Below are 72,089 nucleotides of genomic sequence, written 5' to 3'. Positions count from 1 at the left end.
CAAATGTCAGTCTATTTTCTTTAGAAATTTTATGCCCTCCTCAAGATTTTGGCAAATCCCAGGGCCATGTTTGCTCATTGCTCATTATCATTTCTCCAATTGATTCTCTATGAAATATATATATATATATATATATATATATATATATATATACTCATCAAGTTGGTACATTAAATACATACAGCATTTGTACATCGAAAATTATATATATATTATACAATATAATGATATATATAATATTTGTATATTTTATATAATATATATATATATATATATATATATATATATATATATTTTTTTTTTTTTTTGGCCACAAATGACCACAAAATGCCATTCACAGAAGGCATTTGCATGGATGAGAATTTTACAGGGGATTCAAGGGCCAACAGCAAATATGAGATATAAAGCAAGAGGAGAGCCAGTCATAACTGAATATCAAATATCAAATAGTACTGCTATTTATAAGCTCTCTCCTTCACATTTGCCACCCATAGTTCTCAATGCCCTTCCTTCCTTCCATCCATCCATCCTTCCATCCTTCCTTCCTTTCTCTCTCTCTCTCTCTCTCTCTCCTTCTTTTCTTTCTTCTTTACCATCTGGCTTCAAGCTTTCATCTTCATTTCCTTCTTGAACCCTGTGCCTTCCTTTTCTTCAGCCACTTCTTAAACTATAAAATTCATCTGTAGCTTTGATGCAGGTATGACTATGTGCCCAAACATGCATAATAGAGTGAACTCTACATAAGAGAGATTTTGCTTCCAGGAGGAATCCTCCAATCAGCCTTGAATGTTGTGAGTTTGTTCCCTCCTATATCTCTTGTTACTGGCTTTACTTCCTTCCTTCCTCATTTACTATATATCTATAATGTATTTTGGGGGGGAATTAAATACTGTCCTTTGATAAATTCATTGAGACTGTAATCCTTTCCTCCTATTGTTCTAACCACAAAGCTGAGCTTTGATACATTTTGGCTATACCTACTACCTTACTCTTCATCAAGTTGGGATAAAAATAAGCTTGTAAAAATCCTACAACTGCCTTGTGAACTACAGCACTGTCAAGCCAATGTGACTCAGCTGTCAAGTTTAATGTACCAGACTGGGACAAGCCTGTCCTTTGGTTTCATGCTGTCCCAGGTAAGGATGGTATTAGCATTATAGTTGTAAAGTTGTATATGTATCATAAGGAAATGTCAGCCTTCACCCTATTCACCTGAGACTTTGCCTCCCCACCCTCCAGTCTTTTCTATTTTCAGGCACCAGATAAGTCCTCCTTAGATGCAGCTATGATTTTCCCATTTCTGAATTCAAAACTTTTTGTAACTTACCCACCAAACATGGAGCCCAACAATCTGGCATTATATCTTGGCCCCTTCATCCAAGATCCATGTGATCTTGGGCAAGTTACTTACATCACCAAGTTTAGTATTCTTTGTTGTGAAATGGGCACATGCCCTAAGTATCTCTGCAGATCTACTTTGGAAGTATGTGAAAGCTTATAAACTATAACATGCTACTGTAAGTTGTGATTCTTCTCATAAAATTAAAATCAAACTTCTAGTCTGTTGTTTAAGGCCACAGTTAGGTTCCTATTTATATTTTCTAATTTTCATCTTTTTACACCCAACAGAAAAAAATCTTTGTGTGGAGGGCAGAGTACTGGTAACTGTCACTTACAATAACATTTACACTGACCCATTAAAATGATAATATGATTGTGAATGTAGTGTAATTTACAATGATCCATTATAAGGGATCCTATCATTCATAAGGCATGGGACCTTGGAAGTGCTGACCAACTCCTCTGAGCATTGATCTCAACACTGACAAAGTGCTTACTCTTCTGGACATGCCTACTATCTGGTGTTATTTCTTAAATTACACAAAATAATGGTAAATAATAAAAATCTAGCAAAAAACAAAAAATAAGCTTTGTATTTCCTTAGAGGGTTCCACTGTGCCTAGAAAGTCTTGGATACAATAATAACATCTCAAACTCAGTACATCCAAAATAAGAATTCACTTTTTTTTTTTTTTTTTTTTTTTTTTTTTTTTTTGCCAAGCTACTATTAGATTCTCAATCTCATCAAATAAATTCAGTCTCCTAACACTAGAGACATTTACAATGTTTTTTACTCTTTCCTCCCCTTCCCACATTTTGACAGTAACCAAATCCCATAGATTCTACTGACTAGATAATCTTTGAATGCTCCCACTCTCTGCTGCTACTTTTTAAATTTAGATCTTTAGAATTTCTTTTCTGGATGACTGCAGCAGCTTCCTTTCTGGACTTGCCCATTTCAATTGCTTTTCATTGTGCTATTCCATATGACACCTAGTTATCAGAATGAGTATTCTCAAATAGAAATCTAACATGACTCCTTGCTACTTGAAGTTGTATTATGTTTAAGATGAGTTTGGGATCAAATTATCTGAGGCAGACTGTCGCTTTTTATCTCTGTGACCTCAATGGAATTATCTTTGAGTTCTTCAGTTTCTGTATGTGGTGGCCATGAGTATGTTCCTCTCAGATCTCTGACTGCATGGATCATCACATGGGCCAATGGCCCCAGATGTGCTCTGAAATATGCCACTACATTCATGCTGTAGCCATGCTTCCCACAGACTCTGCAGGAAACAACTGAAGACAGCAGAGATACCAATGCAAGCCCCTTTCTGAGACACAAAGGACTCCTCTGATAGCTGCCTCCTCTGTCTCTGGTCTGAGGACTTCCCATAGGTCTTATAGGACTTCCCCAGACTCACTGTGGTTTTAAACATGTTCACTCAACATTTCTTCCTTCCCTCTCTCCTTCCCAAAAAGTTTAGACTTGCACTGTGGTCTGACAGTTCTCCTGATTTCCTTAGTCCCTCTTTATTTTCTTTCATGGGTATTTCCCTTGATAAATCTCCTACATATTTAGCTTTGTCTTGGCATTTTCTTTTAAAGGATCTAGAAAAATCTACCCCACCTGTAAAATAAATGTAATAACAGTATCTATTTTATAGGATTACTATGAGGATCAAATATAATGTAGGGCACTTACAACAGTTTGTAGTATCCATCTGTGGTCTATAATAGTTTGCTGTTATTGTCATCATTATTAGTTTGGTACTCATCCAACATAACATACTCTCTCATGGATCAGTTTATGTATATATTCTCCTCAGAAAGAAAAAAAGAAAGGAAAAAAAAAAAAAAACAACCTTTCATTCCAACAATGCAAAGTAATACTTACCTGTCAGGAGTCAGCTTTCAGCTCTGAAATCTCATCTTTGTAATGCCTTCTTTAATCCATCTACTTTTTCCTCCTATAGTCCCATGTACACCATCCTTCCACCCCCTTTATAAGTGCTAATCTCATTTGGGGCCATAGATGATTTATCTGTTGCTACTTCTAGAACCTGAGGTCTTCAATGACTTCTATCTTGTCATGTCTATTTTTGGAAACCCATTTCAGAGGTTAACATAGGGTTTTTTTTTTTTTTTAATGTATCGAGTAAATGTACATGTGTATTAAGTTGATATGATAGCAATACAAGAATAAAAGAAGCCACAATATTACTCACACTGGGACATCCGAACTTCTTTTACTTGACTGGAATCTCTAACACCTGGAACTTCTTAAGTTTTTCAGTATTAACCCAGTTGAATAGCTGTCCTTGATTTTAGTGGGAAGGCACCCTTAAGGAAAAATAGAAATAGATGCCATTCCTCCATAAATCACTTGGTCCTTCTACAGGATGTAACTCTAAGCAAAAGTTAAGCAAAAGCTATGGAAAACTCAACATTTTAGATTCCAGTTTTATATATTTCTTTCATTTTTAAAAAAATTAATATATAATGTATTTGTTTCAGTGGTACAGATCTGTGATTCATCATTTTTATACAATTCACAGTCCTCACCATAGCATATATCCTTCCTAATGTCCTTCATCAAGCCACCCCATCTCTCCCACCCTCTTCCACTCCAGTAACCCTCAATTTCTTTTCTGAAATTAAGAGTCTTTCATGGTTTGTCTCCCTCTCTGGTTTTGTCTTATTTAATTTTTTCCTCTCTTCCCCCATTATCCTCTGCCTTGTTTCAAATCTTAGATCAGTGAGATCAAATGATAATTGTCTTTCTCTGATTGATTTATTTCACTTAGCATAATACCCTCTAGTTCCATCCATGTCATTGCAAATGACAAGATTTCATTGGTTTTTTTGATGGCTGCATTATAGATAGATAGATAGATAACATTTTCTTTATCCATTCATCTTTTGATGGACATCAATTCTCTTTCTGTAGTTTGCCTATTGTGGACATTGCTGATATAAATGTTAGGATCCTTGTGTCCCTTCAGATCACTACATTTGTGTCTTTAGGGTAAATACCTAGTAGTGCAATCACTGCATCATAGGGTAGCTCTATTTTTGACTTTTTGAAGAACTGCCATACTGTTTTCCAGAGTGGCCACACCAACAGTGCAGCCCACCAACAATGCAGAGGGTTCCCCTTTTTCCACATCCTTGTCAACACCTGTCATTTCCTGACTGGTTAATTTTAGCCATTCTGAATGGTGTGAGGTGATATCTCAATGTGGTTTTGATTTGTATTTCCCTGATCCTGAGTGATACTGAACAATTTTCCATGTGTCTGTTGGCCATTCGGATATCCTCTTTGCAGAAATGTCTGTTCATGTCTTCTGCCCATTTCTTGATTGGGTTATTTGCTCTTTGGGTATTGAGTTTAAGTCCTTTTAGATTTTAAATACTAGTCCTTTATCTGAGGAGTCATTTGCAAATATCTTCTCCCATTCTGTTGGTTGTCTTTTGGTTATGTTGACTGTTTCCTTCACGGTGCAAAAGCTTTTGATCTTGATGAAGCCCCAGCATTTCATTTTTGCCCTTGCTTCCTTTGCCTTTGGCAAGATTTCTAGGAAGAAGCTGCTGCACCTGAGGTTGAAGAGGTTGCTGCTATGTTCTCCTAAAGAATTTTGATGGATTTCTGTCTCACATTGAAGTCTTTTATCCATTTTGAGTTTACTTTTTGTGTGTGGTGTAAGGAAATAGTCCAGTTTTATTCTTCTGCATGTGGCTGGTCACCAATTATCCCAATACCATTATTTTGCAGTCTGTCTTTTTACATTGGACATTCTTTCCTGCTTTGTTGAAGATTAGTTGACCATGGAATTGAGAGTCCATTTCTGGGCTCTGTTCTCTTCCATTGATCTATGTGTCTGTTTTTGTGCCAGAACCATATTGTCTAGATGATTATAATTTTGTAATAGAGATTGAAGTCTTAAACTGTGATGTGGCCAACTTTGGCTTTCTTTTTCAACCTCTCTCTGGCTTTTTGAGGTCTTTTCTGGTTCCATATAAATTTTAGGATTATTTGTTCCTTTTCTTTGAAAGTAGTTGATGGCATTTTGATAGGAGTTGTGTTAAATATGTAGATTGCTCTAGGTATCATAGACATTTTCACAATATTTGTTCTTTCAATCCATGAACATAGAACTTTTTCCTTTTTTGTGTGTGTGTGTGTCTTCCCCAGTTTCTTTCATGCATACTTTATTGTTCTCTAGTGCAGATTCTTTGCCTCCTTGGCTAGGTTTATTCCTAGGTATCTTATGGTTTTGGGTGCAATTGTAAATGGGATAGGCTCCTTAATTTCTCTTTTTTCTGTGCAGTTTTTGGTGTTTAGAAATGCAACTGATTTCAGTGCATTGATTTTATAACCTGTCTCTTTACTTAATTCCTGTATGAGCTCTAGCAGTTTTGGGGTGAACTCTTTTGGGTTTTCCCCATTAAGTATCATATCATCTGCAAAGAGTGAACATTAGACTTCTTCTTTGCCAATACAGATACCTTTTATTTTTTTTTTTGCTGTCTGATTTCTGAAGCTAGGACTTCTAGTACTGTGTTGAACAGCAGTGGTGATAGTGGACATCCCTGCCATGTTCCTGACATTAAGGGAAATTCTCTCAGTTTTTCCTCATTGAGAATGATATTTGCTGTGGATTTTAATAGATGGCTTTTATGATGTTGACTTTTTTATGATGATACCCCTACACTGTGAAGAGTTTTAATCAAGAAAGGATACTGTACTTTGTAGTCAAATGCTTTTTCTACATCTATTGAGAGTATCATATGGTTTTTGTTCTTTCTTTTATTAATGCATTTTATTACATTGGTTGATTTGCAGATGTTGAACCAACCTTGCAGTCCAGAAATAAATCCCATTTGGTCATGGAGAATAATTATTTTAATGTACTGTTGGATACTACTGGCTAGTATTTGGGTGAGAATTTTTGTATCTGTGTTCATCAGGTATATTGGTCTATATTTCTCCTTTTTTGTTTTAAGATTTTTATTTATTTATTTGAGAGAGAGTGCATGAGAAGGGGGAGGTCAGAGGGAGAAGCAGACTCCCCGCCAAGCAGGGAGCCTGATGCAGGATCTGATCCCAGGACTCAAGGATCATGACCCAAGCCTAAGGCAGTCACCCAAACAACTGAGTCACCCAGTAATTCTCCTTTTTGATGAAGTCTTTGTCTGGTTTTGGAATGAAGGTCTCATAAAATGAGTGTGAAAATTTTCTTTCCATTTCTATTTTTTGGAATGGTTTCAGAAAAATAGGTATTAATTCTTCTTTAAATGTTTGATAGAATTATCCTGGGAAACCATTTGGCCCTAGGCTCTTGTTTTGGGGGGGATTTTGGTTACTACTTCAATTTCCTTGATGGTTATGTTTCTGTTAAGATTTTCTTTTTCTTTCTTGTTCAGTTTTGGTAGTTAATACATATCTAGGAATGCATCCATTTCTTCCAGATTGTCTAATTTGTTGGCATATAGTTGCTCATAATATGTTCCTATAATTGTATTTCTTTGGTGTTGGTTGTGATCTCTCCTCTTTATTCATGGTTTTATTTATTTGGGCCCCTTCTTTTTTTTTTTTTTTTCTTTTTGATAAGTCTGGCCAGGAGTTTATAAATCATCAATTTTTTCAAAGAACCAGCTCCTAGTTTCATTGATCTTTTCTACTGTTCTTTTGGTTCCTATTTCATTGATTTCTGTTCTTATCTTTATTATTTCTCTGCTCCTGCTGGGTTTAGGCTTTATTAACTGTTCTTTCTCCATCTCCTTTAGGTGTAGTGGTAAGTTGTGTATTTGAGACCTTTCTTGTTTCTTGAGAACGGCTTGCAGTGTTATATACCTTTGTTGTGTCCCAAAGATTTTGAACTGCTTTGATTTCATTTTTATTTGTTTCCATGATTTTTTAAAATTATTCTTTAATTTCTTGGTTGATCCATTCATCCTTTAGTAGGATGCTCTTTAGCCTCCATGTATTTGATTTCTTTCCAACTTTCCTCTGTGATTGAGTTCTAGTTTCAAAGTATTGTGGTCCAAAACTATGCAAGGAATGGTCCAATCTTTTGGTACTTTTTGAGACCTGATTTGTGACCCAGGATATGATCTATTTTGGAGGATATTTCATGTGCATTAGAGAAGAATGCGTATTATGTTGTTTTGGCATGGAATATTCTGAATATGTCTGTGAAGTCCATCTGGTCCAGTGTGTCATTTAAAGCCCTTATTTTCTTGTTGAACTTTTGCTTAGACAATCTGTCCATTACAGTGATGAAGATGTTAATGTCCCCTATTATAATTGTGTTATTGTCAATGTATTTCTTTGATTTTTGTTATTAATTAGCTTATACAATTGGCTGCTCCCATGTAAGGGGTATAAATATTAAAAATTGTTAGATCTTCTTGTTGGGTAGACCCTTTAAGCATGATATAGTGTCCTTTCTCATCTCTTATTATAGTTTTTGGTTTAAAATCTAATCTGTCTTACATAAAGATTGCCACCCCAGTTTTCTTTTCTTTTTTTTGGGGGGGAGGGTTTCTGAAGGAGGGACTTTTTTTTCATTAATTTTTTTTATAACTTTATTTTTTATAAACATATATTTTTATCCCCAGGGGTACAGGTCTGTGAATCACCAGGTTTACACACTTCACAGCACTCACCAAAGCACATACCCTCCCCAATGTCCATAATCCCACCCCCTTCTCCCAAACCCCCTCCCCCCAGCAACCCTGTTTGTTTTGTGAGATTAAGAGTCACTTATGGTTTGTCTCCCTCCCAATCCCATCTTGTTTCATTGATTCTTCTCCTACCCACTTAAGCCCCCATGTTGCATCACCACTTCCTCATATCAGGGAGATCATATGATAGTTGTCTTTCTCTGCTTGACTTCTTTCGCTAAGCATGATATGCTCCAGTTTTCTTTTGATGTCTGTTAGCATGGTAAATGGTTTTTCAACCTCCTCACTTTGAATCTGGAGGTGTCTTTGGGTCTAAAATGGGTCTCTTTTAGACAGCATATTGATAGCTTTTTGTTTTTGTTTTTGTTTTTCCAATCTGATACACTGTGTCATTTGATTGGGGCATTTACATTTGGGGTAACTATTGAAAGATATGAATTTAGTGCCATTGTGTTGTCTGTCGGGTGACTGTTACTGTATATTGTCCCTGTTCCTTTCTGGTCTATGCTACTTTTGGCTCTCTCTTTGCTCAAGTGTGTCATTTAAAGCCCTTATTTTCTTGTTGAACTTTTGCTTCAATATTTCTTACAGGGCTTGTTTTGTGATCACAGATTTTTTTAGTTTTTGTTTAGCTTGGAAGCGTTTTTATCTTTCCTCCTATCTTCAATGACAGCCTGGCTGGATATAGTATTCTTGGCTGCATATTTTTCTCATTTAGTGCCCTCAATGTATCATGCCAATCCTTTCTGGCCTGCTAGGTCTCTGTGGATAGGTCTGCTGCCAATATAATTTCTACCCTTGTAGGTTACAGAACTCTTTCCAGTGCTGCCTTCAGCTCAGTTTTACATTTTTGTCTTATTCCCACAAAAGGGAATTTAATGAATAAAGTTTTGAGTAGGTAAGCCCAAAATAGTGCAGTTCCTTTATATCTATTCACATCTTGTGCCCCATATCTGTATCCAACAGATCCCTTTTCAGTCTGTGTATTTTCAGGTGTGAATATTACCTTCTCATATCAGTACTAGTGAGCAATGACCCCCCAAAAAAGGAAAATTTCCATTTTTGTTTATTCACTAAACAAATATTTATGGAATATTATTACGTGTTATGCACTGTCCTAAGGACTGAGAAAATAGTAATAACTAAACAGACTAAAACAAAATAATAAACACTCAAAGAAAAACCCACCTGCTTTCATTGAGCTTATATAGTAGTGGGGGGAGGCATACAATAAATAAATATAGGTGTAGGGTGCCAGATGGTGATTAGTACCATGGAAAAGAGAATAAAAGTAAAGAAATAGAGGAATATGAACTCCTGAGGGTCTGGAGAATGTATTAATTTTAAAACAAGGTGACTAAAACAACCTTCATTAGGAAGAGGACATTTGAACAAATACTTGAAATAGTGTAAGAAGTGAACCATAAAATATCATAAGAAGAATATATAAGACAGAACAAAAAGCAAGTGCTAAGTCTAAAATGGAAACATGTCTGGAATAGTCCAGTAACATCAGAAAGGCAGAGTAGTTGGAACAGAAATATCAAAAAGGAGAAAGTGGTAGGAGATCAGGTCAGATAAGGACTCCTTGTCCTTAACAAGGAGTCAAACTGGGAATTGGGAAGGATTCTGGATTGTACCATGATAGAGATAAGGACACATTGGAGTCTTTAAAATGTGTTTTCATTGCCTCCAAGAAACTCATTTTAAGCCCAAAGACACCTCCAGATTCAAAGTGAGGGGGTGGAAAAGAATTTACCATGCTAATGGACATCAGAAGAAAGCAGGAGTGGCAATCCTTATATCAGATCAATTAGATTTTAAGCCAAAGACTACAATAAGAGATGAGGAAGGACACTATATCATACTCAAAGGGTCTGTCCAACAAGAAGATCTAACAATTTTAAATATCTATGCCCCCAAAGTGTGAGCAGCCAACTATATAAACCAATTAATAACAAAATCAAAGAAACACATCAACAATAATACAATAATAGTAGGGGACTTTAACACTCCCCTCACTGAAATGGACAGATCATCCAAGCAAAAGATCAGCAAGGAAATAAAGGCCTTAAACGACACACTGGACCAGATGGACATCACAGATATATTCAGAACATTTCATCCCAAAGCAACAGAATACACATTCTTCTCTAGTGCACATGGAACATTCTCCAGAATAGATCACATCCTCGGTCCTAAATCAGGACTTAATTGGTATCAAAAGATTGGGATCATTCCCTGCATATTTTCAGACCACAATGCTCTAAAGCTAGAACTCAACCACAAAAGGAAGTTTTTTTTTTTTTTAATGGACTATTGTTTTATTTATTTTTTTTTAACTTTTTATTTTTTATAAACATATATGTTTATCCCCAGGGGTACAGGTCTGTGAATCACCAGGTTTACACACTTCACAGCACTCACCAAAGCACATACCCTCCCCAATGTCCATAATCCCACCCCCTTCTCCCAAACCCCCTCCCCCCAGCAACCCTCAGTTTGTTTTGTGAGATTAAGAGTCACTCATGGTTTGTCTCCCTCCCAATTCCATCTTGTTTCATTTATTCTTCTCCTACCCACTTAAGCCTCCATTTGAAAGAACCCAAATACATGTAGACTAAACAGCATCCTTCTAAAGAATGAATGGGTCAACCGGGAAATTAAAGAAGAATTGAAAAAAATCATGGAAACAAATGATAATGAAAACACAATGGTTCAAAATCTGTGGGACACAACAAAGGCAGTCCTGAGAGGAAAATATATAACGGTACAAGCCTTTCTCAAGAAACAAGAAAGGTCTCAGGTACACAACCTAACCCTACACCTAAAGGAGCTGGAGAAAGAACAAGAAAGAAACCCTAAGCCCAGCAGAAGAGAAATCATAAAGATCAGAGCAGAAATCAATGAAATAGAAACCCAAAAAACAATAGAACAAATCAACGAAACTAGGAGCTGGTTCTTTGAAAGAATTAATAAAATTGCTAAACCCCTGGCCCGACTTATCAAAATGAAAAGAGAAAGGACCCAAATAAATAAAATCATGAATGAAAGAGGAGAGATCACAACTAACACCAAAGAAATACAAACTATTATAAGAACATACTATGAGTAACTCTACGCCAACAAATTTGACAATCTGGAAGAAATGGATGCATTCCTAGAAACATAAACTACCACAACTGAACCAGGAAGAAATAGAAAGCCTGAACAGACCCATAACCATTAAGGAGATTGAAACAGTCATTAAAAATCTCCAAACAAACAAAAGCCCAGGGCCAGATGGCTTCCCGGGGGAATTCTACCAAACATTTAACGAAGAACTAATTCCTATTCTCCTAAAACTGTTCCAAAAAATAGAAATGGAAGGAAAACTTCCAAACTCATTTTATGAGGCCAGCATCACCTTGATCCCAAAACCAGACAAGGATCCCATCAAAAAAGAGAGCTATAGACCAATATCCTTGATGAACACAGATGCGAAAATTCTCACCAAAATACTATCCAATAGGATTCAACAGTACATTAAAAGGATTATTCACCACGACCAAGTGGGATTTATTCCAGGACTGCAAGGTTGGTTCAACATCCACAAATCAGTCAATGTGATACAACACATCAATAAAAGAAAGAACAAGAACCATATGATACTCTCAATAGATGCTGAACAAGCATTTGACAAAGTACAGCATCCCTTCCTGATCAAAACTCTTCAAAGTGTAGGGATAGAGGGCACATACCTCAATATCATCAAAGCCATCTATGAAAAACCCACCGCAAATATCATTCTCAATGGAGAAAAACTGAAAGCTTTTCCGCTAAGGTCAGGAACACGGCAGGGATGTCCATTATCACCACTGCTATTCAACATAGTACTAGAGGTCCTAGCCTCAGCAATCAGAAAACAAAAGGAAATTAAAGGCATCCAAATCGGCAAAGAAGAAGTTAAATTATCACTCTTCACAGATGATATGATACTATATGTGGAAAACCCATAAGACTCCACTCCAAAACTGCTAGAACTTGTACAGGAATTCAGTAAAGTGTCAGGATATAAAATCAATGCACAGAAACCAGTTGCATTTCTCTACACCAACAAGACAGAAGAAAGAGAAATTAAGGAGTCAACCCCATTTACAATTGCACCAAAAACCATAAGATACCTAGGAATAAACCTAACCAAAGAGACACAGAATCTATACTCAGAAAACTATAAAGTACTCATGAAAGAAATTGAGGAAGACACAAAGAAATGAAAAAATGTTCCATGATCATGGATTGGAAGAATAAATATGTGAAAATGTCTATGCTACCTAAAGCAATCTACACATTTAATGCAATTCCTATCGAAGTACCATCCATCTTTTTCAAAGAAATGGAACAAATAATTCTAAAATTTATATGGAACCAGAAAAGACCTCAAATAGCCAAAGGGAAATTGAAAAGGAAAGCCAAAGTTGGTGGCATCACAATTCCGGACTTCAAGCTCTATTACAAAGCTATCATCATCAAGACAGCATGGGACTGGCACAAAAACAGACACATAGATCAATGGAACAGAATAGAGAGCCCAGAAATAGACCCTCAACTCTATGGTCAACTAATCTTCGACAAAGCAGGAAAGAATGTCCAATGGAAAAAAGACAGCCTCTTCAACAAATGGTGTTGGGAAAATTGGACAGCCACATGCACAAAAATGAAACTGGACCATTTCCTTACACCACACACGAAAATAGAGTCAAAATGGATGAAGGACATCAATGTGCGGCAGGAATCCATCAAAATCCTTGAGGAGAACACAGGCAGCAACCTCTTCGACCTCAGCCGTAGCAACATCTTCCTTGGAACATAGCCAAAGGCAAGGGAAGCAAGGGCAAAAATAAACTATTGGGATTTCATCAAGATCAAAAGCTTTTGCACAGCAAAGGAAACAGTTAATAAAATCAAAAGACAACTGACAGAATGGGAGAAGATATTTGCAAACGACATATCAGATAAAGGACCAGTGTCCAAAATCTATAAAGAACTTAGCAAACTCAACACCCAAAGAACAAATAATCCAATCAAGAAATGGGCAGAGGACATGAACAGAGATTTCTGCAAAGAAGACATCCAGATGGCCAACAGACACATGAAAAAGTGCTGCATATCACTGGGCATCAGGGAAATACAAATCAAAACCACAATGAGATATCACCTCACACCAGTCAGAATGTCTAAAATCAACAAGTCAGGAATTGACAGATGCTGGCGAGGATGCGGAGAAAGGGGAACCCTCCTACACTGTTGGTGGGAATGCAAGTTGGTGCATCCACTCTGGAAAACAGCATGGAGGTTCCTCAGAATGTTGAAAATAGAACTGCCCTATGACCCAGCAATAGCACTACTGGGTATTTACCCTAAAGATACAAATGTAGTGATCCAAAGGGGCACGTGCACCCGAATGTTTATAGCAGCAATGTCCACAATAGTCAAACTATGGAAAGAACCTAGATGTCCATCAACAGATGAATGGATCAAGAAGACGTGGTATATATACACAATGGAATACTATGCAGCCATCAAAAGAAATGAAATCTTGCCATTTGCAACAACATGGATGGAACTAGAGCGTATCATGCTTAGCGAAATAAGTCAAGCGGAGAAAGACAACTATCATATGATCTCCCTGATATGAGGAAGTGGTGATGCAACATGGGGGCTTAAGTGGGTAGGAGAAGAATAAATGAAACAAGATGGAATTGGGAGGGAGACAAACCATAAGTGACTCTTAATCTCACAAAACAAACTGAGGGTTGCTGGGGGGAGGGAGGTTGGGAGAAGGGGGTGGGATTATGGACATTGGGGAGGGTTTGTGCTTTGGTGAGTGCTATGAAGTGTGTAAACCTGGTGATTCACAGACCTGTACCCCTGGGGATAAAAATATATGTTTATAAAAAATAAAAAATTATATTAAAAAAAATAAAAGAAAATAAAAGAAAAAAAATAAAATATGTTTTCAAAGGTTTCCATATAATTAAGATTTCCATAGAATAAAGATCTTTCTGTGGTACTGCATACTCAGTAGGAATAACATGTAGGTCCAAGAACCAAGTGGTGGGAGCAAGTATGTCACTCTGGCTCTTACTCCCAAAGATCTACTTGGTGAATTTGGTATTCTTGTTCCTGCAGCTCTAGGCTTTGAAATGTTACAGGTCTTAATCCCCCAAAGGGGAACATTTCCACAGGGGACAAAACAAGAATTGTATATGAACTGTGGCTCTGCCTGGACACTTCAAGTATCCAGGGACCAGTGGGCAAAAAGTGTCACCCTCTTCATAGAGATAATTGACCCTGGTCATTAGGAGGAGTAGTGGTCTTTTACACAATGGAGATAAGTAGGAATATGTTTGGTATCCAGGTAATCCATCACCCAGTATTGGTGGTAAATGGACAAGAGCAGAACTTTTGGCCTAGGAAGTGCATAGTAACCAGGGGTCATGTCCCTTAGAAAAGGGTCTAGATCTTATTATAACAGAAGCCTCCAAAATAAGTTCAGGTGATAGCTGAAGGTGAAGATGATAGAGATTGAATAATAGAGGCTGGAGAATATGGTAATTTGTAGTGCTTCAGAGACTAACTTCTGTGGCAAATGTGGCAGCTCATTCACTAAATTTTTCTTTTATGTCACCTCTCAGGAATCCAGAGGAGCTATTGCTCAAATGAATATGAAAAAGTAAATGTGAGTCACACAAAGGATGTATTTTGGGAGATACAGTGATGCATCAACCAGATCTCCCTTCAAAGGACTATTGCCTTAGCCTCTGGAAGTGCTGTACATAGATAGTTTTCAGTGTGGAGTCTTCAGGTCTTACCTCAAGGGATCCAGCTTGCTGAAAGTTCCTTTCCTCAGAAAAGCTTATATTTAATGGCTTACTAAGGTAGCAGTACAAAGATCAAGTTATTTCTGTCCAGTGCAGGAAAACTTTAACAAGTCATTTTATGCCCAGAGCTCCCAGTGGGTTGGGTTGATTTGACATTACAGAACTTGTATCTTAGTTTTACTTACCCCTCTGTCTGCTCTTGCTTCTTTCCTCTCCTTTCTACAAGTGTTGATTTGATCATAAGGACACTCTGTAATAAATATTATGTTTGATGAACATTGTCTGAGTCTGTTTTCCAAGGAACCTAACCTGTGACAGGTAGGTATTAATGAATGGCTATTTTGCTGTGTAGATCACCCAGACTCATTTCCTTTCAAATCCTAGAGGTGAATGGGTGTGGAGATAGCTCAGTTGGCCCAACTTAAAATAACTGGAAAAGGTGAGACTTCATGGAGTTAATTTTAGAAGGAAAAAGTGATGAGAAGGAAAAACAAGACCCAAGAAGCAGAGAAGAATCAGAAAATGGTAGAGACAGGGATTACATGGAGTAGATCAGCCCAGTGAAAATATTCTGGTCAAAGAATTTTTTTTCAGTAATAAGGATATTTGACATGCAATTTTACATAATTTTATCTTATGCAATTTTTTTCATTTTTTAAAAGATTTTATTTATTTATTTGATGCAGAGAGAGAGAGAGAGGTCACAAGTAGGCAGAGAGGCAGACAGAGAGAGAGGGGGAAGCAGCTCCCTGCTGAGCAGACAGCCCGATGCAGGGCTTGATACTAGGACTCTGGGATTATGACCTGAGCCAAAGGCAGAGGATTAACTTACTGAGCCACCCAGGTGCCCCAAATTTTCTTCATCTTTAATATCCATTAAAGTCTGCCATATTCAGAATCTTTACATGGTATTTCTTTTAAAGTTCATGTCCAGATTAATGAAGTGTAGAACAGCTAGCAAGTTGACTCATTAATGCATCAAATTCATTGAATAAAGGGCTCATAGGTGACCATGGTAATAGAAGATCCTGTGCTGGGTTTTAACCTTCTCTAAATTAAAGCAGTATTTGGGTTATACCTGTCTACTTGTTTGTTTTATCTTCTAGATTGCATTTTTTTTATGGAAAGGGACAGTGACCATCATGCAACACAATACCATGTTCAGAATTAACACTCCTTTCCATAATAAATATATATGGGAATAAATGAATTAGTTTATGTTGTTTAGTTGTACAGATATCTGTCTCCCCCACTGAACAATGTATCTCTGTGGAATAGAGTCATTTAAAATATTTTTTGTTATCATTCAAACTGCTTAGAACAACACTTGACTTATAGTAAATCAGTTATTTGTTGAATAGAATTTCAGAAAGCTGAAAGCTCATGTCATGTCAAAACAAGACAAAAACACCAGTTTTCAATTTATTGCTTCTCAACACTTAATCTTTCCTTCATTGACTGCTCTATGACAATAGAATGGGTTCTGCAAATAGTTCTTTGTTATGTGGCGCAGTGCTAGACTTTTTAATTTTTAAATTTAAAAAATTTTTTTTTGTTCGTTTTTTAGTAGAGGGCACTGGAAAGACATTGCAAGTGGAATGGAATTTCCTTCCTGGTTCTGGCTTGCTCATTTGACTGACTCCTACAGTGCACTTGACTTACCCAGTGCCTGGATCTTGTAGTGTGTGGTGGTCCACAACCCTCTATATCCAGGTCTCTTGGGCAGGCTTATATTGTCTTTCCTCTGGTGAGACACCTACCCATAAATTGTTTTCTCTAGGGCCTCAGAGGTCCAATTTCTAGCATGTTTTAAGAGGGATTTCCAGGAAGTTCCTCTGGCATGCCAGCACAGAGACTTCTCTGTCATTTATGAGTAATCAATTGGCATGCCCTTTCTTTCTTTCTTTCTTTCTTTCCTTTTTTTTTTTTTTTTTTAGGTTTTTTTTTTTTTAATATTTTATTTCTTTATTTTAGAGAGAGAGAGAGAAAATTCACACAAACAGTGGGGAGGAGCAGAGGAGAGAGGGAGAAGCAGACTCCCCACAGAGTCAGTTCTGAACAACAAGAGGCTTGAACCTGAGAACCTGAGATCATGACCTGAACCAAAACCAAGAGTCAGATGCTTAACCTTCTATGTCATCAGGTGCTTCAGAATGCTCTTTCTAAGAATGTCTACATATCAGCCCTGGGGTGTGAGGTTCTGTTCTTTGTGCCCTCTATCTCAGCCCTGGGGATAGTAATTTCTTAATATCTATAACTTCTATAACTTCTATATTCATCAGTGTCCTCTTTCTTAATAATCCTTCATTGTTCCAATCCTCTTTCAGGGTGAATGATTCTTTATCTGAAACTTATCCTGTTTGAGCTGCTATGATGTTACTCTCTCTAGATTGGACCCTGGCAACATTTTAGCAATCTAAGGACTAGAGATCAAGAACAACTCTGAGTTGAGAGTTCACCTTCCAGCATATTGACTTTATAAAGTCCAGATATTTTCCAGAGTACACAGAACTCTACAAGCTTAAAACCTGGAGAAAGCTTAGATTTATTCACTGTTCTCTACAGTCATAATGGTATTCATATATCAATTATTAGCAAATATGTCAAAAAGGTTAAAAAATATGAGTGTTATGTAAAATTAAGTTTTTTCCTTTTTTTTTTTTTTTTGCTTTTGACTATGAGATATTCCTAAAACCTGTACCATGCCAATGTAAAATATGCATTTCCAAGAGGTAAATGGAATATCAACAGTTTCCAAAATCTGTTTAAGCATGTTGTTTTTACTTGGAGAACATCTCACCAAACATGTAGTTTTCAGATTAATGTTGAAGAACTGCCTTTAGGATTATTTGGTTTTGTGGTTCTCAATGTGTGGTTCATGGACCAGCAACAGCATCTTCTGGGAACTGGTTAGAAACACAAATTCTAGGCCTAGACTTACCTTCTGAATCAGAAACTCTTGAGTGTGAGTCTTAACAATCTATATTTTAACAAATCCCTCTAGGGATTCAGATACACACCAGAGTCTGATAAACATTGATTTTCCTTAGTACTACTCTTTTATAGGTGAGGAAAAAAAATCTCAAAAAAACAAAAACAAAAACAAAACACCGGACTGTCAGTTTCAACTTGAAAATAACAAATATTCTGTGTTCAAAAGAGCTTACATTCTTGGTTCTGTTTTCTGTGCCCACCTTTAGTTGTGATCGCCTCTGAAACCTGTCTTTATCAAACCTCTGCTTCTTGGGTATGTGACAGGAAAACAGTAAATGGGTTAAAATAAACTGATGATAGTCTCTTCATATATATTAAAAAGAACAAGCAAGCTATATAAGTATAGAATAATATCTCAGATATGTGCTCAAACACAAGAGAAATACTAAACACTTAGTGGAATACAGAATAGAGGATTCAAACACTGAATAAAGTTTGGTTGGGAATAGATGGTCTTTAAAGGCCATTCATTCATGAAAGCTTGTAATTTTATTATTCCATAATATGATGTTTGCTATCTTATCAAATAACCCAAAATTTTTCTTGTTGGAAGAGAAATATTTTGAATTGAGATAAAATCCTACTCAGCTCTGCCTCCTCCTTCTTCCTCTTTCCACAAAATTTGTACTTGGCCAGATGCTTCTCCTTTTCATTTTCCATTTAGGTGGCATTTTCAAATATAGAAAGCAATTTTGTAAGCTCCCTGCCGTTTCTGTTTTGCCTGGGCTCCACAGAGGCCCAAATAATTTATGGAAAAACAGCACCTGTGTTTTCACCACGAATGGCTTTTGCAACATTGATGAATTTCAAATAAAGGGCATCTACCTCATCCAAGTTAAAGGGAAGAAAGTTCTCTCTCCATTTCCAGAAACGTATTGTAGAATGGGTTCCAAAACTATTTTCTTGTCCCATAAAAACATTAAACCAGATGTAAATAAAAACATTAAACCAGATGTAAATATTTCATACCAGGTTCTGCCTTTTGAAGGAAAGGAAGACGGTAGATTTAAACAATTTTATCAGAAGAAGAAATTCTGAGGTTGTTTCCTGAGGATTTATACAACTGGATTGATTCATTACTTCATTCATACAACAAAATTTTGTGGTGTATTCATTCATTTATTAAACAAATATTAATTCATTCAATACCTGCTATATCAAGAGTAATCATAATAAATAGATACATTTCATTGGGGGGAATCACAGTGTACTTTCAGTTCAACTTGGAAGATGGAATGCATCACTTTATCTCTGGTTTCATTAAAAATTGTGGTCAGCAAACTATGGTCTGTGGGCTGACCACTTATTTTTGTAAATAAAGTCTTATTGAAACATGGCCACAACCATTCATTTACATATTACTTTATTTTTATGTTTGATTCTCTTTTTTCATATGTGTTTCATTTTGAGGAGTTTCTAGTGCTTTGTCTTTGTTCTCACTAACATTTGCTTCTAAAATGTTTAATCTGTCAAGAGTCTTATTCATTAATTTGTTTCATTTCACACATAATTTTTTTTTCATCGCTAGAGGTTAAATTTGTTTTTCCTCTTCTTCTTTTTTTTTTTTTAAATCTCTCCCACGGCCTTACTTAACTGATTTAGTGTCCTTCTCTTTAGTGTTTTTTCTGCTACTTTTAATATTTATATTATTTCTGGATCACTTTAGATTGGTCTTTTTTCTTCATTATGGATCTTGCTTTCTTGTTTCTTTGCATTCCCGGTAATATTTTTTTAATTTTTTATTTTTTATAAACATATATTTTTATCCCCAGGGATACAGGTCTGTGAATCTATCACTTTGCATCAGGGAAATACAAATCAAAACCACAATGAGATATCACCTCACACCAGTCAGAATGGCTAAAATCAACAAGTCAGGAAATGACAGATGCTGGCGAGGATGTGGAGAAAGGGGAACCCTCCTACACTGTTGGTGAGAATGCATTCCCGGTAATTTTTAACTGTGTAATATACATTGTGAATTTTACCTTATTGAATAATAGATTCTTTTTGTATTCCTTTATTTTAGAGTCCTTTTTAAAAATTTTATCAAGTTATATTAGTTACCATACAGTACATCATTAGTTTTTGATGTAGTGTTCTGTGGTTCATTGTTTGCATATTCTTATAAATGTTCTTGAGATTTGTAATTAAACTGTCTAAGGCTAGGGAAAGAAGATTGCAGGGAAGAAGATGAGAGAGAATTATACGTGGCACTCACTTCACAGGGCTAGGATTCACCTTCTGCCTGACACAAACAAAATAAGTAAATAAAGCACAAAATACGCAAACTGATGGTTTTAAAGACACTGGACATGAGGCAAGAAAAAAAAAATCTCTGAAAGTTACACAACAAACAAGATGAAGCAGAATCAGAAACAACACTGTCTTTGCAGATTCATTCATTTCAATTCCATTTAGATTGATTTCCTAATACAGTTTCATGGGTTTCAAAGTATTTAATCTTTGGCATCTCTGTTTAACATTGTGTTCTAGAAAATATGAAAAAAATGACTTTATTATGAATAGAAAACCATTAACTTTTTAAAAATCTATAAACATGGATAACAGAATTAATCCATCCATTCTGTGGACCTCATATGCAATTTGTAAAGAAGAGATTATGAATCTAGAACTGAAATTACTACTGAAAAAAGAAATATTTTGCCATATATAATTCACATATATATTTATATATATATATATTTTTAAGAAGCTAGATGTGTACATTTCACAAATAATAGTTGGAAATATGGTTTCTAGGATCAACCATGTGAATGACTAGCCAATTTTTGACAAATGTTTTAATGGTAAAAAAAAAAAAAAAAAAAAGAAGTGGAATTGTAGAATGACTCTGGTTACAGGAAGAGAGCTTGGATGCCATGCTAAGGAATTAGAACATTCTTCAGTTCAAAGTTTCTTACCTTGTGCACTAAAATGTTGCCAGTCATCCCCGGCCACAAGCAGATATGTATGTTTGTCCTGAGTGTCATACTGATATTGCCAATTTCTATGAAAAGTCATGGAAGAACTTTCTTAGACTTTGGGGTTCCAGAGATGGTTTTGAAGATAAGGGGCAAAAAACACAGCTGGTTTCATAAAGACCATACTTTACACATATATTTGAAAGTTGCTAAGAGGGTAGATATTAAAATTTCTCATCATAAGAAAAAAATAGGTAAGTGAGGTGCTGCATGTGAAGTAGACCTATTGAGGTGATCATTTAACAATAAATACAAATATCAAATCATTCTGTTGTATACCTGAAACTAAATAATGTTGTGTGTCAATTATAAATACACACACACATATATATATATATATATATATATATATATATATATACACATACATGTAATGGGATGGAAAAGAGATTTGAGGGAAAAGAGAGTGGAATTAGGAAAAAAGGTAAAAAGGATTACATAATGCCTAAAAGGTAATTTTTCAGACTCCTGGGTAGATAATTAAAAGTAAAAGTAAAATCCTTAGAAATTTTTCATTACTTTTATCCTTTTAAAGAAGATTGCAAGTTGCGTAATGTTTTACTTCTTGAGGTATGTGGACAATATATCCAAAGGAATAGCTGATTTTATTTTGCACACAAAGGTAAACAGGTGAGATGGGCTCATTGGGCTAGATAAGACCCTCAGAATGATTATCCTGTAGAAATAATCTGTTAGCACTCAGAGAACCAGATCCCTTCTTTCTAAAATCCTCAATAGTTTGGCAGAAATCTAGCAAATTAATTACCACCTCTAATAGCTTCTAATTAAACTGTTTTAGTAAAGCTGTAGAATTAAAAAAATAATCAATGCATAATAACACCTGTTAAGTATTTTTATATGTTGTACACAGATTCTTACAGAAGTTATACACACATGCTTTCTAGCATGTGGCCCCACTTCAAGTGGAGGCACCAGACAATCCCTCTGGAAGGGACCTCCATGAAAAGCGATTGCTTGGGGGCATAGTGAGCATCTTGTTTCTGGCAATATGCCAACAGGATATAGAGAGGTTCTGGATGACTCTGCCAAAGTGTCTACAAAACAGAAAATCTCTAATAATCCTCACTGCAAGTTTCCTTGTTTCTGATAATCTGGGTAGATACTTAGAGACATCATGAAAACAATGCCATGTTATGGTTGTCCAGTACCCTAGAACTTTAAACATAAGTCTATGTGGATCATTTAATCAATCAGCAATAAATTATCACATTCTTATTCTGCATCTGGCATGTGCTCCACTCTGGGAAAAAAAAGGCAAGCTCATTGACCTTGAAGAGCTCAGACTCTAATGGAGAATAACGACCTACCTGAAGTACAATGAACTAAACGTGATCATTTCCTTTGGTCCCTCAGTAGCTTTTTCAGGAAGGTATAGTGAGTGATTTTCAGTTTTTTTTTTTTTTTTTTTTTTTTTTTTTTTTTTTTAATTTACTTGAAAAAGATCACAAGCAGGCAGAGAGGCAGGCAGAGAGAGAGGGGGAAGCAGGCTCCCCACTGATCAGAGAACCCAATGCAGGGCTTGATCCCAGGACCCTGAGATCATGACCTGAGCCAAAGGCAGAGGTTTTAACCCATTGAGCCAGGTGTCCCTGATTTTCAGTTTTTACTAAAGCCACCCATGGTATTAATGATTGATCAATGTCAGAAAGTTGGTAAGTAGCCAAATTTGAGCTAGAACAGGGTTATTTGGGACTTTTCCTTGGTTCTCTTTCCTCTACAGCTGCCTGCTTTCAACAGCTTGGTGCTCATCAGGATGTGGTCCTGCCTATCAACAGAAGGTCAAGAACACAGACGATAGCAGCTGGAATTTTCCATCAAGGGAACTTAAAAGAGTAGCTAATAATCCCTATATCTTCTTTACCTACTTTGAATTTATTACAATCCAGACCAAACACGGCTACAACTCTCTGTCCTTAATGAAACCCGTGATTTATTATGGCTAGGCATTAAGGTAAGACTGCACCTTAATTCCTAGCACCTTGCAAGAGACAAAGGAAATGGAAGCAGGCTTGGTGGGGGTTTGGGGAGAGTCTTTTGAAAGCCTCTCAAAACATAAGTAAAGAAGACCATTCTGATGTCTTTAGGGAAAGTCCCTGTTTCCAAAGAAAAGGAAGAAAAACAAGCATTACTGAATGTTATTTTTTGAGAAATGGATTAGCCCTTGGGTTTGACTAAGGTGTGCAGCTTTTCCTGGCAGTGTTTACTTCATTTTTTTTTTCTGGATGAAATTCAGAGGAAAAAGAAGCAGATTTTCTTGGCCCTTGGTAGACTGAACTCAGCATGAATTCCATCCCAACACTAAGCCAGCTCAAAATAACATTTACTGAGTACTGTCATTATTCCTTGCTTATTGCCCAGTGCTTGTGTGTGTTTGTATCTTTATCTATATATCTATGTATACATATTGTGTGTTCGTATGTGTGTGTGTGTGTGTACACACATATAGGCACACATGCTTGGCAAGGAAGAGAAGAAGAGATATAGTTGCATATCTTATATCATGTATTATATATTATATCATATATATATTATATTATATTATATTATATTATATTATATTATATTATATTATATATACACATACTGCATAAGGGGCTCTCTAGACCAGACTTTTTCTATGTACGTTTTTATATATTAACTAATTTTATTCTGAAAAGAAAAAAGTTCAGAAACACAAACATAGCTCTGAGATAAATACTACTAAAATTATATCCAATGTAAAAATGGGCAACGCTGGCATGGAGATGTTAATGTATCAAGCTCTCCCAATTAGTAAATGTCAGCACAGGGGCTCTGACCCAGCATGCCCAGCTCCAGAATGCATACCTCATACCGTCTGGGGAGCAAAAGCCTTTGCCCAGTGTTTGAGTTTCCCATTGCTGCCATAACAAAATTTGTCTTAAATTTAGCAGCTTAAGAACACAAATTATTATCCTGCAGTTCAGGGGGTTAGAAGTCTGAAATGGGTCTCACTAGGCTACAATCAAGGCTGACTTCCTTCATGGAAGCTCGATGAGAGGATCCACTTTCTTGTCATTTCCAGCATCTAGAGGCTGTCTTCATTCTTTGTGCGGTGGCTTCTTTCCATTTTCAAAACTATCAATAGCCAGGGAGTCTTTCTCACATTGTCTCACTCTGATACTGACTCTCCTACTTTTCTCTGTCACCTTGTGGTTATGTTGGATTTGTCCAAATTACGCAGAATAAACTTTCCACAACCAGATTTTTAACATAATCGCATCTGAAATGTCCCATTTGGTATGTAAGGTAGCGTATTAACAGATTCTGAGGTTTACATCACGGATATATTTGTGGAGTCGTGTTTTTACCTATCACACTAAGTATCTGATTTCAACAGTTTTGGAAGAATGTCAATATGTCAACATTTTTCAAAATTTAAGATGTGTGTGTATTTTATACAGTAATTCAATCTCTGGGGGTTTATCTTATAGAAATATTTAACACATGCCCATAAATATATTTATCAAGAAGTTAATTGCTGAATTAACTATATAGTCACTTGTTTATATATTTATTATTTAATCTGTCTTCAATAAAATGTAAATTTCTTGAGGAAAGGAATTTTCCTACAATGATAATTGTTTTATCTGAAATTACTGGTATGATGACTATATTTAGTAGGAGCACAGCAAATAAATTTGCAGAATAAGTGAATGCAAGAATGAATATAACCTTCAAAAAATGAAGCGTATTCAAATGCACTGAGTTGAAAAGATATATAGGATGGATTGTTAAATAAACAAAAGGGCAAGATGAATGTGTAATTATATAATTTTTTGGAAATAATTCATTATGCAATATGTTCTCTGTCTCTATTTCTCTCTTTATATATATATATATGTTTATGAATACCATTGCAATGATATGGAAAAACATCTAGAAAGATAAATCTAGCTGTATTTTATTTATAACCTTTGTTATCTATATTATTATTTCTGAATTAAGCAATAGCTCAGTATTTTCCCACTGTCACAGAAATTTTAAAAAGATGTATAGATAAAATATCTGAATATAAATAATTATAAAAATAAAAATATAAATATCTGAATCCAGATTTCTAAGCTAAGTCAAACACCTTTCCACTCTGTATTGATTGCCTAGGATAGAACATATCATTTCAACTTTTCTACTTCTCAGATAACTGAGCAAAAGAGAAATTTTAAAGAAGGCATTTGTATCTGTCAGAGTCCGAGGAAAAAATAAGAAACCGCTCTTGGTATTTCATAGTGAAAGAATTGAATGCAAGGAATTGATTATAGTGGGATGGAAGAGCTGAAAATCCCAGCTCAGATCTGTGAGGCAACTCAGTGATTAACCACACATGAAAGTGCTGCTCAGCTTGGAAGGACAAAAGAATGACCTATTCTTACCAGAGCCTGGAATTTGGGACCACTTAGCAGAGATTGGAATCATCATAGTTACATAGAGGGAAGGCTTGGCCAAAGGGATGTAGACCCACAAAAGAGGGAGCTACTGTTGGGAAGTGATGAAAGATAGGTAGAGATACCCTCTTTCCCACCCTCCAGGCATTGGCCAGTTGGTGGTGGTGTTGTTATTGGCTAGAGTTATCTAGAAGCCAGAAAGCAAGGGATCCTGAGAAATGGAGTTTCTGGCACTACAAAAAAGTGTGAGGTGAGGAGTTGGGTCTAGAAATCATTAGCCAATGGCCAGTGTGATGGGTAGCTGTGAGAAGCCATGAGGAAGGATTTAAGATAATGTGACCATTTCAGGATGCTCTAAAGAAAGTATATAACTATGCATTAACTATGTTAAGGCCCATTTCTGTGTGCATTTTGCTTCAGTAATAAAGTACATTCAATTTGGCTACCAAAAAACATTGTGGGACATCCATTATATATTTAATTACAGGATATTAGGGCAAGTTTTTTGTGTGTGTGTTTTTTTTCAAGATTTTAAATATTTATTTGTCAGAGAGAGAGAGAGAAAACACAAGCAGGGGGAGTGGCAGGCAGAGGAAGAAGCAGGCTCCCTGCTGAGCAAGGAGCCTGATATGGATTTTGATCCCAGGGTGGGATCATGACCTGAGCCAAAGGCAGATACTTAACTGACTAAGCCACCCACGTGTCCCAAGGCAAGTATTTATATCATGTATATTTCCATTGTAAATACCGTAAGTTTGCTCATAGATGAAAATCTATCATCAGGATATATATATATATATATTTTTTTTCATTATCTATCAACATAGATAAGGCTACACATACACATAGTCACATATACAATCATACTCATACATATAGATAGTTTCCTAAGAGAATTTCAAAATTATTTCTTTGACATTTTCAACCAAGTGTGTGTTTTGGAGTATAAAAGACTGAAATAATTGGACCTGAAGACTATGACACAAAGAGAATACTGGTAGGAAAAGGTAGCACAGTAGAAGCATAGGAAGACAGACATCTATAATTAATCTATCAGAGAACTGCAAAAAGTAAAATTAGAGGTATCTGATATATATTGTTACTACTAGCGGCCATTATGTTCTATACATTCTTATCTGTTGAACTAATCAATAAGTATCCATCAAAGACTGCTGACACTCACCCTCATCTATTCATTTTCCATAAAACAAACTCAATATTATGAAATCCCAAACATCCAGGACTGGAGATAGCTTTGATGGGCCAAGAAGTTGGCTCTGTCAGGAGGACTGAGGTTCACATTGAAATCTAATGGTGAGAATGAACTTAAAACATCCATGACAGAAGGTAGCTTTTAGTTTTCATTTGATTCCCATTTCCTTCAACAGGAAAGTTTCTTGGAGTGTGAAGAGTTTAGACCTTCTCTGTGTTCTGCCTCTGGCAAACTCATCCATGCTATGACTCTCATTCTGGAAGGAGAAAGCAACATCAATATATGCACCCCTGACTTTGACCTTCCATTTCCAACTTTGATAATCTCCAAAATAGCTCTAGAAGCTATTCCTCCTCCTATGGTCTGCATTTTACTGTCTGTATTTTGGTTAAGGATTTCAACATCTTTCTGTGACCAGGGTCCAGTATTTGGACCTCAACTTCTCCCTCTATTGTGTTGTCCACACTATCTCACCATGCTTGCAAATTCTATCTCTAATCTCCATTCTACCACCTTTTCCCAGTGCCACCACCCTCATTATCACCCATACTATTGCAATAGCCTCAAAAAAAAAAAAAAAAAAAAGTACTCAGAGAACTGCCAGACTTATTTGAAAGTCCTTTCCTCATACCACTGTTTGGTTAATCTCCCTAAAACATGATTAGGTTGTTATTTTGCTTAGAAACATTCAATACTTTCTTATTATGTATAGTTTATTTAGAATTGAAGTTGCAAAATAAAAATCTTGCCATTTTCAATGACATGGATGGAACTAGAGGGTATTATGCTAAGTGAAATAAGTCAAACAGAGAAAGACAATTATCATATGATGTCTCCGATATGATGAATTTGAGAGGCAGGTGGCAGAAGTGGGGGAAGAGAGGGAAAATGAAATAAGATGGGACCAGGGAGGGAGACAAACCAAGATTCTTGATATCAGGAAACAAACTGAGGTATGCTGGGGGCTTGGGGGTAGGGATAATGTGGCTGGGTGATGGACATTGGAGAGGGCATGTGTTATGGTGAGAGCTATGAATTGTGTAAGACTGATAATTCACAGACCTGTACCCCTGAAGCAAATAATACATTATATGTTAATAAAAAAGCAGTTAGAAAATGAAAGGAAAATCTCATTTAACCCATTCTTTTTAGAACAACAGCCATACTTATTATCAATCACCTATGATTCTATATTTGCTTCACATGTTTCCATGTAGAAAGACTCACAGCTGACAAAGAACAATTCACCCTATTTACAATGGCTTTTCTATATCCAAGCATCTATTGGATGTGCTTATTCTGCCAGACATGCTTCTTTGCTCCCTAATTTTTTTTAACCGGGCTCAATTCTATCTATATATTTTAAAACTAATTCCAAATTCATTTTTTCAAAACAATTCCCCGTGTTCTACTCTCTGTCCATCCTGATTGGCTTAATGTTTCCCCTTGCTGATCTTCCTCTCACTCTTTTTTTTTAATAATCACCCCTAACAAAATCCTGTCTTGTAATACTTCCCATCTGAAGTGAGATACATTGCCATTGTTGCCCATATCTTAAGTATCTCCAGTGCTGAGGCAATGCCATCTATGTGTTCTGTATCCCTTAATAAGTCTAGCACAACTTGGGTTATAGAAGTTGAGACTCTTCCACATTTTTTTCTGCAGGCATAAGCAGACATTTTATATTGATTTTACCATCTTGTTGAAGAAGGAGAGAAATGTAGTGTCCTTAGGGCCAACAGAGTTCAGGCCTTGTTGTTTACCTCTCGGTCAGGACTGATTCATCCCACAAAGGCATCAACTTACCTTAAAAACATTAGCCACAATAATACACCTATTTACTTGTTTGAAGTATCTGCAATAAAATCAATATTCTATCACTATGGAGTTGAGAACTAAAAAGTAAGAAACAAATATGAAGATGTTCTATTCTATAGTGTAGGCATTGAAAAGGTCAAGACCAATATTGTGCCTTTAGGGGTATTGCTTAAAAGGGCACTGAATTTAGTCCTAAAGAAAGTATTTATACCACAATAATCAGTAATATTGTAAATAAGGGCTTGACTTGATGTTGAGGTCAAAAGAGCTTTCAGTTTATTGAATATAATTTGTACAAGGGTGAGAAATAATTTAATAGAAGGTCATATATTATACTTAAATGTACTGCAAAAACAGTTAATGGATTTAGCTGCAACTACAGTTGTCAAATCATAGTGAATTGTAACCATAAACTGTCTATGGATACAAAAGCTTGGCAATGTCAACAAATGAATTTTGTGAGAATCAATTTGTTAAAATGGTTAACATGTACTACTATTAAAAAAGTCTTTACTCATTGCTTCTTTTTCTCTTTCCTTCCTTTCCTGAAAATTCAGTCCTAAAGAGTAAGTGGAGTCAAGTTAAGTTGGTGGCCATGGCAAGTAGATCTGTGTGTGCATCACAGCCTGGAGAATGCTGGTGAAACCTAAACTAGGTGAAGAAGTATCCTCCTGGAGGGGATGACACAGACACTTCTGAGCCCAAGTAAGATGTGGAGGTTGCTCAGCATAAGAGGTGTTGAAGTATAGGATGTAAGATCCGGAGTATATTAAGGAGGGTAGTCCATCTTGCAGTATCAAGCCAGTCAGGGTAAGGAAGCTCCCATGAAGGGCAGCCAACATAAGTGATTAAAGCATAAGTATGGTAAAGAGAATACCCAAACATAGAAATAACAGAGGCAACCCAGTGTGGGTTGTTGGCGCCTGAGTGGTCAAGAGAATATCCTTAAAGAAAAGGTAGTGGTAACCATGAGATATTCATTGCATATATAAGAATTGGTCAAATAAGTAAATATAAGTAGTGGAAGCCAGATTTATCATTGTCTCGGATAGGGCTTATAAATATTGAAATAAAGGAGACTAGAATTGAACCTGTAGTTAGATTGGCATCAGAGGCATTGAAACAGCATGTAAAAGTACCCATTGAAAAAGAATAAATGAAAAAAGATAGAATCAGGAGGGAGACAAACCATAAGAGACTCTTAATGTCACAAAACAAACTGAGGGTGTCTGGGGGGAGGGAGAGGATGGTGGGGTTATGGACATTGGTGATGGTATGAGATATGATGAGTTCTGTGAAGTGCGTAAACCTGGTGATTCACAGACCTATACCCCTGGGGCTAATAATATCTTATATGTTTATAAAAAATAAAAAAAATAAAAGTATCCATTGAGAACAATATATAAATGCAAATGTGTGCACATATGTATGTGTGTAAACATACATATGAACTCATCTATCCCATTGAGAGGGTCTGGGAGCAGAAAAAGCACAGCCAGGAATGAGATATTAGCTTCTAAATACCATACTTCAATAAAAGGAGCCAGGAAACTTTGGCAAATTGGCTGATTCCAGTGCCAAGACAGGGAAAGTGTAAGATGAGAGCGGACTATCTTGCTGTAACAGAAAGTAAGAAAAAGCTTAAAGAACGAGGGGCTTATTACACAAGCCAGCTGGAAACACTTCCACCATCTAAATTTGGGATAATTTCAGCATCAAAATAATGAATGAATTGAATTATAACACATACATAAAATAGGAATCCATGACTCTATTTTTTATAAACATATAAATGGATAAGTTACAAGTTTAATGAAACTGTATTTGTGTAGATTTAGTCTTTCTCCATAAAAGTATTATTCAATGGAAAGGAGAATAGAGTAGTGTTATGGTGGAGAAACTTGGAAGACACCTCCTTTATCAGGTGATCAAAAGTGAATATCATCACTAATAGAACAAGTCAAAATCATGTGGACCCATTAAGAAGCATCACTTCAGTGATATTCTACCAAAGACGCAGGAATGTAGATGTAGCCCAAATCTAATCAGAGGAGTTCTACAAAATAACTACCTCATAACGTAGGTGTCAAGATTATGGAAGTCAAAGATAAGCTAATGAAAGGTCTTCTATAAAAGTTGGGGTAAAGATGCTAAAAACTAAATGCAATTCATGATTCTGGACTTTACTATTGTCCATAAAATACATTATTGAGATAATTAAAAGTCTTGAATAAGGTCTGAATTTTAGATGGTAGTAAAATGTCAATATTATTTTCACTATTGCAATTTTATGTAGGAGAATACTCTTGTATATGGAAAGAATTTGAGGGTGGTAGGCATCATGGAAGCAATAGGCTAGGAAAAATTTTATTTGTATCATCACTGAAACTGTTCTTTGATTTTAAGATAAACCAATAAGAACAAGAAAACACCATTCAGATGACCTGGTAATTCCATTCCTAACTATATAGCCAAGAGAAATAGATGAATATATCTACAAAAAGGATTGTACAGTATTATCAAAGTAATGGTGCTTATAATAGCTAAAAACTGGAAACAACCCAAATACTTACCAAAAGGGAAATGGATAAGCATTATAACTATTTGTACAATGAAATACTAATAAAAAAAGAACAAACCACTAATACATGCAACAACATGGGTAGTTCTCAAAAATATGTTGGAAGAAGACATATACAAACTAATGCCTACTGTATGATGTCATTTATATAAAATTCAAGCAAAGTCAAAAAAGATGATGGGAATCAGAATATTAATTGTTTTTTAAAAAGGAAATTAAGTGAAAAAGGGAGACAGGAATTTCCTAGAGTACAATATTCTGTATCTTAACCAGGTGGTGGTTATATGCATTTGGCAAAATACATTAAGTTGCACAATTATGATTATGTGTTTTATTGCAAGTAAATTTTGCCCCAATAAATGCATTTGGCAAAATACATTAAGTTGCACAATTATGATTATGTGTTTTATTACAAGTAAATTTTGCCCGAATAAATTAGTGTGAGCATTGATACCTGGGAATAAACCTAACCAAAGAGGTAAATGATCTGTACTCGAGGAACTACAGAACACTCATAAATGAAATTGAAGAAGACACAAAAAGATGGGAGACCATTCCATGCTCTTGGATTGGAAGAATAAACGTTGTTAAAATGTCTATACTGTCTAGAGCAATCTATACTTTTAATGTCATTCCAATCAAAATTCCACCAGTATTTTTCAAAGAGCTGGAGCAAATAATCCTAAAATTTGTATGGAATCAGAAGAGACCCCCAAATCGCTAAGGAAATGTTGAAAAACAAAAATAAAACTGGAGGCATCATGTTACCTGATTTCAAGCTTTACCACAAAGCTGTGATCACCAGGACAGCATGGTACTGACATAAAAACAGACACATAGACTGGTGGAACAGAGTAGAGAGTCCAGATATGGACCCTCAACTCTATGGCCAAATAATCTTTGACAAAACAGGAAAAAATCTACAGTGGAAAAAAGACAGTCTCTTCAATAAATGGTGCTGGGAAAACTGGACAGCTATATGTAGAAGAATGAAACTCGACCATTCTCTTACACCGTACACAAAGATAAACTCAAAATGGATAAAATACCTCAACATGAGACAGGAATCCACCAGAATCCTAGAGGAGAACATAGGCAGTAATCTCTTCGATATCAGCCACAGCATCTTCTTTCAAGATATGTCTCTGGGGGCACCTGGGTGGCTCAGTCATTAGCCATCTGACTTTGGCTCAGGTCATGATACCAGGGTCCTGGGATCGAGCCCCGCATCCAGCTCCCTACTTAGCAGAGAGCCTGCTTCTCCCTCTGCCTCTGCCTGTTGTTCTGCCTGCTTGTGGTCTCTATCTCTCTGTCAAATAAATAAATAAAATATTTTTAAAAAGATATGTCTTCAAAGGCAAAGGAAACAAAAGCAAAAATGAACTTTTGGGACTTCATCAAGATCAAAAGCTTCTGCACAGCAAAGGAAACAGTCAACAAAACAAAGAGACAACCCACAGAATGGGAGAAGATATTTGCAAATGACAGTACAGACAAAGGGTTGATATCCAGGATCTATAAAGAACTCCCCAAACTCAACACACACAAAACAGAAAATCATATCAAAAAATGGGCAGAAGATATGAGCACACACTTCTCCAACGAAGACATACAAATGACTATCAGACACATGAAAAAATGTTCATTATCACTAGCCATCAGGGAGTTTCAAATTAAAACCACATTGAGATACCACCTTACACCAGCCAGAATGGCCAAAATTAGCAAGACGGGAAACAACATGTGTTGGAGAAGATGTGGAGAAAGGGGAACCCTCTTACACTGTTGGTTTGAATGCAAGTTGGAGCAGCCACTTTGGAGAATAATGTGGAGATTCCTCCAGAAATTAAAAATAGAGCTTCCCTATGACCCTGCAATTGCACTACTGGGTATTTACCCCAAAGATACAGATGTGGTGAAAAGAAGAGCCATCTGTACCCTAATGTTTATATCAGCAATGGCCACGGTCGCCAAACTGTGGAAAGAATCAAGATGCCCTTCAACGGACGAATGGATAAGGAAGATGTGGTCCATATACACTATGGGGTATTATGCCTTCATCAGAAAGGATGAATACCCAACTTTTGTAGCAACATGGACGAAATTGGAAGAGATTATGCTGAGTGAAATAAGTCAAGCAGAGAGAATCAATTATCATATGGTTTCATTTATTTGTGGAGCTTAAGAAATAACATGGAGGACATGGGGAGATGGAGAGAACAGAGCTGAAGGAAATTGGAAGGGGAGGTGAACCATAAGCGACTATAGACTCTGAAAAACCACCTGAGGGTTTTGAAGGGACGGGGGGTGGGAGATTGGGGGAACCAGGTGGTGTGTATTGGGGAGGGCAAGTATTGCATGGAGCACTGGGTGTGGTGCAAAAGCAATGAAATCTGTTACGCTGAAAAGAAATTTAAAAAAAAATAGTGTGAGCATTAAAAAAAATTGCTGGCAGAAAAATTCAACCTTCCTGATTTTCTCATTTCAGTACCCTAGGAATAAAACAGTCAACCGATTTCAGCTGCTCTTTTGCTCTGCATTTCTCCTGCTGCCTTCCAAAAGTAGTTCCTCCATACTCCTCCTCAAGAAGAAAAATAATAACTTGTTTTTAATGACCTCTAAGCAAATTTCTTCACATACATAAAACTTGCAGGAAGTCTCTGGAATTATAAAAGTTTGAACAAGAGAGTATTTTGGTCTAATGTATGCAATCCAATATAACACAATACCTTATGTCTAGGGAATATATTAGCAAAAATTACTTTTTATTACAAAGCACTAGGCTTTCAAGAAATTCTTTATGATTCACTAAAGTATTAGCAAAGTATGGAATATTTTGTTGTTGCTGCGTTTTCCAAAAACCACACACCTTATATTGAATGAATCTATAATTGTTGGGCAATTTCTTTTTCCAGTGGAACAGCACTTTTGAGACCATGTTTTCTTGAGAGGTCGTGAAAAGAAAATTGAAAATATTACATATCTGCTGACATGACATAGAAAGGTCCCTTCATTTTGCATTTTCTTTTTACCTCTGAATGAAGACAAAAGGCTCTTTAAAGACAAAAATGTTTCCTTTAGGTTCTCCCCTGAATAAAATCTGTTTATACCATACTTTGAGGCAATGTTTTACAAATGAAGGTTGAAGTGAAAGGTACTTGTTCTGTTATTTTGTAAACATGTGAAGTCTGTTCACTCCTTATGTAAATCAAATACATATTGTGAAAACACTAAATATTCTTATTTTTACATGTTCTTGATATGTGTTACAGTGAATGCTGTGAATTGTGTTAGATTGATGAATCACAGACCTGTACTCCTGAAACAAATAATACATTATATGTTAATAAAACATAATGAAACAAAAATAAAATAAAAGTGCATATTAGGGATGCCTGTGTGGTGGCTCAGTTGGCTAAACACCCAGTTCATGATTTCAGCTCAGATCATGATCTCATGAGTCCTGAGATCAAGCCCCATGTTAAGCCCAGGGCCCTGCTCAGTAGGATGTCTGCTTGAAGATTCTACCCCTCCCCCATTCCTTCTAAAATAAATAATCTTAAATACCTGTATCTATATCTATTATATATACTCTTGTTTTTTCAAAAGAAATATCTAGAGGAAATTGTTCCCTCCCCTTTTGTGTCTTTCATTTCAAATACAAATATTAACTTTGAGAACTTTCATTGAGTTTAATTTTTTGCCTGCAGGTCATTGATGAGTATAACCCTTATTCAAGACCCTATGAACTCAAGCTGACTGCATCACATGATCACCATCCTTGTAGGTTTAGTGCTCAAGTTATTGTCAAAATCATGAGCTATATTTATGATCTTGCACTTCATAAGAAATTCTTATTTCTGCTGTTGAGATCCTAGGTTTTATTTGATACAGTGAACTAAGTGAAAGTTTAATGAAAATCAGGGTCTGAACACAGAAACGATCCTTCAATTTTAATTAGTTGCAAGAGTGACTTTCTTTATTCCTGAAAGAGCTAAAGTCTCTGTGACCCAAATGGTGATCCCATAATGAACTAACTGGAAACTTCTTTTGTGGATGGTTTTAGGAATCTTGTTTCTTCTCTTTCCCCTTCCAACTATTATACCTTGCCATTCATTACTAACTTCCTTGTATATTTCTTCTCTCATTGATCTTTTTCTTCTCCAAATAGCTATATGAAAATTCATTGCAATGTTTGTTTTGTTTTCTTTATTTTATGAATAAATGACTTGATTTATATAGTACATTGTAATAAAATTTTAAGAGAGAAATCAACATTATTTTCAAGAAATTAGAGGAAAACGTTATAAAATATCCCAGAAGGTAAGAGAGAGAGGAAAAAAAAACCTGATAAAGCACATAAATCTCTGGCAAGTAAGAATAAGTAAAATTGATTACTGGAAATGAGATAGTATGTATAAAAAGAGATGTGCAATTTTATGGGCATGGATTTTAATTTGTAAATTGATAATTTTTAGCAAAAGATAAACTACTAAAATCAATTTAAAAAGAGATTAAAAAATATGAACGGTTCAGAAAAGTAGATAAAAGTATTACAGTTAAGAGAGAAGCCTGCTCTAACCCCTTAATAACTTTCTATCTAACCTTTAAATAAAAGATACTTCCAACAACCCTCAGTTTATTTTGTGAGATTAAGAGTCACTTGCTGGGGGGAGGAGGTTTGTGAGAAGGGGGTGGGATTATGGACATTGGGGAGGGTATGTGCTTTGGTGAGTGCTGTGAAGTGTGTAAACCTGGTGATTCACAGACCTGTACCCCTGGGGATAAAAATATATGTTTATAAAAAATAAAAAATTAAAAAAAATTAAAAATTAAAAAAAAAAAGTAAAACAAATTTAACACTAAAAAAAAATAAAAAAGATACTTCCAAGATTTATTCCAGTTTCTAAATGGTATAAGGTAGTTTCTCAACTAGTTTTAGGAATATAGCATAAGTTTGATATCAGACTTTATAAATGTAGTAAGAAGAAATTGAAAAATATTTATTTTACCTCTACATATGCATGTTAAAACTGGAAAAAAATACCACATGAAGTCCAAAAAATATCCCCCCAAATACACCATTATTATTACTATTCTTAAAAATGGTTCAGTATGAGATAATCCATGCAAATAATTTATCATGACAAAACAGGTCAAAAGAGAAACATATTTCTCTATCAATAAGGCAACTAAAAACTTATTCTACAAATTGATACTAAAAACCTTACAAAACAGAGATAGAAGAAGGCTATTTAATATAAGAGAGACTATTTTCCAATAGCAAACATCAAATGAGACATGCTTACTTTCATTAAAATTAATCATAAGGCAGAAAGGCCAGTTATTACATTATTTTGGAGATTTTAGCTAATGCAATAAAAGAATATCAGTATAAATGTTAGAAAATAAAATAACTTTTATCTGAATGTTATATGATTGAAGACTTTAGAAAGGAAATAGAAGGAAGGAAGGCAGGCAGGCATGTTCTGGGGGTAGAGAACAAAGTACTAGAATTAAGTAAGCTGATAAGGTGCCTGGATCCAACATAAATATACAAAATTAATGTTTTACCTTTATGCTAGCAATATTGACCTAAAAAAGGAAATGAAAAAAAAATTGCAGTACACATAACCTATGAACACCAAAGAATAAATTTAGAAAACTGCAAGATCTATATGAAAACAACCAAAAAATATTTTTGGACATAAAATAAGACCTGAACTAATGGAGAGAAAACATTTGCTCCTGAATAAGGATAACTAATATCATATAAATGTTAATCATGCTAAAATTAATAAGCATATGCAATTTTAATTAGAATGTTATTTTAGCTTGACTATAATTTTAAAAATTAATATAGCAATAAATATCATTGAATAACAAAAACAAAAAGACAAAAATTAGATTAATGAAGAAGGAAATATCTTTTCCCATATATTAGAACTTCATATAAAGCCATGTAATTATTATTATTATTTTTTCAAAGATTTTGTTTATTTATTTGACAGACAGATTACATGTAGGCAGAGAGGCAGGCAGAGAAAGAGGAGGAAGCAGGCTCCCTGCTGAGCAGAGAGCCCAATGCAGGGCCTGATCCCAGGACCCTGAGATCATGACCTGAGCCAAAGGCACAGGCTTAACCCACTGAGCCACCCAGGCGCCCCTAAAGCCATGTAATTAAAACCATGTAGCTATTGGCCAAGAATAACCAAATCAATTACATAAAAGGAATACATAAAGCCCAGAAATCAATGGAACTCTATATTAAATATGTGGTAAAATATCATTTTAATACCATAAAAGATAATAGTTTATTAATAAATAGTGCAAACATAATAATTACTTATCTGGGAGGAAGCACAATTATGAGTATATAAAACATTCCAAGTGGGTTAATGTTTAAATATTTAAAAAATCTAAACTATTAGAAAAAGGTCCTAAGCAATTAAAGAAATTCAGAATACATTAAAAACAAAATTGAATCCTATTGGCTAGTATTTTGTTGAGTATTTTCGCATCTGTGTTCATCAAGGATATCGGTCTATAGCTCTCTTTTTTGGTGGGATCCTTGTCTGGTTTTGGGATCAAGGTGATGCTGGCCTCATAAAATGAGTTTGGAAGTTTTCCTTCCATTTCTATTTTTTGGAACAGTTTCAGGAGAATAGGAATTAGTTCTTCTTTAAATGTTTGGTAGAATTCCCCCAGGAAGCCGTCTGGCCCTGGGCTTTTGTTTGTTTGGAGATTTTTAATGACTGTTTCAATCTCCTTACTGGTTATGGGTCTGTTCAGGCTTTCTATTTCTTCCTGGTTCAGTTGTGGTAGTTTATATGTTTCTAGGAATGCATCCATTTCTTCCAGATTGTCAAATTTATTGCCGTAAAGTTGCTCATAGTATGTTCTTATAATAGTTTGTATTTCTTTGGTGTTAGTTGTGATCTCTCCTCTTTCATTCATGATTTTATTTATTTGGGTCCTTTCTCTTTTCATTTTGATAAGTCGGGCCAGGGGTTTAGCAATTTTATTAATTCTTTCAAAGAACCAGCTCCTAGTTTCGTTGATTTGTTCTATTGTTTTTTGGGTTTCTATTTCATTGATTTCTGCTCTGATCTTTATGATTTCTCTTCTGCTGGGCTTAGGGTTTCTTTCTTGTTCTTTCTCCAGCTCCTTTAGGTGTAGGGTTAGGTTGTGTACCTGAGACCTTTCTTGTTTCTTGAGAAAGGCTTGTACCGTTATATATTTTCCTCTCAGGACTGCCTTTGTTGTGTCCCACAGATTTTGAACCATTGTGTTTTCATTATCATTTGTTTCCATGATTTTTTTCAATTCTTCTTTAATTTCCCGGTTGACCCATTCATTCTTTAGAAGGATGCTGTTTAGTCTCCATGTATTTGGGTTCTTTCAAAACTTCCTTTTGTGGTTGAGTTCTAGCTTTATAGCATTGTGGTCTGAAAATATGCAGAGAATGATCCCAATCTTTTGATACCAATTAAGTCCTGATTTAGGACCGAGGATGTGATCTATTCTGGAGAATGTTCCATGTGCACTAGAGAAGAATGTGTATTCTGTTGCTTTGGGATGAAATGTTCTGAATATATCTGTGATGTCCATCTGGTCCAGTGTGTCGTTTAAGGCCTTTATTTCCTTGCTGATCTTTTGCTTGGATGATCTGTCCATTTCAGTGAGGGGAGTGTTAAAGTCCCCTACTATTATTGTATTGTTGTTGATGTGTTTCTTTGATTTTGTTATTAATTGGTTTATATAGTTGGCTGCTCCCACGTTGGGGGCATAGATATTTAAAATTGTTAAATCTTCTTGTTGGACAGACCCTCTATAGTTGAAAAGGTTAAACCTATAATAGGATGGGTAGAATATTTGAAATTCACATGACAAAGATTTGTTATTCTTATTTTTTTAAAGATTTATTTATTTATTTTTAGAGTGGGGAGGGGTAGAGGGAAGGAATCTCAAGAAAACTTGCCACTGAAGGTGGAGTCCAATGCAGGGCTCCATCTCAGGACCCTGAGATCATGACCTGAGTGGAAATCAAGAAGCAGACATTTAACCAACTGAGCCACTCAGGTGACTTTAAGATTTGTTATTCTGGGGTGCCTCGGTGGCTCAGGTGTTTAGTATATGTGCTGCCGAAGCGAGCACTGGCTCAGGTGTTTAAACAACTGCCTTCAGCTCAGGTCATAATCCTGGAGTCCCACATCAGGCTCCCTACTCAGCAGGGGATCTGCTTCTCCCTCTGACATTCCTGCTCTCATGCTCACTCTCATTCTCACTTTCTCAAATAAATTAAAAAAAAATTCTTAAAAAAAGATTTATTATTCTTAATATGCCAATATTGCCTTCAGACTAACAAAAAATACAAAAGTCATCTAATAGAAACATGGGTAGGACATTTTAAAAGTTCTCACAATATGAAAATCAAATTGCTAATAAACATAAGAGGCTACTCAACCTCTTCAACGAGTCACAGTAAGAAACTACTTACCCTATGGGGTTTGCAGTTTTTAAACGATATAACCAAGAACTGGTGAAATGTGAAGGAAAAGGCCATCCTCAACATTGGTAAGACTGAGAATTGATTATATCAAAATGGAAGCTGCCCATGAACTTGAAAAGAGCCTCCTTTTAAAATAAGTCCTTTCATACTAGATGAGTTTCTTAGTCTATTGAATTGTATAAAGCCCTAATCAGAAATCCAAACACTTGTTTCTTATATATTTTTTTAAATAATCAAATAGATACGGGTTTCAAATAAGCCTGAGGGCCCAGCTTTCAAACACATCCAAAGCCTTGCAAGAATCATGTCAACCCCTACTGTCAGTGGCTGCCATGATTAAGACAAAAACTGATGTAAGACTCATCCTCAGAGGGCTGGCGGGCAAGTCAGACTTGTCACCTGAGATGCTGCTTTGAACCTGAAGTTGTGTCTAAGCAGCACATTATTGCAGACAGAAAGACCCAAACTGGAGACCCACATTGGCCTTCTCTGTGAGAAATAATAATGGATTTATTCTACAGCCATGTCTATAGTTTAAGAGATGAAAATGTACAGGAATAAGATATGCATCTGTTAAATGCATTTAGATATAATCTTATGAATAATAAATGGTTAACACATTACATGGATGCATAGTTCTGAGGGGTTCATGTATATTAATTGTTTAGTTCCTTACAAAAAGCCCTGTGAAGTAGTTGCTTTTGTCATCCCTATTCTGTACATGAGGAAACTGAGGTAAACAGATACTAAGTAGTTTCCCCAAGACCACAGAGGTCCCAAGGACCAAAGCTGGGATTTGGTGCCAGACTTAGTACCCTTCAACACTGTGCTCTGATGCTTCACTGTAGCTTCCTGACATGTATCTACATTTGTTATATTTGCAGAAACTAGAAACTGAAATTTTTTTTCTGATTTTTCTATCGAGGGAAATATTTTATTATCTCCTTCTTGTTAATTGAAATTTTATTTTTGTTATGCTCTATCCCAACTTTCACACTGAGAGCAACTTTTCCCTGTTTATGGAAATTCCATACATTTTATTTTTAAATATTTTTGCCTAAATGTTTTATTATTTGTTATTATAAACTTTTTAAAATTTTATTTATTTTCTTTTCAGTGTTCCAGAATTCATTGTTTATGCACCACACTCAATGACCCATGTAATATGTACCCTCCATAATACCCACCACCATATATTTTTACATCTATCTTTACCAGAACTCTGCAAACGTACCTTGTTGTACTGAGTTCTGCTGTATTGTACTTCACAGATATTTTTTTCACAAATTAAAGGTTTGTGGAACCCTGCATCAAACAAGTCTATTGGTGCCATGTTTCCAAGATCATTTGCTCACTTTGTGTCTTTGCATCACATTTAGGTAATTCTCGTAATATTTCAACTTTTTCATTATTATTATATTTGTCATGGTGATCTGTGATCAGTGATGATAACCCCCTGAAACCTCAGATGATGGTTAGCATTTTTTGTCAATAAAACATTTTTTAATTAAGGTATACATAAATTTTTTAGATGTAGTGCTATTGCACATTTAATAGACTACAGTATAGTGTAAATATAACACATGTACTGGGAAACCAGATAATCCATCTGATTTTCTTTGTTGTGATATTTGCTTTCTTGTGGTGGTCTGGAACAGAACCCACAGTATCTCTGCAGTGTACCTGCATAAATTGCAAACTCTACTATCAAAGTCAAAGACATCAAATTTTGAGCCATTCTGAGTGTTTCCACCTGAATATGCTTACTCTGTGTCCACTACTTTTCCTTCGAAAGAAGGACATCCAGTGGCTTCTAGTTGATGGAAAAGTGAATTGATACTCATGTGATTTCGTAAAACTGAGGAAAGAGTGGAAGGTGGAAAGCAAAGTTTCAGCACAAGGTTATTTTGTCATTGTTTGTTATTTGTTTGTTTTGGTTTTGGGGTTTTTTTTTTTTTTTGGTTTTGTTTTGTTTGTTTTGCTTTCATTTACCTCATTGATTAACCACTGCATAAAATATATGATTTAATTTACATGAATTTGATTTGCAAAGCATCCTTTAAGAACACACTTTTTGTAGCATGAAGCAAAGCTGTGGAGACACTTTTGGTAACTGAACAAGTAAATAATCAGCTTACCGATAGATCACTGATGCATTTGCTTTTGTGTCTCCCTCCCTGATTTGGCAATTTTTCTGCTCATTAGTCCTTTCCTCTTGAGGACGAATAAGATCAGAAGGGAGATCAATCCCAAATCAGTCAATTGTATCTACTTGTCAGCAACAGAAGGAAAGGATGGAAGCCTGCTACTCAAGGATTCAGAAACAACATGAAGGGTTATCTGGGGATTTCCATTACCCAGTACTTCCTCTTTCCATGAGAAGAAGTACTTGAGAATCCAGTTTTCTGGGTTCTGGAGCTGGATGACACCCTCAGGCTAATCTTGCCCAGTTTTTTTTCTATTTATGGATGAAGAAAACCAGAACCAGAGAGAATCATTTGCCTGCCCAATGATGCACAGCTTGCTAATGGCAGATGTGGTGACTCCCAGATACTCAGCTTCTTCTACCTTGTAGTTACATGAAATAAAATTCTAATTCCCTGTTAGTCACAGTACAATTTCATTTAAAATAATCCATGGGTTACTTTATTATAATATTTCCAAAATAGGTAAAGTCTCAAAAGAAGTAGGGTATGATGGGAAAATCCCTAGGAGCCAGAGGGCTTAGGTCTAATTATGGCTTAATGCTATGTAGAGTTGCTTATATGGGGAAGATGCCTTAACTTCTCTGGGCTTTTGTTTTCTCACCTACCAAGAAAGGCATAATTTTACCTGCCTTGATTAACCTCACATAGTTTTGGAGAAGGCTATTGGATATAAAAATAATAATAGTGATAGTGGGGGATCTGTCTATGTGCCAGGTAGAGTGCTAAGTGCTCCACATGCATCATTTCTTAATCCTTTGACAACTTTATGATTCAGACAATGTTGAGGAACTGGAAACTAAAGCTCAAGGAGGTTAAATAATGTGCTCAAGGTCACATATATAATCATTTGGGAAATATTTTGTTAATTCTAAAGTAAATTACAATATGAGTATGTGTGTGTTGGAGTGGTGAAGGGCTCCCTCTATCAGTCTTGAGACAGGAGATGTTCATTGCTGTGAACCGCACACCGGCCCTGGATTCTATATTTTGGTTCACCTGAACTGGAGGCAGCACTTTGAGAAGCAGTTGAAGATATGACTTATAAAAATTAAATGAGTCAGCGAAAAGTGTGGAAGATCTGTGCGGCTAGAGGATCCTTTAAGACTGTAGCCTGGGGAAATAGCTAACCACAGACCAATTTGGAGAAGAGGTATATTATCCAAGGTACATTTAGGGAAGATCAATCAGTTGTCTGTATCTTAAGACCAGTGGACATGTGTGTGTGAGGAGGGGATGGGTATGTAAGTAAGATAATGTGTTTAAAAGCTTTAAGCAATGTTAGGACACTTTGCATGGTTCTTTGGCTACTTTGAGCACATTTTGGGGTGAGTCACTAGAGAATAAAGGAAAGAAAACTGAGATAGTATTCTTCTTTTTGTCTAAATGAGTATTTATCAACAACATCTTTCAAGGAGATGATTTACATATCTTGGATTGTCAAAGTGGGAAAGACTTTAGAAAATACATTTCTATCACCTATCTTAATTGTAAGATAGGTTTTTACAATGACCTCCCTTGCCCAATGTGTTTCTTAAACCCAGAGCCTTGAACCTTTTTCTGATAAGAACCGAGGCTTCTATCATGATTTAGACATTATTTATTTCCCCATCCTTACATTCATTCACTGAGGTGTTCCCCAACACTCATTGAGTACCAGTGAGGTCAGGCACTGTGTGAGGCATAGCAACTATTAATCTGAGTAACAAAGATTCTCTGCCTTCAAGGAAGTTACTACTAGCATATAGACTTGTAGATAGATAATCATTGTCTAGTGTGGAAAACATCTATGGGAAAGCTAAATCTGGAATGCTGCCTGTTTTGACAAAGAAATTTATACTGGAACACACCATCCCATTCATTTGCATATTGTCTACGGCTGCTTTCAAACTAGGATATCAAAGTTGAGTATGATCTTCATATCCCCCTACATAAAGAGGTTATAGACCTCTGCTCTGGAAGACAGAATGCCTTTCACAGCACTGGGAAGGGAGGCAGTAAGTTTGTATATATTAGTAGCTCTTAAACCCAACTATACAGTAGATCCTCTAAAGAGCTTTTAAAACACTGATGCTCATCTCTTCAAAAAGATTTGGATTCAATGATATGGCAAGGTTGGTTGGTCTGTTTTGTTTTCTAACATTCCTACAGTGAAGCAATCTTAGGATGTCAATGCACAACCAGGATGGACAAAGATTCTTCTAGAGAAGGTGACATTCTGACTGATGGAGACCTGACCTAAATATAGTTTGTACCAGGCCAAACAAAGGGGAGCAAGAGTTTTCTGGAGAGAGAGAAGAGCAGGTACAGGGAGTGTTTAGCCCATCTGGAGAAACTCAATTATTTCTATAGAAGGGGAGCTGGCAGGGAGGAGGTGAGTTGGAAGAGACAACAAGGTCCTAATCATGAAAGTATATATATATATATCCTGTTAAAAATGTTTGGAATTCATCTTAAAGAAAAAAAAGCAAACAAACATGGAAAGTATGTGACTAAAGGATTTTAATCTGGGAGGGTAATGTGGTTGAATTTTCATGACAATGATGTTAGCAGCTGTATGGGGTTGAGATGTTACTCTTCTGAGAAGGCCTCAGGGGTAATGATGTTGTAAGGGGGGTGGATAGGGAAGAAGGTAGAAGGCCAATCTGAGATCCCATCAAGACCATCTACCAATTGCCCGAGTTAGGACTGAGACTCAGTGCCCTGCAGGCAGATGTACTATTCAAAGCTGTAATGGGGACCTTGTGTCACTCCGCAACTTCCAGCCCTAGCTCCCCTTTGCCGGTAATGCTATCTGACTGAGTCTTGTTCCCACACTCCACACCATGCTGCTCAAGGGGGAAACCATGTTCTGCTACCTTGGACCTTCCTTTTTCTCTTTGTGAGCCCAGCAGAGCATGTTTATACATAAGAAGTGCTGATGAATAATCTGTTACATGACAAACCCATTTTTTTTTTTTTTTTTTTTTTTTTGAGTAAGGAAAGTGATGGCACAAGACCAACCACAGAGCCAGGACCAGCAGCTATGTGACCTGACTTGAGCATGGGACAATGGTGTCCTGGGAAGCTGCTTACCTTAGTTAGCATGCAGCTCAGAATGCCTGACTTCTGCTGCTTGTATACCACATGATCACCAGAGATACCACAATCAGGTTGTGAGGTCAAAGTGGATGGTGCCAATGCTGCACAGTGTTGAGCAAACTGGTGGTCCATGACACTGGGAACTTTCACTGGGAACAATTTAGCAATAGTCCCCAGCAAGTGCCTTTCATTCCTTCATTTTTTCTTCTCTCTCCATTAGCTCTTATTTTCCAATATTATCATTTACTTTTTTGTCTCGGCCCAAGATCCAAGCTGTCCTGTTGAGAATCTCACATCCCTCTTCCTGCTGGAGATGATCTCACAGGGGAATGTTTGAACAAATAATTTTACTTATCTCTTATGAGCTCAACTCTCCTGGTACTGAGGCCTGCATGAAGGAAACAGAATTATTTATGCTATTTTTAAAGAAGAGAGCTAGATTTATTCTCTCTCTCTCTCTTTTTGTTGGGGAGATCTTAAAACACTGTAAACTTTGGCTAACTGGGGCTGGGGCAAAGCAGTCTCTCCTCCCGCTGGTGCACACAGCCGCTGCTTAATTTAGAGTGATTCCAAAGGCAGGGGGGATCATAATGCAGAGATCATGCTGTTAGGAGCCATCACTCTGCTTGGAGACATATTTAGCCACAGAAGGCTGAACAGATCACAATAGCTTAAGGGTCTGGAAGATAAAAGGGCCAGCATCACTGATAGGGACCCTAGAGACAGCTGGCCGCCTGCACACACAACCAGCAGCATTCAGTGCTCCTTCCTTCCTTCCTCCCTTCATCTCTCCCTCCCTTTTCCTTCCCTCCCCTTTTCCCTGCTTTCTCCCCGCCCCCCCCATTCATTTCCTTAGTGAAAGTCACATGAAACGGGAAGAGGAGACGAAGATGGCAGATGGGAGGATGAATTGATCAGACCTCACAGAGGTAGTTATCATTTCACATACATGAGGCATGAAGCTAACACAATCCTATTCGTCTCTTTTCTTTTAACATGGAAAATCATAAAAACAAAATGCCTGTAGGAACGCCAGATGCCACATGGTTTAGGGTAAAGAACCAATACCCCAAATCTTCAGGTGAACCTCAACACGAAGACTGATTCTGACCCCACTAAGATGTGGATGTTGGATTAAGCTCTCCGCAGCAGGCAAATAATATTCTCTAACTTTTGGGATCCTTGAAAGATTAAGCTGCATCATAAAAATGAAATACCAAGTGCAGTTATTGGTACAAATGGGGCTCACAAATCCTGCCTGGCTTCTGGTTTTCATTTATAGTGGCATAGCCTAGGGAAAGTTACTTGAGCATGTTGAGCCTCACCTTTACAAAAGGGCTAATGATGTTCACCTGACAAGGCTTTGAAGGGATTAAATAAGGTATCATGCTCACGTCTCTGTAATTCATAATGTGCTATATGAATGTGAGGCATATAATTATTATGCCCTGTGTTAGTTTATGTATAATTTATGTCAACAGGTGGCAAAAAAGCATGTTGTGGGTGGAGGATTATATGGAAGCCACTGTACTAAGATCTTTAGAAATACAACGTCCTCTAATTATTATAACCACCCTGTGCAGAATGTAAGATCATTTTTACTGGCTGGGTAGTGAAACTAGTTGATTAGCAAACGATGACTAGCATTTATTCCACACTCACTATATGCTAGTCCCTGATCTAAATGCTTTAGCTGTATTTCTTCATTAATGGCAATGGTTCCATCAGCCATACAGTATAAAAAAGGTTATCCTTATATTATAGATGAGGAAACAAAAGTACACAGAAACTTAGTCAGGCATACAGCTGGTAGGTGATAAAATAAGATTTGAAGGCAAGCAGTCCGACTTTACAGTCTGAACTCTTACCTATAACATTATATGGCTATGTGATGACTTGGTTATAAGAATTTATTTCTTTAGTTTCTAGTTGCTGTGTTCACTTCAAATTAACTCATGAGAATATTTCATGAGATATAATATCATTTATATGTGTTGCATCATTTCCAAAGACAAGGGATATATTATTTATTCAAATAAATTTTGTTGAGGAAATAGTACCATTAGCACAGATATCATTAATTTGCCACCATTAGTAAACATAGGTCTTAAATTGGGTCTGTAGCCAGCATTTGCATATTAATGCATCTATTTATTAATGTATATATGTACTCCCATAAAGCTGAGCTGCTACTTCATGATCCTTCTGTGCAGGGCACAACAATCAGAAGACATACCAGTCAAGTATCTAAAAATAATTAAATGGTGGTGTGAAATCATTCCTGCTGTAGACCTATGTTCATAATCTCTAAAAGTCTTTAGAGCTTTGAGAACCCAGATGGCTAGAGCCTTCCTTTTTCTAACCCCCACTCCTTTTCATTTTTCCAAGATATATTCTCCCTTTTAGAGAGCATCCCCTAGTCCTTAATAGAAAAATTACTCTTAGATCCTTGTATCTCTAGCCAGCATCCTGATCAGCTGCTAAAGAATCACCTTGGTAGAGATAGAGCAAGGGCGAGAGATGGTAAAACTTGTAAAAACAGAAGGAGATATTTAGCCCTGATGTGTGTGTTGTGTATATACCTGTCTACCTACACTTTATATATGTGTGCAATTTATATGCATATATATGAACACTTTGATTTAGAATTGGTGTCACTTGTAATAGTAAAAGGATATACCTCCTTTCTAAGGTATAGCTAAGATGTATGATTTATTTTCACAAACAGTTTTTTAAAAAGACCAGTTTTTAAATTATATTTTATATTATATAATGACAGTGACCTGCCAGTTCACTAAAACCACATTTAGTTTTACCAATTTTCTCCATCATGTCTGGGTTGGAAGTCTCGTGGATCATTTCTGTGAGTTTGCTAACAGGCAGAGCCAACAAAAGGAAACAAGTCTTCTCCACACTTTGACGAAAGACTCTGTCCTTCACCAGTCCTAAATAGGGAGGCCAGGGGCGTAAAACTGAGAAATTGTGTGCCAGCAAAGGATTATATAAAGTCACTGGGATATATTTCATTCTGCTTTTCACTTTTAGCTACCTCTCTCCCTTTTCCTAGAACAGATTTTCCTCTGGCTTTGAAAGATGCTAATGGAGCGTTATTAGTCCAGGAAGAAAATTGCCCTGGAGAATCATAATGACTTCACCGCTGTGGCGACATCAAACCAGACCATTTAAGAATAATGGGGTTTTAGTTCCTGTAGAGGGAGTTGGATTGCGGAGATAAATGGCAAGTGTAAGTCCCATGACATGTAAGACAGAGAAGCAGGACAGCTTTGGAGCTCCTTCAGTTGCTGAACTTGGGTGTGTGGCCACCCGAAAGCTCTCCTGACATCTAAGATTTGAAGAAAGAAATTAAATATTTAGGGCTGACTTCAGCTCTTTCCTAACCTTTCCCTGGCTTTAGGAGGTAAAAGACTCCACAGAGAAAGCAGAACAAAACGAAAAGAAACTCAGATGCACTCCTTTGTAAATCTAATGCATTTAATGTCATAGTTTTTCTAAAGGTCTTTAAGAACTAAGACATACATAGATGTCTGGACTTTATAATATGATAAAACACAAACAAAAATGGGAAGGTTACAGGTGGGGTTCTTGATGTCCAAAATGTGATTATTTGCATACCATTAGGAGATCCATATTTGAGATTCTGTGTGCTTTCTTATGTATATATTTATTTATTTACTTACTTGCTTATTTTGAATTCTAAGTACTTTTTTAACCTGACCTATCAGACCACTGGAGAGCTAGTGTGTAGAGCTTTCAGGGCACAATAGCAGAGTGAGCACTGACATGTATTTAAGGATCTTTTTACTCCTGAATTCTAAGATGGAAAGGACTCTGAACCTGTTTTTGTTCAGGGCAGGAACAGGGTAAAGATCTTCAGATCAGCTGTCCAAGTCCTATAGAAAAAGACAGAGTCATAGTGAGGGAGCTAGAGGGAGGGAAAGAGAGACAGAGAGAGACAGAAAGAGAGAGAAGAGAAATAAATGGGTTTTGAGTGAAGATGACTCACGCTTGTACCTAAAATACTACCTCTTCTCCAAATTTGGCTCTGGGTGAAAGATTGGTTATCGACATCATGGGTGTTGGAGTTCCATGGACCACCATACTTTGAGTACTTGGCTGGTGATGTATTAGCTGTGTGATCTTGTTCAAGTTACAGAACATTGCTGAGGTATCAGTTTTTAATCTGTTAACCTCAGAGATTCATGAGAGGATTAAAAAGGATGATGTTTAATATAGCTTTGGGTACATAAGAAGAACTAGTGATATCTGGTGTAGGCACTCATTTTTTTATTGAAATAATACTATGAAACCCTTTGATCTCCTTCCATACTTTTCATGCCCACACACATCAGGGCATGTGAGGTCAAAATTCAACCTTAGGTCTGTTTGAATCCAATGTTCAAGTTTTTACCACCTGTGGATACTCAGTTTGAGGTCCAGACCCACAATTTTCACTGTCTGACCTTGACAAGTATCTCAATTTTTTTGAATTGATGTACCTATAAATAAGAATAGTAAGAGGAAAATGTCTGTATTCATCAGGGATTGATCAATAAATCTGTCAGACTTTATCTTCTAACATGCCTCCACCTTGCTAAGTTTCCATGTTGACTATCTCCTTTCTGATAATAAATTTCATCTTTTTTTTTTAAGATTTTATTTATTTATTTGACAGAGAGAAATCACAAGTAGATGGAGAGGCAGGCAGAGAGAGAGAGAGAGGGAAGCAGGCTCCCTGCTGAGCAGAGAGCCCGATGCGGGACTCCATCCCAGGACCCTGAGACCATGACCCGAGCTGAAGGCAGCGGCTTAACCCACTGAGCCACCCAGGTGCCCCTGATAATAGATTTCATCTTAACAACAACAAAACTAATAAAATATACAAAACATAGAAAAGGAAAAGAAAATACTACAGACCCCTATGTTCTTGGCATCCAGATTTCACATATTAATGGACTCAACAAGTATTGATATGAACAAGCTAGGGCCCTGGGATATGGCAATTAACAAATATCCTGCTCTTGGAGAGTGTGTATTTGACTGACAAATATTAGTGAGGCCATATCTGCATTAAGGATTTCTTTTTTAAAGATTTTATTTATTTAATTGAGAAATAGAAAGGGAGAGTGCATGAGTACAGGAGCACACGAGTGGGGTAAGGGGCAAAGGGAGAAGCAGGATCCCTGCTGAGCACAGAACCTGATGAAGTACTAGATTCCAGGACTTTGAGATCCTGACTTGAGCTAAACCCACTGTGTCACCCAGGCACCCCTGCATCGGGAATTTTTTTTTTTTAAGATTTTATTTATTTATTTGACAGAGAGAGATCACAAGCAGGCAGAGAGGCAGGCAGAGAGAGAGGAGGAAGCAGGCTCCCTGCTGAGCAGAGAGCCTGACGTGGGCCTCGATCCCAGGTCCCCGAGATCATGACCTGAGCCGAAGGCAGCGGCCCAACCACTGAGCCACCCAGGCGCCCCTGCATCGGGAATTTTTAAAGAAGTGATCTGTTACAGATAAAGCTGGAGTCACCTGCCCATCCCACATTCTCCCCCGTAGCCTCCAGAAGAAGGTGTGCATCCCCAACTGAATAATTCTGAGTGATAGTGTGGGTCAAGCACAATCCTGTCTCATTAGACTTGGTAACATTTTTCCATTCATGTTGACTTTCAGAGACACATAGCATTCAGGGGCATTTCAGATGAAGCTCAAGGAGTTCAGGAAGTGCTTAGAAGAAGTGCTTAGAGGTGCCCCTCTATGTTACTTCACTGGAAGTTGTAAAGATCAAAGAAGAAGTGTGTATAAAGAATTTTTCCACTGTAAAATATCCCACAGATACTATGTATTTTTCTTGTGTTGGTCATCTGGGGGCACCACCACATGTTATCTGTGTCATACCTGTCTGCAGAACCTCATTACTTTCTCCACCACAAGGGGCATCTTGGCCAACCCTGGGAAGGCTCATAGAGAGTTACTCCCACTGGAGACCATGGCCAGCAGTCTTTTGTTCCTCAAACTGTTTCCAGTCTCAAGTGAAACATGAGTACCAGGGCAGGGCAGAGGATCTGGCTTTTCAGAAGCTGCACAAAGGTGTCAGATGATATAAATCAGAAGTACTAATGTGAGTCAAGGCTGAATTCTCTGAGAGGCAGGCTTTACCACCTGGAGCAGAAAATGGACAGGAACTGGCAGGTCAATTCCTGTTTTATCCCCACACCCAGCATGTCTGTGCAGAAGCTCCTACGTGCCTGTCGTGGAAGAGCCCCTTCCTGCTCAGCACCTGCTGGGCTTCCTGGAGGTGGGCTAGTTGGCACTGTCATCCCCTTCCACCTTGGCCACTCTCCTTTCCCTCTCACTCTGGGCGCCCTGCCCTTATAACTCCTACTGAAATGTCCGAATGCTAGCCTCACCTCACGCTGAGCCTAGAAAATCTGGGCTCATTTTGCTACCTCCTCCACCTCCTCGTCTTCATCTCCTTGATCACAAATGCCGCCATAGTGGAAGTGAGTCGAGAAAGATCACAGAGCTGCCCTCACAGGAGCACCCAGTATTCCAAAACACCCTCCGGTGTCTGGTGGTCTCAGTGGGTCAGTGTGCTAAGTGCCATCACTGCATCCCCATCTGAAAGATGAGCAAACTGAGACATCAAAAGGGAGCAAAAAGGAAGAGATAACAAGGAGGAATAAAATAGTTTCACCCTTTCTTGCTCAGATTTTATTCAGAGGAAAGACAGTTTGACATGGGTTTAATATAGTGAAGGGCTGAAAGCCTTTTGGTTTTGGTCAGTAATAACATTTATTTTCCTCATTAACCCATTGGTGCCTGATTATAACTGTCCTTAGTGAACACCACTTCTCACTCTCCATCTCTTAGTCCTTCACCACTTTGCAGCCAGATCATGTCAGACAGCTCAGGCTGCAATATCCAAACACCACATACTAGGGGCTCAAAGAGCAAGGATTCATTTCTCACAATTCTGGAGACTGGAAAGTCGACCTTTAATGGGATGGCAATTAGGTTCCTGGTGAGAGCTCTCTTCCTGGCTTATAGATGGCCACCTTCTTGCTCTGTGCTCACATGGCCTCTCTGTGCACAGAGAAAGTGGGAGTGTGCTAGTCACTCTTTTTATGAGGATACAAATCCTACTGGATCAGAGCCTTGCTCATGACCTAATTTAATCTTCTTAACTACTTTAGATACTTATTCCAAAATACAGTCACAATGGGAGTGGAGGCTTCAATATATGAATTTCAGGGGGACACAGACATTCAGTCCATAACACTCTACCCTTTGCTCCCCAGAATTCATGTTCTTCTGATGTGTAAAATGCACTCGTTCTATCCTAGCAGCACTCAAAATTTTAATCTTACCAGTTCTAAAGTCTAAAGTCCACTACATCAAAAACTAAAAAAAAAAAAATAATAAAATTTTAAAATCAAATAAAATTTAAAAAAATAAAGTCTGAAGTCCGAAGTTATATCTAAATATCATGTAAATCAAATGTGGATGAAATGGGAAATGATTCATTCTGGGGCAAAATTCCCCCTCCAGATGTGAACCTGTGAAACCAGACAAGTTATGTGCTTCCAAAATACAATGGTGACACAGGCATAAGCTAGATATTATTTTTCCAAAAAGGAGAAATCATAAGGAGGAAAGGAAGGGGTGACAGGTCTCAGGCAAGCAAAACTCAAGCTAGGCAAATTCCATTAGACCTTAAGGCTGGAGCATCATCTTCTTTGGTTCAATGCTCTTCCCTCCAAGCACAATGGGGTGGCGATGTCACCTCCACTCCTTAGCTCAGTGGGATGGTCCCTACAACATTTGGCTGGGCAACATTGTCCAGCCCATGTGGCACTGGACCATGGCCTTGCCCTTGAGACACTGGGTAATGACATTCTAATTCCTGAAACCAAAGGGATCCTACGTGTGTAAACTAAGGAACAACCAGCCCTAACCACTTGGCCTCTCGTTAATTAGCAGCCTGCAGGTCTCTAGATCACCTTCAAGGTCCTTCTTTCTTTTTCTGGAAGGATTATTCATATTCCCAGCTGGATAGCTATGTTGTCTGGTCCTGTACAATCCCAGAAGTCAGACAGCTTTCTTTCATTCCATTCCTATGCATTCTGTTCCCTTAAGTTTTCTCTGGCAGTGTGTCTGCTAGTATAATTCTATGTCTATTCCTGACTTCTGCTGAGGTGGTTGATTAAATGTGTGTCTCATTCCCACATCCTTATCAAACGGTTGGTCAACCAAACCATTATTGTTCTCTTCAGAACATGCTTTCTCTTTTCTTATAGTATGGATAGGTTGAGAATTTCCCAAATCTTCAAGTTCTAGCTCATTTTGCTTGACTTTTTTTTTCAATTTATTTCTCTCATCTCATATTTTACTATAATAATCAAAAGGAACCACATTGATCCTTTAAATCTGCTTGGAAATTTCCTTAGCTGGAGGAATCTGGGTGGTTCAGTCATCTGGGCATCTGACTCTTGATTTCGACTTGGGTCACGATCTCAGGGTCATGGGATTGGGGCCTGCATTAAGTTCCATGCTCAGTGGAGAATTTTCTTAAGGGTTCTCTCCTTCTCTCTCTGTCCCTCTCCCTGGTCTCTGTCTCTCTCTCTCTAAGTTAAGTAAATAAATCTTTTTAAAATTTTTTCTTAGCTAAATATCTAATTGAATTGCTCATGGGCTCTACCTTCCATAAAATGCTGGAGCACACCTCAGCCAAGTTTTTGCCACATTGTGATAGGGATTGCCTTTTCTTTATTTTCCAATAACCTATTCCTCATTTCCATCTGAAATCTCATCAGAATGGCTTTAAGTATTCATAACCTATCAATAGTTTCTTCGTAGAATTCTAGACTCTTTCTAGCATGCACTTCAAAACTCCTCCAGCTTCTGCTCCTCACCCAGATCCAAAGCCACTTCCACATTTTTAGGTATTTGTTACAGCAAGACTCCACTTCACTGTACCAAAATCTGTATTAGTTGGGGGTCTCAGGAAAAACAACAACAACAACAACAACAACAACAACAACAAAAACATGGAACTGATAGGTGATATATATATATATATACATATATATGTATATATATATACACACACACACACACACACACACATACATACACAAACATATATAGTTGACCCTTGAACAATGAGGGGTTAGAGGTATCAGTCCTCCACAAAGTTAAAAATTTATGTATACCTTTTGAGTCTCCAAACTATTGATGACTTGCTATTGACCAAACTCTTACTAATAGCATAAATAGTATAATAATACATACTCTGCATGTTATGTGTGTTATATTCCATATTCTTACAATAAGGTATAGTTAAAATGTTATTTGAAATATCATAAAGAAGAGAAAATACATTTATGGCACTATACTTTATACATTTTAAAAATCTGCATAGAAGTGGACTGGCGCAGTTTAAACATGTGTTGGTCAAGGGTCGACTGGCAAGGGTCATTTTTTATATAAATAAAATAAAGAATTGGACAATTGGTTCAAGCAATATTATATATTATATTATTATAGTATGTTATATTTGTTATTATGTCTTTATAACATATTATAGGTATTACTATGTTATAGTATATTAATATTACATTATAAATATATATGAACATTATAAATATACATGTTATTATAGTATATTAATATTATAAGTATGAATATATTATATAAATTATATATAAATGTAAATTTATATATGAATAACAATGTATTATGTTATATATCTTAAATTATAATAAATAATTAGAGAATTGACTCGTGTGATTATGGAGGATAATAAGTGACAAGCCCTGACATCTTGCAATTGGCAATCTGAAGAAATAATAGTGTAGTTCAGGCCTGAAGGCTGGCAGGCTTGAGACCCAAGAAGAGCTAGTGTTTCAGTTCAAGGGCAAAAGCAAACAAAACAAAATGGAAACAAAAACAAAAGTGAAACAGTGTCCGAGCTGAAAGGCTTCATTTACCACCAGGCTGAGTGACTTTTCAAACACAAGTCCCTGGTGATCTGGGTGAAGTTGTGTTCCTCACAGATGACATGTTGAAGTCTTGACCCCCAGTATGTCCAAATATGACCTGATTTGGAGCAGAGTAACTGCAGGTGAAATTAGTTAACTTGAGGTCATTCTGCCAAGGAAGGGCCCCTGAGCCAGGATGACTGATTTCCGTATGAAAAAAGCAATAATACAATGCTATGCAAAGAGACAAAGGCACAGGGAAAGGCCACAAGGAAAGGAAAAGTGAAGATGGGAGATTGGAAGGAGGCATCTGGAAGCCAAAGATCACTAAATATTGCCAGCATGCCACTAGGAGCTAGGACGAGGCAGGAAGGCATCCCCTCCTCCCCACCGCTTCGTTTCAGACTTCCAGGCCCTGAAACTGCACAACAATACATTTTCTGTTGTTTCAAGACACCCAGTATGTGACACTTTATTACAGCAGCTCTGGAAACTAATACATTGGCTTATAAACATTTACTGACTTTCCATGTTGCATAGGCTTAAGTCCACTTAATAGTGTAACCTTCAAGGTCCCCTAACTGCGGGACCCTGTCTTCCATGGACAGATTTTTCCCCTCACAGCCAGTCAAGACTCAGCTACAGAGGGCCCTTCTCAGTTGCTGAAATGGGCCCCGAGTTGTCCCAGCTTCTGTCCTGATCACACCGTTCAACTGGCAAGGAGTCTGTTTCATCTTCTTCCTTCTCACTGTCAGCGCAGTTCACCAGTCAGAATCTTATTCGTTCTCCGCAGCTGAGGTCAAATAAAATCACCTCTAGGAAAATTCCTGTTTGCCTCTGACTTCTTAAGAAGTAACCACTCCTTCCACTGGTAGTAGAAAATTGTCATTGCCTTTGATTAATACTCATTTCTTACTACTTTATTTTATTCAGGTATGTAGTTACTACAGCATCAAACAGAATATGTAGTGCGTGGTAAGTGCCCACGCATTTATTTGACAAATAGTACTGAACACGATGTTCTAGGCTTTGTTCCAAGACAGCAGAGTGTAGGTTCATGCAGAACTTACACAGACTAGTGGAGGGCGGGGTACAGACAGTAAATAAGTGGATACACGAATACATGAATTTTTGGCATGGAGAAGAAGCACAGAAATATGAAAGAGGGCTTTGTGGCAGAAAGTGGACGATGTGAGGCTTGGGGGCAGCAGGTGGGAGGGAAGAAAGTTAAGGACTTCCTCACTCCAGAGGTATTTCTGAGTGGAGACCCACATGACAGAGGGAGGGCAGCATTTGCAGACCCATTGGAGGGGCCCCCAGAAGACCATGACGGGGGTGGGCAGAGGATGAAGAGAAGAGTGGTGCAGAACTAACTTTGAGTGGGTAATGGTCATTCAAGGATCTGGGCGGGTTTCTTTGTGAAATGGAATAAGAATGGAGAAACTTCAACTCATTTCTGGAGAAAATACAGAATTGGGAGGTAATCAGAAATCTCTTACTAGTGTTTTATCTGTGTTTCTTTTGCAAGTCACTGCAACCTGTTTGTAGTATAACTGACTTCCTCTTCGTTAATCCCTGTCATTTAGACCCATCCAAGTATCAGCTGAGCTTCTGTAATAGGCCTCTAGTGGTCTTGGTTAACCCTCACACTGCCCCAGATGTGTCTTCTCACGCTGGGTGGGCCGGGTAGATCTAGTTCCTGTGCAGCAACCGAAGCACCCTGTGTCTTCATTCAACTGAGGGGGCTCGTGTGTGTTTGCTCCTGCTCACGCTTCTTGCCCATCAGAGAGTGGGAAGGGCTCCATTCTACCTCCTGCACCTGGGAGGTGAGGTTCCTGCCTCAGCACAGGCCTGTCCTCCACTTTGGGAAAGAGAAACACCAGGGAGTCACACGTGCTTGTCACAGTATCAGTGCAGAGCTTGTCATGCAGGTGAGACTCATCTGCCTCAGGAAACATCAGGAGCAAAAAACGAGTGGGGGAGCATTACCACCTCTGCCCTGCATACTCATGTTCAAAACAAGTTGGTGGGAGTCCCTATGGTTCAATGCCTCATTCAAAGTCACAACCCACAAATGTATCCTACCCTGTCCTGACTCTCTCCCTCTCTTTCTGTATACACACATGTATACATTTCTCTCTCATGGTTGCTGTCTGTGTACATTTGCATGTGTGTAAGTGTGTGTATATATATATATATACACACACTTACACACATATATATGATGTACATATTATTATGTGTATTGTATATATTTACACACATTTAGTAATTCTGGCAAGTGCCAATATTTGTCTTGTGAACAAGGGAATTAATCTACTTTAAAGGTCATCTTTAAAAAAGTTCACTAAGACAAACAAATGAAACCCCAACCTAAAAAAAAGTGAATGATTACTGTATTTGAATGCTGATTTTTATTTTTTCTTTATTTTTTCTTTTTCCTAATTAACTGTATTGAGTTTTCTTCCTATATAAAACTTAGAATAAGAACAAAAATAGTAAAGCTATTTTCATTAAAAATTAAAAATTAAGAGCTCTTTGAAGTTTACTGGCCATGAGTTATTCCTGCTTTGGACTGCAGGCAGCTAAGGACTCATTGGTAATTACACCATGGCTACAGGGCCATGTTGCTATCTCCTTCCTGGTTAGAATGAAAACAGAGCGTGTTAGATGAATGCCTCACTTAACACCCACCTTTTCTTTATGCAATCATGAAAGTCTTTCATTTCCTCCCTCTACTTTGTTTCATCACACATATTGTTACTCTGACATTATATTGTTTTACCTTGTTCACCTCTCAATGGAAGGTAAGTTTCATGACAGTAGGATGCTCTTTTTTTTTTTTTTTCTCTCCTACAGCTGGAAGAGTTCTTGGCACAGAGTAGGTACTCAGTAAATATTGTGGAATGAATGGATGACAGAAAGAAGAAACTCATTGTCCAATGAATAACTAAGGTGTGTTAGATGGACATTGAGTCCTTTCAGTTACTCGGGGACAGAGGTATGACTGTCTGCAGTTTACAGATGAGAAAAAAGATGATCAGGATGGTGGTTTTCATGGCAGGGGTGCCATCTATCTGCTCTGCTGGACTAGGAGGTCCACAGTATTTCTGTATTTGCACCAGACCTTAGCTTACTCTGTCCCTGAGCCTCACTACCATTCTCCACCCCATCTCCCCAGATCCTTAGAGCTGAACCATGGCTTTCCATAACAGTCTCCCACCTTGCACAGGCTGAAGTCTTAGCCCCCAAACCACTTAAGAGACTTTAATACTGCTTCCTTGTGATATCTCTTCCTGTTGCAGACTATCCCCATGTCCCTCACCTCCATTCCCCCTCCTTTGCCGTGTGATCCCTGCTTGGTCCTCCAACATCCACCAATCCATCCAGAATGATTTCACACACTCCCAGCAATGCTAAAGACATCTGATCCCTTCCAGTCCAGACCTGAGACTGGCAAGCTAATAAAAAATATGGCTAAGGAGGGAAGTCATAAAAATGACACACACTTGCAAATACGTATGCTATAAGCATTTTAATTATACATTCTTTGGCCAATATTTTTTTATTTAATACCATGGCCTGTTATTTGAACTTGAATATTGTGATTGACATTCTGTTTATTCTATCTTGAAAAAAAAAACACAGTCATAATGAATTTTTTCCAACTTGTAACTCCCATTTCTTTCAAGTATCTTGTATATACTTGCAAATCAATCTGTGAGCAGAGCTTAATGTTTGTAATTTCCTTCCAATCTTTAGCTTCCTCGCACTACATTCAATATGAATATTTTTAGTGAGTCATCTTTGATAAGTTCTTCAACTGAATTTTCAAAGAAAAAAACATTTCTTTTTATATTTATTTATACCTGTTTAAATAACATTTTATTAAATTTTGAAATTAACACAGAAGTACAATTATCATAGATAGTTTAGGGAACAAGCACTTAGAACTCCTAGGAAGCATATAATTCAAGGAGTTAAAGCAAAATAATATGATGTACTAGACAGTTGTCTCATTGCTTAACATTAGTGAGCCATGGCTATCAGATACCATGTTTTTCAAAAGGTTATCAGGACCTAGGTTTATAAAAACGTCTACTGGAGTGGATTTTGCCTGTCTGACTGTATTTCTTCCCAAGCCCTGTTGCTGGCCATTATCCCCAGTTCTCCATACACCAGCTCCTCTACTAACATGTCAGCTGTCTTAAGGCATTTCTCTGAGGACTTCTAAATCTTTGCAGATACCATATCACCAACGTCTTGTTAGACTCCTGGCTCACTCTGATTTTCCAGAAATCTCAGGCCATATTTTTTACAGAATCCTATCTGAAATGCACAAAGAGTGTCGCACACTAATTCCCATCCTAGTTGAGTATGCTGAACCTTGAAGAGAGAAAGCACATTTAATTCAGATAAATGCACAGCTCACTCTCCCGCCCCCACCCAATCAGGCAATTACAGCACCGGGCCAGAATTTTCTTCCACATTTTGTACATAAAACATAATTCTGCCACCAGCTGCTCACCAACATTTTGTTGTCTCCTCAACAGACAACAAAATGACAAAACAGATCAGCAGAGGGTGATCTGCCAGCATAACCAATGAGATGCAACCCCCCTCCAGCCAGCCTGTCATTAGGAAGCCGTTTTCTGTTTCTAAAATAAACCCTCTGAAATCATTGCCTTCCTGCATCTGTGCTTCCACCTAGAAAAGAGAGATGTTCTCCTAACTCACAGGTGTTGGAGTGTGTGGAGGGAGGTCGAGGGAGGGCTCTATATCAGCAGGAAGGGCATGGGGCGGTGATTCAGGTAGGGAGTTCAGGGCTTACGTTTTCATACACACAGAATGAAGACCATTTTGATATTAAGTATCAGGAGTGTTTAGTAATATGACCACCTGATCTGGGAACTTATCTTCTCTCACATCAGCTCTCAATAACATTTTTCCATGTTACTGATTTTCCTTCTGAGTTGACCATACCCTCCATCCACATGTTCCTATCTTCCCAGTCAGCCCTCTTTTCTAATATTCATCCAGGACCTACCAGTGTAAGATGCTCTCCATGTGTAAAAGAAGGATTAGGAAGGAGGCAATGTTTCAAACCCAAAGCAGAAGTGGTTGCTTCTGTCCTGCAAGGAGGTGGCGTAATAGTGGGGATGCAAGTATTAGGGTCCCTTTCCTTGTCAGGGACAAAAGGGCAGAGAAAAAGGAAGGGTATGTGGAGTCCTTGCCAGATCTACTGTGCCTCTGAGGTACAAGCCTAGGGTAAGGTGGTCCACCACATCCTGGAGCTTATTAAAGAGATGAAGAAATTGGGTTTTGGGGGACCATGGGCAGTGGGGGTCAAGTGCCTTTAGCAGGGCGTAGATAGTAGCTGAAGTTCTGGATAATCCTTCTGGTTCTGCTCCAAAATTCAATAAAGTCAACAGGCATCCACAAACCTTGCTGAGCCAAAATTTGCTGGGGGCTCAAAAGAAAAGGGCTGGATTCTGTGTGGCATGCATCAACATGAAAGAGACTATAAGGTTATGGGTGAACATAACTCATTTAATGTGGTTTTAGGAACAAAGGTGACCCAGAATTTGTTTGTCTGCTTACCCTCACTTCATTCCAAGTCACGGGAAGTCTGAATCATGCATGCATGGGTGTGTTATAGTGCCTGGCATGGGGTCAAGCAAATCGCATCTGAATATTTAAGGACTTGGCACCATACCTGACATCTGTGCATACTCAAGAATGCCTATAACAGATTTCTGATCCTTATTTGGCAGGTGGCAAAGCTAAGACTTAAGGAAAATGTTGTGATTAACTTAAGGTCACAAAATTAAAAGCAAAGCTGTAGGGAAGCCAGGCATTCCTATTTCTACAGTGCCAAGATTTGTTAAGAAGATCTGAATATCAAAAATATTGCAGGCTCTTTAATTTATATAATTATTACACCATACCACTACCTTCATTATATATATATATATATATATATATATATATATATATATGCCATTTTACTACATGCCATTTTTTTTCTGTGATTTTAGTCCATTTCTTTCTCATTACTAAACCCTGCATCCTTCAAGATGAGGGATAGCTATGGCTGTGCTCTGCTTGTCTAGGGTCTATGTTCTAGAAAGGGGACCCTTTTAAGGGAGGTTATAAGGTTTAACAATGAAGAAGACAGGTAAAACGAACTGTATTCTGAGAGACAGAAAAAGAAAACTAGAAATCCAAAAGGTGTCACCGTTCATCTCCAAAAGAAGTCAGGGACTTCGAAGAGGAAAACATGAAAGAGAGAACTTTGTGATTTTTTTTGAACCATTTTCCTCTCTGTCCTGTGATTATAAAGTCTATATGCTTATTTGCATGATTAAAAATATTTATGAGAAAGTGAAAATGGCCCATGTTGTTCTATTACAGAGCAGTGAAGAGTGTTAAAGTCTTTATGACCTTATTCCATTATCCAGCAAGACACAGAAGGGAAAGAACTCACACAGATAGTATAGGTGGTGTTTGCTTCAAAGAGCAAAGAAAAACAAGGTAAGGACTGGGAATTGCAGCATAGGAGAAGGATGGTACAGGCCTGGAGAGTGGTCCTTGGGGTGAAGGAAGGGGTGCACACGGTTCCCTGGTATGAGTATCTATTCCTTTCCCCCTGTTTTCTGTAAGTCAATGCATATAAACAAAATTTTTAACTCTTAAGTTCCTCTTGGAAGGAAATACCATTATTTAGCAAATGAGTAGATAGTTGACCACTTAAATGTGAAAACACAGGATTCAGAGTAGAATCTAAAGGAGACTTCAGAACAAAGGAGGGCCAAATTGTTATGCCCAAGAAAATGGACAGGATTTGAAATGTTGTTGGGTTCCCACAGGACAGTTGGCATGAGGGCAGGGGATGCAGCATTGGGTGGCACAGCTCGGCTATGGGGATTCCTTGGTCAGGGAAACCCAGAGATCTCCACTGGGATGGCTAGGAAGAGGTGGTCCTACTACTCAATGTCCACTGTGACACTGGCTTTTGAATCCCCCTCTCGCCAAATTCTCAGTAGAGCTGGCTTTCTACACAGAGGCCTTAAGAAAGTCATTTGAGTTGCTTCATAGTTACCAAAATCCAGAGTCAAATTAGCACTGCCTACCTAGAAACTTTAATATAGACAAGTTAAGAACATTCACCACGGTAAAAGGCACACACGAAGGCCTTCAGGGAGTGTATGAACACAGAGGTGTGTATGAACTTGAGTAGTTCAGCATCCTGGGAATTTGCAGACATTCATTTGAAGGGAGGGCACTGGACTTTCCACATGTCATGAAATCAAGGGTTCGAAGCCGATTTTTTTTTAAAGATTTTATTTATTTTATTTATTTATTTGGAAGAGAGAGGAGAGAGAGAGAAAAAGAGTATAAATACAAGTGGGGGGAGGGGCAGAGGGACAAGCAGACTCTCCTCTGAGCACATAGCCAAACATGAGGGCTCAATTTCGGGACCCTAAGACCATGACCTGAGCCAGAGTCAGAGGTTTAGCCATCTGAGTCACCCAAGTGCTCTGAGGCCAATCATTACTTAACTCCTAAGAAACTAGATCATTTTAGCTGACACTAGGATTATATATATTTGAAACACCCCAATTCATTTCACAGACTTTTTTTTTTTAATGTAAAGTGTAAGTGTTATTAAAACAAATATATAAGATGAACAAAAAGTATATTATTAAAATAAATGATGGCATATTTATAGAATGGCATGCCATTAAAATTTAGGAAGGATGTTACTGAGATCTCCCTCTAAGTTGCCTTAGCTCATGGCCAAGCAGAAGCAATACCCAGTAGTGTCAGGGGATCGTGCTCAGTTCTGGTTAGACTCCCTGCCTCACTGCATCAGAAATTCTATCAGTTCACCTAGAGCCCTGTGCCTGGAGGTGGTGAACAAACTCCCATGGTCACCTTGAGCATTCCGCCCAGGTAGAGAGGACCTTGAACTGAGCTAACTCAGGGATACAGAACCAGAGCACATTCTGTGAGGCTTCTACTATATACATAAACCAATCTATTTATCATCTTAATGAAAACAATTCATTTGGTAGTGGACTTTGAAAGGATATTTATTTTTTCTTTTGGTTACCCTGTATCATGTTGTCTCTCTACAATTATTTACTTTTGCATTTTGAGATGCATCAACATATGTTATTTTCAGTATAGTTTTGGGGTTCTGTGTTATTGGGTGGTTGTTGGGGACTAGGCAGGAAACAAAGAACACGGTGAGTGTGGTGGAGTGACACAGTGTATGTGTCCCTATGGCCTGCCTGTCACTACTGTCATTTGTCAAACAGAGCAATGTATCCAAACCTTTCCTAAAACAGTTATTCCAAAACATAAATCTGCCATCAGAAAATCACAGTTGCATTTCCATTTCTGAAAGACAAAAGGAATTTTATGCCTAAATGTTCAGGCTGGGCATACCAAGGGAAGCCCAGCACATGAATTATGAGCCATTCCCCATGATACAATATAGCATGAATCTCCTGGAATATACAGACTTCAGAATTACTTGTGAGTTATATGGTCACTTGCAACTCACAGAAATAAATAGTTTCATTCTAATATCTATATTGTCACCCTGTCTCCTTCATAAAGCTGGCCAGTCTAGCTATAAATTTGACAGTCAATACATTTCTAAAGATTATATGGACTTCCAAGATTTGTTTTGAACACATCTTTAACTTTTTTCCCCTCTTCAGGTTGAGTCAAAGTAAGTGTCATTTGCCTTGCAGGAAACAGAGACCCAAATTAAAGTAAGTAAGTTGAGAACTCATCAACCCAACCACTCATAGATCATTCATTCACTGAAGACTATTTCTGAAAATGAATACCACCTCTTCGATTTACTTGTAATATGCCAAAGACATTTTAGGTAGACCCTCTGAAAATGTGGCTTATTTATCCACATAAGGGAGAACTCCTATGTCACATGTTATTCTGGGCTTTGAACTTTCCAGTGGCATAGTTGTTCCTAACTCCAGTCAAAAACCGTGCAGACAGCATTCTGCATACCTGGATCACTTGGGGTGCCAACTGCAGGGAGGACTTGTCCCCTCTGGTTCTGAGCCTATTGGGTCCAGATACTGCTCTGTTGTCTTGGCAACCTCTCTAATTCCAACAGAAGAGAGATGGGACCCCCCTGCTGTCTCCATCCACACCTGCCACCAGTTTCTGTTGTTGTTGTTTTTCTTGGTTTTTTTTTTTTTGGCTTTTTGTTTTTGTTTTTAACAAAAAGCACAATATCTCTTAAGGTTATAAATGGTTTTATATGTGCAACAATGTATGATTTTCCATGCTGTTGAATATAGTCTTTTTCCTTTTTTTTTTTTTTTCAGTATTCAGTGCAGTGACATTAAAAAAGAGATATGACTAAAATTTAAACAATAGGCTTTGAGAAGATTGCCTTCCATAATGTAGGTGGCCCTATCCAATCAGCCAAAGGCCTGATAGAACAAAACAAAACAAAACAAAACAAAAAAAGTCTTCTTGTGAGTAAGAGGGAATTCTGTCAGCAGATGGCCTTCAGACTTACACTATAACACTGGCCCTTCCTTGGTTTCTACCCTTCTGGTTCACCCTCCAGATTTTGGATTTGTCAGCCTGCATAATTGCATAAGCCAATTTTTAAGATAAATCTCTTTCTTTATATATATACTTTCTATGTTTTGGCTGCAGAGCCCTAATAAAGTGGGTTGGTCCCATCAAAAGAAGAATGCCAGATAGATTTACAGTATCACCACACTGGAATAATAGTGCATCCAACCCATTTCAAAGGATCCTGAGCACCCATTCCATTTGGAAATGGAGGCAGTCTTTGAATTTTGATCCTATGACTCAGCCACATCGCTCTGCCACGACTGTGATCTTGAGTAGGCTAGTCTCTTTGAGTCTCAGTCTTAACATCTATAAAATGGAGATGACAACAGTGCTCATCACATACGTTTGGATATAGATTAATGACATAGTAAATGTAACACTCTTGTAACAGAGCCTAGCACTTAATAAGCACTCAGTAAATGTGAGCTTTACAAAATAAGATTTTTATAAGGAATAGAATATCTGATTCCCAGGATGCTTACTGGATGTCCAGTCTCATGCTTAGTGCTATATGTATATTTATGCATATAATCAACCGTCATAATCATTTCCTCTTTTACTGCTAACAACGAGGTTACCTGCCCTTGATTATATAGTTAATAAAGGACAGAGCCCAATGCCAAACAAGTTTTATCTTCCTCCAGAGACTGTATCCATTTATTTTTTTTTTAATATTTTATTTATTAGTTTGAGAGAGAGAGAAAGAGAGAGAGCATGAGAGGGGGGAGGGTCAGAGGGAGAAGCCAACTCCCCCTGAGCAGGGAGCCTAATGTGGGACTCGATCCTGAGACTCCAGGATCATGACCTGAGCAGAAGGCTGTTGCTTAACCAACTGAACCACCCAGGCACCCAGAGACTGTATCCATTTATGCCACACTACCCAAGCTAGTATATGTAAAACCCTTAGCTCAATGTTTAGGACACAGTTGGTATTCATTAAATGCTTATTAGAGTTGCCATTGTAATTTACTGACTCGAGATTTATTTTCATATTTCTTGAGAAAAAAGAGTCATTAAATTATGGAAAACTATTTATTTGTGAATCTAACTGGGGCCATGTTTTCCTAAGACCAAATAAGGACATACTGTTTGATCAAGATGTATTATTATTATCATTATTGTTGTTGCTGTGGTTAAATATGAATGTTTACATAGGGAAAAATTACCAAGTTGTAAAAGTAATATTGCATGGTATTTATGGGACAACAACAAAGATATGTTAAATTCAGTACAAATGGATCATTTTAATATAATATGTGTAGTTGACATTATAGTAATGAAAACCTGAAATACAGTTAGGAAATAATAAAGAGAGCCTTACTCAGTGTAAATCAGAAAATGTTCAGTTATTATCAAGGACCCTGGCCAGAGTAGAATAGGGAACACAGATGTGATGAAGCCAAAGCCAAGGTCCTTCACCTTCAGAAACTGTTTATAAGCCAAGTGAAACCTTAGGCAAGAGAAGACCTCTAATTTCATTGGTTCAACAAACAGTTCCCTGAAATACTCAGAGCTGAAGCTTCTGTGGCAGTTCTAAACATGCTGTTGATATTCCTCTTGTTAAGAGAGGACTACGTATTCTTCCCTTTTCATCTGGGACAACTTTAATGACTAACTTGAAGCCAACCAAATGCGGCAGACGTGGTGCTGTGTAACTTCCGTGGTTGAGTCATAAAATGTAATCCAGCTTTAGTCTGGTTTCCAGCTTATTTGCTCCTGGCTCCCAAAGTCCCATGTCAGGGGTCTCACTACTATGAGTACCCTATGCTGTGAGCCACACAGAAAGTCTAAGGGCACACTGCAAGTCTCAGCCAGTGCTGAGTGGGTAAAATCACCACCCTATGACTTCAGCCCCACCCACTGAGTCACCTCTGAAGCTGAATTTCTGAGCCGCAGCTCAGGATGTCACTGAAGCCAGCCATTTCTGTTATGCTCTTCCCATATTCCCAATGTATGGAATCAAAGGGCATATGGGGATGGTGGCTGAAGCGGCTAGGTTGTTAGGTAACTTGCAAAAACCTGAACAACACCCTTCTCAACACATGGTCTAAAAGACTTCTCTGGAGAAATTGTCTAGAGAAGTAGAACAATGCCCAGGGCCAAAGCGATCTAAGATTATTAGTTTGATCTTCAGTTTCTGATGTGAAATGTGTGTGTTATCCAGAACATTTCTAAGGCATTTTCAAATAACTGTCTCAGTTTGAATAGTTTTCAAGTATTGTTTTTTTTTTAAGATTTTTTGTTTTTCATAATTCCAAATCTGCTTTCTACCAGGCACTGAACTCGGCTCTCAGACATTTGGCCTCTGTCCTTACATAAAGCTTGTGAGGCAGGTACGATTGTTCAGGTTAGCAGATGGAAAAACTGGACACTTACAGTTAATATTTATGGAAGCCCTACTGTGTGTCAGGCAGTCTCTTAGTACTTTGTGTGGAATTTCTCATTGTATCTTCACAACAGCTCTGTAAGATAGCTGCTATCTACCCTCCCCATGTTATCATTGAGGAAGTCAAAACACACAACAGTTATGTACCCGAGTTTCCCCAGTCAAGAGGTGGTCGTTCAGGGCAGCTTGGGTGTTAGCCAGCTCAGACGGCTAGAACAAAACACCACAGACTGCAAGATGTAAACAGACTTTTATTTCCCAGAGTTCTGGAGGCTGGAAGTCCAAGGTCAAGGAGCCAGCCAGTTCTGCTCCTGGTGTGAGCCTCTTCCTGACTTGTACGTGGCCAGTTTCTTGTGGTATGCTCGTAGGCCGAATAAAGGGAGACAGCTTTGGTCTCTTCCCCTTTGGGGGGCTTGACCCTCATGACCTCATTCAGAGCTACCTCTTATAGTCTTTGTTACATGAGGGGTTAGGTCTTCAGTGTATGAATTTGGGGGAAATAAACCTTCAGTCTGTAATAGTCTGCCTTCAGAAAGTACACTCCTAACAACTGTGTTGCATTCATTGAAAATACACCACAGAACACATGGAAAATGCTTTTTAAAAACGTGTTAAAAATCACAGCATTATATATCCTCTCTGATTAAAAAGTAATGTTTGAAAGTATGCATAGGAAAAGGGAGAAAGGAGATATCAAAAAGAAACAAGTGAGATTTTTCATATATTCTAATCTCACTTCTTTTCTTTAATCTTTAAGATTTTCTGTATTCTGTTGTCTCTACAACACATAAATAAATCTCGTTATAGTAATTTTATAGGCCTTACCTCAAGAGTTTACACATAAAAGACAAATCACTGTTTTTTGAGCAAGAAGATGACATGCCATAGATGACATGCCGTACTTCCATGGCACTGTTCATGTTTGAACACTTGCTATATACATGCTGCTTTCTTGAAAGGTCAGGAGGGTACATTCCACCTGCATGCAGTAAAGCAGATGACTGCCATGGCCACTAGTGTTTTGACATAGGAAAGGAAGGTCACATTCTGGACAGTGACAAGGACCAAGCATGAACCCTGGATAAACGTGTCCATGCTTTTCTCTGAATCTTTCCCCTTTCAGGACCCAAGGAAAGAGAACAAAGGAGAAGGAGAATGAAACATCTCTCCAGAGGCATGGCAGAATTTGGTGCTTAGGCACTTGTCAGAGACTTCACAGACCAGGGAAGCAGGGTGGTGTTAACAGAGAGGGGAGGTGGGAATGAGCCACGGTACCTAAAAGCAAGCTCTACCCACAGAGACTCGCTTTACCCCCATCTCCCAGTTTGAGTATCTGTGTGTTTTGAGATGTGGGAGCTGGGGGTGGAAACCAGACTCTGTGGCTCGAGGTCTTCTGGGAGGGAAGAGGAAGGCCCTGTATTCGAATTCAAGTCTGTGTGGCACTTTAGGCTTTGTCCAGGGCAGCACAGAAATGCTCTGTAGAACAGTCACAACATCTGAATTCCAGGCCTCCTCCTAATGTAAATTAGAGATATGAGGTGGTGGGCAAGGGATTTTACCTTTTGATACCAAAGGACATCAGGAAGTCACTAGACAAAATGATTTCTTCTCTTCTAGAGAAAGTTTTTGAGAACCAAACAAGATGATGTCTTCGGGTAAGAATAGAAGCTTTGAAAGAAAAGCATACTTCTCTTAATTTAATTTCTAACTTCCCTGACGTGACCTGACCTGACCCTAAAAGGGAGTTAGTGTATCGCCTTCAGGTATCACATGAAGTGTGAATTTCCATGTTCTTTTTTACAGCAGAAATATTAATGTGTTTATGTGATATTAATGTGTTTATGTGCTATGGCCCCAGCCCCTGCTGGCTGAGCTGCACAATGTTGGAAGTCACAAAATCCAGGAATCCTAATGCATATTTAGCTCCTCTGCTTTCAGAGAAGGTATTGTAGACATCTATTTATTTACTTTTTAGAGCAGGGTTGGGGGAGAGGGAGAGAGAGAAACGCAAGCAGACTTCACACTCAGCATGAAGCCGATATGGGGCTTGATGTCATAACCCTGAGATCATGGACCTGAGCCAAATTCAAAGGTCAGATGCTCAACTGATGAGCCATTCAGGCTCCCGGACCGTGATCATCTATTGCATTCATTCATATACCATTTCTTTCTCTCTCCTGGCCATATGGCAAATGTGGCGAGGTTTTTATTTACTGAAACTGTTTTTTGACTGTGGCATTTAACAGGGATTTTTCAGGGAATGCTGTGTGCTCCGTATCCAAAGAGCATCTTTCTCCCCTAAAGGAAGAGATGGAAGAGAAGGATTCTTAACCTTCCCCTCAGAGAGATGGTTTGGACAGGGTTCTCAGGAGCTACATGTGGTTACAACTATCTTCAGGACAACAGAACTTGAGAAGTTACGAAATAAAAGATTTAGGAACTAAAAACAAACAAAAGAACAAAAACGAACCCCTTGTTTGGGGATTAAAGAAGAACAAGTAACAGTATGTGAAGAATCCAGATGCTGTCATCAGACAGACTTGGGTTCAAAACCTCTCTCTGCTCTTTTTTTCTGGGCAATAGAGTTCAATACCTCTAAATTTGTTTCCCTAGCCGTTAAATGGGAATAGCAATATGTCTCTCTAAGGATTAAATAGAATAAATGAGTCTTAGCATAGTGTCTGGCATTTTAACTACCTGCAAAAATAGACATCGTTTTAATTAAATGCACATGTTGATGTTATGTTTACTGTGAAGTCTTGCTGCCACAAGCTGTTTGTGGCAATTACGACCCTTACCAATGAGTCAATTTCCATGTTTTGCTCATTAACTTACTCAAAGTGGCTGGAAGTATGACAGCCATGATTTTTAAACTTCTCAGACCATAGGTTCAGAGCTGCAAGTTTGTTTTCCAATATTTTGTCAAGCATCAAGCATTACTGAAGACTCTTCCACCAAAGATCTGTGGTGAGAGGGGAGTGGTCTGCTGGTGATATCATGATTTACAGCGGCAGTATCTGGGCCAGATGACAGGAAGGTGAGATTATGGCTGCTCTGCAAGGAAATATCATCTGTAATGTGACTCCTGAGCCAGGAATGTATTTAATAGCTCAGAGCCCACAGCAGCTGAGCTGGAGCATCTGGCTGTGTTTAGAAGTTCTTCTCCCTCCTTTTCCTAATGGATGCTTATCACAGAGGCAGAAGGCCTATTAAGCCAGGACTCAGAGCCTGCTACTGTAAATTCACCATAAAATCCTGTTGACAGTGGGTGACTGTCATCGACATAAAACTGTCAGTGGCCACATTTTCAATTATAAAGGACAATTACTTTGTGCATGTCAGTGCATGCACACCATAGCTCATGTGTGGGAATCATCCCATTTTCAGGCATGAGGGACCTAGTGGTTGTGTCTTCACATGGTAAGCTGGGGGTTTGAATCGGTCCAAGCAACCGTTCAACCCCGCCTATTTGTTAAAACCAGGGAAGGAGAAAATATACTGTTGTCTGTTTCAGTAGAGTTCTGGGCTTTCCTCTGCTGTAGCATATCTGAGTGTATTGGAACTGTCTTTTTATTTATTAGTCTCCCATGCTAGTCATTTGAAGGTCATAATTATGTCTCTTGTTTTAATTTTCAGAATCTAAAATAGCACCTTCTATATAGATGGTGTTCTATATACCCTTAACATCAGTCTAGGACCTCAGTACTTAAGCAAATGAAGCTGAGTGTGCTTCTATACCTACACCATGTTCTGTCCTTGAGAACCTTAATCTGCTGGGCAGATACTTTAGAATGGGTATGCTGAGACTCATTCTCCCTGAGCCACAGTCAAATGATCTAATTCTGATTAAAGCCAAGGCCAACATTCAAGGTGAGTTCTTACCAGCTTGCTTAGATCCCTTGCCAAAGACGTCAGACTACTCTCTGCCATTCTAAATCCTGCCCCTGCAGGCTGACTGACATAGCTCCAGCAGCTTATCCTCCTGACACAGACAGATGTGTCCTGCTAAGAACCTAACACAAAATGTTGATTTTCCAAACTTCAGGTGAACATCATTTATCCTAGCATTTGAGACCTATTATCCCATCCCTCCCAACCAGCTCGGATGTGTTTTCTGGTACAGGTGCACTTAGTGAGACAGGCTTGTAACTTCACTGAGGCTGTATAACCTATCATATCTAAGGAGGTAGACAGACCTTCATCATAGGCTCTCCCAATCCTAACCATGACTCTCAGTGAGCCTCGCTTCCTTTATCTGTAAAATAACAAATAAACGAGGTTACCCGTGGAGTCCCAGGAAGGGTTAAATGAGAAATGGAATGCAAAGTGTCTGATGAGTTGCAGTGTAAAATAAATGCTAGCTCTCTTCCTATAAATATAATTTTTCGCACATATTAATTCTTTAGTGCGACCAGAAATAATTTTCCCATAATCTCTTACTATCCAAATCCTACCAGGAACATCAGAATCACAGTGCATTACAATGCATGTTGCCAAGATTGTTCACCCCCAATACCTGTGCTCACCTATAAAACACAGAAGTTTTTTTTTTTAATTTTATTTATTTATTTGACAGAGAGAGAGAGATCACAAGTAGGCAGAGAGTGGGGGGAGAGGGGAGCAGGCTCTCTGCTGAGCAGAGAACCCGATGTGGGGCTCGATCCCAGGACCCTGAGATCATGACTTAAGCTGAAGGCAGAGGCTTAACCCACTGAGCCACCCAGGTGCCCCTAAAATACAGAAGTTTTAACTAGGTGGAAAGATTACATATCTTGGTCTCCCTTGCAGCTCACCTGATTCTTTGAGTAGGTTCTGGCTAATGGTTGTATAAACAAATTGAAGATTGCAACCTAAAGAGAAAAAGCATCTGCACTTTTGACTTTGAAAAGTCTGTCCTTTTCTGCACTTTGTGCAAAAGCTGAAGCTTGCTCCTTTTTCACAATAGGGAAGCCTCGGGTAAGTTCATTGTACCACAGAGCCAATATTTCAGCCTGGACAGCTGGTGCCCACGTCACTGGGACAGTTAGAAATACTTTAAAGTCATTGAAACTGACATCTTAACTAATAAAATATGCTAAAAGTGAATAAATCAGTCTAGGTGACAGTCAGTCCCATGTTATGTTCTAGTTCTAGTTCTAAGTTCTGTGTTAAGTTCTAATACCTCCACACCCAACAGGACACCTTGTTGACCATATTGGTACTATACAGTATAATTTCTGTCTTATCTTTTAGATGAAAAATATAACAGGGATTCAATACACTATTAGGGTGTTGATATCCAAGTAGATCTCAGATTATTTGCCCTGATAATCAGACAGCTGTGTTTTTATTTTTTTCTTTTACTTTTTCTTATTATATGTATTGGCCTTA

The sequence above is a fragment of the Mustela nivalis genome (genome assembly GCF_964662115.1).
Source record: "Mustela nivalis genome assembly, chromosome: 4".
Classification (NCBI taxonomy): Eukaryota; Metazoa; Chordata; class Mammalia; order Carnivora; family Mustelidae; genus Mustela; species Mustela nivalis.
Note: the sequence above shows the minus strand (reverse complement) of the source record.